General features: G+C 39.0%; 1 protein-coding gene across 1 annotated transcript; it reads left to right on the top strand.

The window, feature by feature from the left end:
- The first annotated feature begins 9,312 nt into the window (after window positions 1-9,312).
- LOC100796669 (S-formylglutathione hydrolase) lies at window positions 9,313-19,923 on the top strand. Its single transcript, XM_003519040.5, has 7 exons — window positions 9,313-9,599; window positions 9,702-9,819; window positions 10,494-10,541; window positions 14,255-14,451; window positions 19,054-19,152; window positions 19,236-19,301; window positions 19,561-19,923. Exons 1-7 carry the CDS (start codon window positions 9,453-9,455, stop codon window positions 19,741-19,743), a joined length of 858 nt encoding a protein of 285 aa, XP_003519088.1. The 5' UTR covers window positions 9,313-9,452; the 3' UTR covers window positions 19,744-19,923.
- Window positions 19,924-72,089: the final 52,166 nt, after the last annotated feature.

Raw genomic sequence — 72,089 nt, forward strand, 5'->3', positions numbered from 1 at the left:
TAATGTATTTTTGGTTCCTGTTATTACAGATGGCATCAAGGAAAAGGAAGAGCACTGCTTCTAGGCCACAGGCTCAGTATGATACCAGGAGATTTCAATCCTTGGAAGCCTGGAACCGATATACATGTCATACCCTAATTTCGTCCAGGTACCATTGTTTGACGGCATGCAACCTTTGTTTGACCACTTCGAGGTACTGGGCACCCTTTCTTACACAATACGTGAAGTTCCGTGACATGCCGGAGATCAAAAGGAAGCATTGTTACACAATCCGTGAGTTTCCGTAACATGCCAAAAATCAAAAGGAAGCATTGTTACGCAATCCGTGAGGTTCCGTAACATTCCGAAAGCCAAAAAAAGAGTAATTACGTGACCCGTAAGGTTCCGTAACCTTACGGAAAGAAAACAAGTATCGTTACAAAATTCGTAAAGTTTCGTAACGTTACGGAAAAAGAATCACCAAAAAAAGTAAAAGGGGGGTGTACTTAGTAAAAAAAGGTGCAAATAGCAACCTGACCGACTTGGGCCTTCCAGGATGTTCCTCCAGAAGGCGGTTGCTTCTGGAGGAAGCAACCTATCTCGCCTGGGCGAGCTGGGTGGCAAGCTCCTCCCCTATTTTCCTATATTTTTTGTACTTCGGGATCACTTAAAATTAGTGAGAAAAATTGTTTCCGTGAAGAAAATTCAAGTTGAGGCGTTTCCGTAACGTTTTCGTGGGTGATTTCGCGAAGATTTTCAACCGTTCTTCGTCGTTCGTTCTTCGTCGTTCTTCGATCTTCAACCGGTAAGTTCCCGAAATCGAACTTTTTAATTCATTATATGTACCCTTGGTGGTCCCCATTTGTTTCACGTACTTTTATTTTCGTTTCATTTACTTTCCGTACCCCCTTTTAACGTGCTTTAGTCATTTACTTAAGTCATTTTCTCGTCTAATAAAAAAAATAAAATAAATTTCCACTGACCATTTGATTTGTAATATCCGTTAATTTCTGTTAAAATGAAATCCGACCGTTCGGTCATGCCGTAACCACGTTGGAAACCAAAAAGAGGTAAAATAATAATATAATAATAAAAAAAATATCTTTTAGTAAAATAAACCAAAAAAATCAATCGGACATTTCTCTTTGGGATTTCTCTTTCTTAATTGAATTGACTAATAACTAAAGTGAAACTAAGGCTAAAATCAACTCGCAAAGTCAAGCTCGTCCGCAAAAAAATCACTAAAAAGGATTTTAAGGTTCGATACCTCAGTTTTTCTCACCAAGTAAAAATGGGTCATTTTAAGGTCCAACGCCTTAAAAGGACCTCCTTCCAAGTAAAAAGAATCGCTTAATTTGCCCTTTAGAAAGAACTACGTAGGTCTGATTTTCTCTTCGATGGAGGGTACGTAGGAGCAAAAGCCCCGCTTTTGTCGACCTCAAAAATTAAAAAAGAAATAAAAGTTTAGATACACAATTTCACACAATTCTAATTTAAGGTTGTTGTCCTTTGGGACAAACATGAGAGGTGCTAATACCTTCCTCAAACGTAAATACAACTCCCTAATCTGGAATATTCTTTATAACCGGTTTCCATTGGTTTTTCCAACGTTTTCCACAAATAAACGTTGGTGGCGACTCCGCGCATTTTCCTCCTTTGGAAGACGCACCCGTGAGCCTCGCCTCGCTCGCCCGCAAAAGGGTAGGTTGCAAAAATACAGATAACATTCTGGACCGGAGGATCCTTCCGGAAAGGAATGTTAAGATTTATCATACTAAATTTGACGAGTTTAAGGCAGAGTTGAAGAGGTTTAACCTACATAAATGCCTCACCAACCTTCAGGAGGGAAGCATAGATGTGGCAGTGGTTAAAGAACTCTATGCCAATTTATACAGCTCGGAAGACCAGAGCCCTAAGCAAGTGAGGGTGAGAGGACATTTAATCAGGATTGATGCTGACAGTCTAAATTCTTTCTTAGAGACTCCAATAGTCTTGGAGGAGGGTGAGACACTGCCTACCTATTCTAGGTTTTCGAGGATGAGGATTGATCCTCAAGAGTTTGCTGCCCATCTCTGCATCCCTGGTAGGGGTTTTGTTCTAAATGCAGGGGGCCATCCTTGGAAGCTTCTGAGGAAAGATCTCACCACTCTTGCACAGACATGGAGTGTCCTCTCCTACAGTAACCCGACTCCCACTTCCCACACCTCTGATCTTAATATGGATAGAGCCAGTTTGGTTTAGGGCTTAGTCACATGCATGGACATGAACATTAGAGCCATAATCTCATGTCAGATTTCTACCATTGCCTAAAGTAACTCCTCTAGGCTCGGATTTCCAGCCTTGATCATTGCCCTGTGTAGAACTAGAGGAGTTACCTCTGACAGTCTGACCTATGAGAGCCTGAGCCTGGCCATTAATTTGGCCTACATTAATAAAAACTGTTGGAATATGGATGATCTGACAGTTAACTTCAGAAGGGTCAGGAAGGTAAGGGCTCGACCAGCAAATGCTCCTTCTTTTTCTGCACCACCAGCTCCTCCCACTTCTGCCACGCCTACACCAGCTGCCCATGACTCTCAGCGCTTTGAAGCCATGCTTCAAAGTATTCATTAGGGACAAATTTTATTACTATAAAGCCTACAGGTGGTAACTCCTCCAGGGTCCATTCTGTCGGTAGAACAGTTCATTGAGAAGGTATCCTGGCCTGGAACCGTACCTTCTGCTATGAGAGAGGGTGAGGGCCCTAGTGCTTAGGTACCTCAACAGGTATATGATGCGTCTTCTGAGGCTACCATCCTTGGAGCTTTAGATTTTTCAGGTGCAGGAGTAGAGATGAGACTATTTTTCTTGAGCCAATTGTGCCAGATATACATGAGACTATTGAAGCAGGTGAGTCACAAATGAGACAGGAGGCTGCTACTCCTGAGAGGACACCACAGACCCCAGAAGATCCACTCTCACCAAGGATGGAGTTATCTTTTGCTCAGTAGGTAGCAGATCCTCCTACACCAGTACATGAGAGACCAGATGACCCCTCTACTCTTATTTTAGAGATACCAAAGGACCTTACCACACCGGTCCTGACATTGAACACCACTCCTCCAGCCACACTTGAGCTTTAGTTTTCAGATGAGGAGGGGGGGACAAATCACTACTCCTCCGGGGACGCCAATGTTACATTTCGATGATGAGGAGCAGGATCGAGATGAATGACAGGATTTGATTACCTATCCTAATTATTATTATAATTATATCGTTATGAGTACATTTTAATTATTATGTTTGCGTAGTATAGTGGTTGTATGGTTTTAGTACGTATGAACTATTATGATTTGTGGCATGTGAATATGGTTTACAACTTACTTTTTGTTTTGGAAACATTTTGAAAGTCTTGATGCATAAAGAACAGTTTAACTTGACTCTATGAAAATGCAGTTTGATATGAGTTTGAAATGGTGATTATGGATTGAATGCATGGCTGAAATGAAGATTGTGTTTTATCATAAGTTTGAGAAAATATGTATGATAGACAAAGAAAGAACAAGTGTGTGAGCTTGCAATTAGAAATATTAGTCCGTAGACAGATTGATTGAGAAAGAAAAGCTTGAACCATAACCTGGTGAGAGTGTGATCTTAAATTGTGAGTGAACGACTAACATTGAGTAATATTCTTTGTATCAGTCTCTGAATTTTAGAATGAAACGCATAAATTTGAATGTGATGAAGGCCATTGTTCTATTTGTAAACTACTTGACCATAAAGCCTACTTGTAATTATAATTGTATCATTTGCACCCTTTGTGAGTTGAATTAAATTTTCAAATTGAACCCTGAACTTAAAATGAATATCTCCAACTACCCTGTTTAAATTCTAGGAGGGCATATGATTCAAGGCAATTTGCCCCAAATTTGGGGGAGTTAGTTGGGATATGAAGTGAAAAGGCAAGACATTTCAGCACACACAACAAATAAGTTGTGTTTTTTTTATAAAAAAAAAACAGAGAGAGAAGTAAAATACAAACAAAGAGAGTGTGTGCTATTGTAATAGGGTCAAATGCAAGGCAAGTGAGTAAGCTAAATAAATTAAAAGGAAATACATTGGGTGAGTCTAGGATCCATGCTCTCTTAGAATTTAAGCCTTTGAATCCTAGAAAAACTAATAATTTTTGTAGCCAAGCCTCACTACAAGCCTATGAAAGTCCTTCTGATTTTGTTTAGGCATTTCTGACTTTATGACATGAGATGAAGTACAAAGATTAGAACGCTTGTTGGTTGTTATTGCTTAATAGCTTAAACACTTGAGCGTAAGGGAAACAGTAGTCGTGAGACTTTGGTTTAAGCTACTTTCTTTAATATCTATCTTGTGCCTAACTTCATCTAATTGTATAGCATACGTTATGTTCTTCTAAGTGACTTTTTACGGACAAAGCTTGGTTTGTGAGTTGATTTTAACCTTAGTTTCACTTTGGTTATTAGTCAATTCATTCAAGGAAACTTTCAAAGAAAAACGTCCGATTGATTTTTTTATTATTTTATTAATATTTTTTCAAGATATTTTGATTATTTTATTATTATTTTTTGCCTTTTTTTATTTAACCGAGGTTACAATGTGAACGATCGGTTGGATTTTATTTCAACAGTGATTAAACGAGATTACAACACAAATGATCAGTTGAAATTCATTTTATCAATTATTTGGCGAGATAACGACTTAAATAAACGATCAAAAGCTCGTTAAAAGCGGAAGAAAAGAATACCGAAAGTAAACGAGATGAAGAATGAAAGAAAACAAAACAAGAATGAATTGAAAGCCTGAGATTCGAAAACTTATCGGTTGAAGACCGAAGAACGAGTGAAGAACAAATGAAGAACGAACGAAGAACGATGAAGAACTTCCACGGAATCGCTCACAGAAATGTCTTGGAAGTGTTATGGAAGGACCTCGACTTGAATTTTTTTCCTTTTTTCTCTTCTCCTCACTAATTTCAAGTGAAAGCTTAGCGCAAAAATTGTTGGATCCTTAAACTCAGCCCCCTTCCCCTATTTATAGGAGAAAATGGGAGTGGTTACCACCTAGAGGCTTCTTGGGGAAGATTCCTGAGCTCACCCCTAATTGATAAGTTCACCCCCTCTAGGGTTGCTTACTGATTAGATTTCTTGAGTGCACCCCCAATTGATTAGTTCACCCCATCTTCCCAAGTGTTATAGATGAATTTTCCTGAGCGTATCCCCGTGTTTGATAAGTCCACCCCCCACTTTTGTGTTTTTAGTTGTTTTCTTTCCGAAACCTCATGGATTTCACGATGATGAGTGTTAAGTTTTCCGAAGTGACCAATTGAGATCCGTGTGTCAACAAACAATCATCTCCGGGCAAAAATGGGGGTTGACGGTCTATTTACAGCCCCAGTTTTACTAAACACACTCTCGTGTTTTGCATGTTTTTATCGTTTCTTTTCCAAAATGTCTCAAAACTTTACGGATTCCATGGGGACGGGTCTCAAGTGTTTGGAAGTGGTCAAACGAGGTCCGCATCCTCGCAAACGATGATTTTCGGATGAAATTAGGGTATGGCAGCTTGCATTACGTTTTTTACAATTGTTGTTTCATTTTAACATTGAATAATCTTTGTTGATAGTTATTAATAAATATCAATTGATTTTTTACAATTGATAGTTTACTAGCTAGCTTTCTGCTAAAACCTGTTTGAAAGCAAAATGCAAATGGTATATGTTGTGCTGTGTGGTCTGATTTTATATTTACAGGTTAAATTTTGGGTTTTTTTTTTTGTAAAAACAAAGAGTATTTAAAAAAAATTCATAAAGACAACATCGGTTTTTTTAACAGAAATCGATGTTAACATATAAGTTAACGTCGGTTTTTTTACTTAAACTCATGTTAATGTTTGGAAGTTAACATCGTTTTTATATAGAACCAATGCTAACGTATATAACATCGGTTTTGTATAAAAACCGATGTCAACTGTATACATTCATACATTTTTTTTGGGTGTAATGCTTATTATATAACATCGGTTATTTAAATAACCGATGTTGTTAATTTTTCGTTAACATCAGTTTTCAAAAACCGATGTTAACGATAATACTTTCAACATCGGTTAAAAACCGAGGTAGAAAGTCATAAATAACTAATGTAAAAAACATATTTTTTAATAATGGCTAAATGATTCTGTGTTTCAAATTTGGGCTAAAGCAATGTAATATGTGTTATCATTTTTTACTAATTGATTCTTTAGGGGGCTAGTACATTGTTATAGAATTACAAGGTCAACATGGATGTTGTTTTACTAGTTTCCATTCTTTTCCAACATGCATAATTGAAATTTTATATTTGCATCAATACATGAATAAATAAATCATTAAAGAATGATAAAATCAACAAGGAAACTATGTTTCCGCCATCTAATGTGCCAAAAGATGCACATATTTGCATAATTTCATATGGTGACTATTTTTAGTATGAATGTTGTTATAATAAGATATGTAGCAATTTCCAATGTTATTAACCATTGACTCATGTAAATGTAAATAAGCAACGATTGTGCGAATGAAATTTAACGAAAGACAAAGAAAACATATATAATAGGAAACATTTGGAAAATTGTGGGATATTCAAAGTTTAGATAATGATTTAAGTTGGACAATTTTGGCGTGACCTAAAGTAAAAAAATGTTTTAGTGACATATTCAACTTTAGATGCTTATGCAATGATGGACTTGCCGACTTATCCTCAATGCCTATGGTATTGGTCGAAACAATTGTGAGAGAAGTTTGGGAGAACATCAAGTCGACAAATTTTCACACCATGGGTAATTCAACACGACATTCTCATCCGACATAAGATTATCAATGACACATCAGGGTTACTTGACTTTGCAACTTCACTCCAACCCATGGGATGAACATCAACTTTCAAGAGATCCCACACTAAATATCACCCACGAGGCCAGAGCTTCACATGAACTCTTTCATAACCTCCCTGGTTAAGCTGAATAACAACTTTTAGGACAAATTTTATCATGTCATGATGCATGACATATGATATTTCACATGTAAACTCTGCTTAATGGGTTGACCTGTGAACTTTGCTGACTAGTGTAAGGAAGCTCCAAGGATTCATTCAAGGGCAACAAGGAACTCATGGGTTATTTGGGATATCTGCTATTTGGAAGCATTGCATATGGTTCATGGACAATAGGAAATTCATAGGCATGCTGTGATCTTTGCTACATTGTGTCTTGAAGTGTTTCATTGGACACGGGCAACAAGGAATTCACAGGCTGACTATTAACCTCGGTGACTCGTTACTATAAATCGTGATTTTGGGTTTTTCTTCATAATTTATTCTCTAAGGATTCCTAATACTCTAAAACTTAGCCTAAATTTGTGATTTTTAGACTGCACTCTTAGTCTTGTTGTACAGAAAAACTTATTTTTATATAATTTTTTACAACAACATATTCTTATATTATAAATTAGAATATGAAACTCATTTCCTTGTTTGAACATTCTCAATGTTATCTTCTTTTTCTCCCTTGAATTTTTTATTTTACACACTACTCTCGCAATTCATATTTTTTTTCATTCATTTTAAACTACTTTTATTAATTTTTATTAATACGTTTGATATTTTTTTAGTTGTTTGTCCCTTTCAATTTGTGTTTTTTTTTTGTCGTCTCAAAATTAAGTTTTTTTTAAAAGAAACTATCAATATAACAATTTTAAAAGCTTACTCTAGTAATATTGAGTGTTTATCTAAGTTTACTTAATAAGAATTTATTTTTTTTTAATAAATAATTGTTTGTAACTTCATAAAAAGAAAATCAAGTTGATTTTCTTATATAGAATCCTCATTTTTTCCCTATAAATACTTTGAAATCTAATTAAAATTAATCTTATATTGAAATTTAAATTATTTATTGTAATCCAAAATATAGTTTATGTATTGAAAGATATTTATTTTGTTACAATTTTTAATTACAATATTATTTACATATTAAAAATTTTATTTGGTTATTTTACATAACAACAATTTTTTATTTCTTATAAATTCTAAGCATATAAAAATAAATATTTATCCTTCCAATAACCAAACGAAAATACTATCGCTTATAATTTATGAAAGAAATAAACATATTAGATAATAAAGTATAAATTAAAATAAGAAATAAATAAGTAATATGAATAGCTTAGAGAGTAAATCCTCTAAAAAAAAAAGTTTAGAGTAAACAATTACTTTGGTTCCCGAATTTCTACGCTGTTGCCACGTTAATCTTTATAGTGAAAGAAATTAAATAAAAACTCTTGAAAAATGTAAATCGATAATTATATTAGTCTAAATTCAAATGTGACTAAAATAATAATATTAAAAATTCATTACTTTTTTAGTCATCTTATTTTTTTTTAAAATTTTGTCTTATTATTAATAGATGATTCAATTTAATTTATTAATTTTCAAATTGATATTTTTGATTCCTTCTATTCAAATTGACTTGACAGGGTTTATTAAAAATTTTATTTATGAAATCAAATGGTATCATTTTAAAAATTATGAGATTATATTGAATTGTTTATTAATAGTGGAATGCATTTGAAAAAAAATAAATAAACAATTAAAACAAAAAGGATGAAAATTTTGCATGCATTAAAATAAAAAATGAAAATTTTATAAACATTTAAAAACTGAATTTTAAAATACAATTAAAATATTATACCATGTGACAAATTCATAAAACTACAAATTACTCTTCATCACATGACATCTTCATATGTCACATGATAGTTATTTGTTATGTTGACATGAAAACTATTAAAAATATAAATACTTAATGGATCCATATGTTAACTTCATATTAAAAATAAAAAATTGGAAGTTGTTAAAAATATTTAGAATTAAGAATATAAAAAAAACTTAATTAAATCAACATAACAAGTAATTAAACTTATGAATAATATTTTGATCTTTTATTTTGTTCAAAATAATTAGTTATTTTTTAAAAATTTACTTTAGTCTTTTATCTTATTTAAAAAATTCAAAATAAAAATTTATCTCTTAAAAAATTCATTTTGATATCTTATCTTTTTTAAAAGATCCAAAATAATATTTTAATTATTTAAATATATTTAACTTTGTCATTCAATAACACTAAAATATCATTTTAAATATATTTAAATAATTGAAGGGTTATTTTGAATTTTTTTAAGCAAAATAAGTGACCAAAGTGAGATAAAAAAATCCTTTGAACAAAATAAATAAAATAAAATATGAAAATAGTTTTTTTAAAAGGTAAAAAAGTAATTGAAGAAAAAAATAAAACTAAAATCATCATTTAGGATAACAGCAGTCCTCTGATTATCTGGTGAGGGGAACGATGATATAAAACCTCACTCTCACTCGCAGATCTTCACTCACCCAAAACCAACCTACTCCAAGGAAGTCCCCTAATCAGAACCAGAGATGGACACCAAACCCACCGAGATCAGCAGCGGCAAGATGTTCGGAGGTTACAACAAGAGATTCAAGCATTTCAGCCTTACCCTGGGATGCTCCATGAACTTCCACATCTACTTCCCTCCATCTCCTTCTCCCTCTCACAAATTCCCTGTGAGTCCCTCTCTCAATTTCCCCATTTCTCATTCCAATTTAACCTAATTTTGCACTTCCTCGATTGATTGACCCGGCTATTGTGCTTTGAATGAATAATAGGTGCTGTACTTTCTCTCTGGCCTCACTTGCACCGACGAGAACTTCATATTCAAGTCGGGTGCTCAGCGTGCCGCTTCCGCCGAGGGTGTTGCCTTGGTTGCCCCCGACACTTCTCCGAGTAAATCAGAATGCTTTCATTTATTTATTTATTTTCTCCGTGTTATTTTCCGAATAAAACTTGTTATTGCTTCTACTTACCAAACTTGATTAACATTAGGCTAAAATACAATTTTTGTCCTTATCTACAATTTTTTTTTGTTTCAGTTTGGTCACTATAAACTGTCAGTCGATCATAAACCACCGATCATAATAGTTTGTTAACTTTTATAATAATTACTTTAAAATTCATTTCAAAGATGATTTCTTATTGCATGTCTATTAAACTCGCAGATATTTTTGTTTTGATCTTCCTGAAATTATTTTTTTCATTTAGTCTCTTGTAAACTTTTGATATAGGTCCTCATTGGTAGTTTTTTATTTTAGTCCATGTTAAGAAACATCGTGCATATTTTCCAATATCTGTCAAGTACTCAAGTCAGGTCATTACTTAGCTGAGAATCCTAATGTCAAATACAAAAATGAAAGTAAAATAAAAAAATTAATAGGGACCAAAACAGAAAATTTATTTTAAGAGGGCTGGAATGAAAATAACTGTATATTATACGGACTACATAGTTAATCAAGCCAATCAAAAAATATATATTTTAACCACTATAATTAATTGGTAATGGTCTTTCTACTTTTCCTTTTGTTAAGCTTCAATATGTTCTCAGTTTAAACTTGATAATGCAGGAGGCTTGAATGTGGAAGGAGAAGCAGACAGCTGGGACCTTGGAGTAGGTATGTCACATGAGACCAATATATTTGGGCCTTAAATAAGGCTGGGTCTTAATTGAACCCTGGGCGCGACTTTGTGGGGCTCGGGGATGGGGCCTTAGTTTTAGTCTTGCAGATTGTTTGCCTTATGAGGATGTTGAATTTCTTGAAATTGTCATTTAGATATGGTATATTAGAATCATAATGGATGTTCTGTTTTATCTTCTACCCTTGTTTTTGTGACTCAGTGGCTAAACTTTCATTTTATATACTGCTTATACACTTAGTAATGAAAATTTGTGCATATATTTGCTTAAAAAAATATTTGTGCATATAGAAGTACAATTTTCATTACCCAATTCTATATTTGTGTAAGGAATTTTATATGTATAAGTAAGAGGAACTTTTGCAAGGGGTTATGAGGCTGGCTTGGTGATGAAGGGAGAAGCGAGGGAGGGGGGGAAGAGGTCGTGAGTTCGAATCTTCCCCCTTAACAACAAACTAACAACTAATGTTTGTGTTAAAAAAATAGAAACCTTTGCTAATATAGTTCCTACAACAACACAGTAGTGGGAGAGATCACAGGAAATAAACCAACCTAATAAGTGTTTACGAGACTTGTCAATAATGAGGGGTAAAAATATTGTTTGTTCTCTAAGGCTATATGTTTTTGTTACTGAATATGGCTCCCATTTGCATAGTAAATTTATGCCTTTTTTTTTTCCCTCCTTCTAGTGATTTCTTTCTTATTAGCTTTCTTCGTGTGGTTTTTGGGATTACATATGGAACTTATGATGTAAATTTAGACCTTTGATCATAAAGTCATTGAGTAAGGATCAGTATATTTTATTATTAAATCTTGTTACAAAATTAAGATATTTTGATATTTGTTGTTAAACCTTAAACCCTCATTGGTGTGGGTTGGGTGAAATAAGTCTGGCTTTAACTTGTTATAGCCTTATAGGTAGTTTGCATGAGTTAAATTCTCTTCAGTGATTCATGTATTTCTTGAGTTTTTGACCCTTTGAATATTATGATGATTGCTGACCAAAATCCTGACCGATGGTACCAAAAATAGTTTCATAGTGAGTAGAGAAAAAAAAACATTGTTATACTCTTTGTGCCATGAATGCATGTATATGGTTGCATATATGCATGAGGGAAATTATCCAAGGCTAGATGAATGACACTCTTGTTTAGACAAGTCCATTACCATGTGCATGCCCCACTTGGTCCTAATGTCAAATTTACAATGCATTTCGAAAGATTTACACCTTCAAACTACTCAGGCTTCTTCATTTTTTTGGGTAGGCAAATTAATAATAATATTAATAGGTTAACTAAAGCACAACACAGACTTCTGCATGTTTGCACCTGAATCAATGGTACCCATAATAATGTAAATTGTGAAATGTTGGAGGTGTGGCTTGCAGTAAATTCACTTCGAGAAGTTGTAGCAGATGTTGAATGTTGTGTGTTAGTTCCTTTTTCTATGACATGGGATGTATATTGTGAAGATGTTGCATCATCCTGTAACTTTGCTTTACTATTAGTATTGTTGTTGTTGTGGTTGAATACATTTTGTAACATTCTTGTGTTTATTTGGAAAAAGTTTGGTACGGGTATGACACCACAAAATCAATTAGCTAGGAGCATTTTTTCCATTTGTCAACTCCCATCCCTGTATATCACCTTAACCCAACCCTCTTTACATGAAAACAAGATTTTGTTTATACTGCCCTCCTTCTACTATCATACACTTCTCTCTTTATCTTTTCAATAATTGTCTTTTATCTTCCCACCCCATCTCACTTCATTGCAGATTGTGAGGTTAGGGGTGTGCATTGTGACATCAAGGTTCTTTACCCATTAGCTCATGAAGTAATCCCATCGATCTAAATACTAAAGTAAATGAATGCTAACTATATATTCAGATTTGGTATGAAGTGTAGTGAATTTAGGTGCGGCGGGACTTATAATTTAGTTAGGAATTTTGCGAGGAAATCAGATAGTATAGTGTAAAACTCTCCAAATTGTAGTGATATTGATGGTAACTTCAAGTGATGTGTTGAGCATCAAATTGGAGGATGTTGATATGTAGATATAAATAAGTAAAGAATGTTAGTTAGTTAGTCAGCTACTGTTAGTTCTTAGCAGTTGGGTAGCTGCCTATATATAATGTAGGCAGTTGTATTTTGGACAGACTGAAATATTAATAATAGATGTGCAGTGCACAGTTTCTTTGATCTCTCTATTTCTCTCCTCTATCCTCTCCATTCCGTTCTTCCCCTTTCCCCTCTCTTTCTCTGTCTTTCTGTTTCTTTCTCTTTCCCTCTAAATTCTATATCAGATGTGGACTTTCTAGAACATTATTGCTGGGTTAGTGGGTAGTGACATATTTTATCTTTTCAAGAATTATCTTTGATCTTCCCATCCCATCTCACTTCGTTGCGGATTGTGAAGGTTAGGGATGTGCATTGTGACATCAAGCTTCATTGCCCATTAGGTCATGAAGTAATCCCATTGATCTAAATACTAAAGTAAATGAATGCTAACTATATATTCAGATTTGGTATGAAGTGTAGTGTGAATTTAGGCATGGGACTTATAATTTAGTTAGGAATTTTGTGAGGAAATCAGATTGGCATTGAAGATTGGTAAATATTTGAAATTTGAAATTGTAGGAGTTAGGTAAAGAAGAAGGAAAATAAAGAAATTTGGGTAACAGTTGTACATTGAAGATATGGCTGATAGATGTAACAATATCACAACCAATATTCCTATTTATATTAGTTAACAATAATTAGGTCCAGTAATAATACTACTAGTATGTTTCCAAGCCCACAAACATAATAAGACCAATAACCTTAATATTCTTACACTTTCTCAAGCTAAAGCTTATTAAACTTTAAACTTGCTACAGGTACGAAACCCACAAACATGAAACAAATAACTAAAGTTATATATTAAAATTGAACTGCACTGAACTGAACTGAATGTTTGGATTGCTGCCGATTGCAAAGGCTTGAAATGGTTCTTTGGCTGTCTGCTGGCCATCTTATTCCACAGAATTCGAAAAGGAAAACAAATTGAAATGGTTCTGTGGCTGTCTGCTAAACAAGATAATAAACTGTTAGAATTCAGAACTTCTTAACGACCTGCCCAATTGAAATGGTCGAAGGAATATAAAAGGATGATACCCAAATTGAAATTCTGAATGACACTAATCAAATGGGAATTTATTGTGTGACATGCATATTTATTGCATACAGACACAAAAGAATGTTGAAACTTTAAGATCCCACACCTAATTCTCTACCTAAACCTTGGCTTTACCATAATATGCCAATGGATGATGAAACTTGTTATGTTAGTGCACTACACAGCCTAAAAGTTCATCAAGTGCTGTTGGACATGAATGGGAAAATGGAAGGTACTGATAATATGGAGCTGGTGTTACCAAAGCATGTTAACATGATGTATAGAAAATCTAAAGTGTACTCATCATGATGTATAACAGATGAAAAATTATTTTATCTGCTCTGGAATATCTCCAAATTGTGATATCTCTGCTTCATTATCCTTATTTTGATAGAAAAAAGCTCATTTTTGTTCAGGTGTGAATGTTGTGTGGAATAATTTTAATTGTTATGGGCTATAGCTAAGAGAATTTGAGATGTGCAGTATGCATTTTACTTATCAGAAGATATCTTATTTGCATATACATTCTGGAGCAGGTGCAGGATTTTATCTCAATGCCACACAAGAGAAATGGAAGAATTGGCGCATGTATGACTATGTTGTCAAGGAGTTGCCAAAGCTTCTGAGTGATAATTTTCCACAGCTTGAAATATCAAAAGCTTCTATATTTGGTCATTCTATGGGTGGGCATGGTGCTCTAACAATCTTCCTGAAAAATCAGGATAAATATAAGGTGTTGATTACACAACTGAAAATCTGGTTTTAATATAGTCAAAGAATTACTTTGGAAACTTTGGCAATTTCCTAAGCATTATGGATGGTTTTACTGTTGAAATAGCATGTGGATTGTTATTAGTTGTTTTCCCTAACTGAGATACTGCTCATTAATATATTTCTCCACTATAAGCTGACTGTATATTGCATAAGGGTTAGTGGTTTCTGATATTTGTTAGGATATCTGGTAACGTTTGATTAGTTTAAGCTTATATTTTACATGGAACTATTAATGTTTAATAGTTGCGAGACTATGTTTGGTACAAGGAGGATGATCATTAGAGTTCATTTTTTCCCTATTGGATTTTTGGTACTAGTGACGAGTTTATCTTTTATTTCTTTTGAGTTCCCTTTGCATAAGGGTTAGTGGTTTCAAATATTTGTTAGGATATCTGTAGTCTTGATGTGATGTGTATGTATAAAACATATCTTTTATGTTGAACTTTTCCTATTCAATTAATGGGGAAAACGTATGAGTAATACAGGATGATCATCAGAATTCATGTTTTCCTTGTACTATGTTATATGCATATATAAGAGTTGATATGCATATGTATTATGATAAACATAAGCATAAGCCACACATCCCCAAGGTGTACACCCGCAAACACCCAAGGGTTGCATACCACCCAACAGTTACAACCCACCCAAAGGGTGTAAACCACTCAATAGTTACGATTCACCCAAAGGGTGCAAGGTCAGAAGATGTGAATCTAGGGGACATGACCCTTGGGAACAGTCAAAACGAATCGAAAGGGGACATGACCCTTGGGAACAATCACAACCAACCGAAAGATGTGAATCAAGGGGACATGACCCTTGGGAATAGTCACAACCAACCATTATGATCCGTCCAAGGGGTGCAAGGTTAGGAGATGTGAATCAAGGGGGCATGACCCTTGGGAACAGTCACAACCATTCAGAATAGTTGTGTCCATTAGATGTAGTATACATAGAAGTAAACCAGAATGAGAAAGACACTCTGGAATTAGGAAGAATCTGAATTGTGGAGAGACAGGCTCTAGAAAACCTGTGTAATACAATATCTCTAATTATCTATAAAAATTTCTGTTCCATCTTTTCAAATCTGTTCCATTTTGATCTCTTATCAATTTGGTATTAGAGCACTGATTCGGTACCTGTTTCCAACAATGGTGACAACTCGATCTAATTCTGAAAATCCAGACACAATGGAGAGAATTTTGGAGATGCTAATGGAGGACCGACAAAACCGAGATGCAGAACGACAACAACTTGAAACATGTTTTGCGCGCCTAGAAGTCATGTTGGAAAATTTATTCAAGCATTCAGATGATGGCACTCCCAAAGGTTCCGTCAATAAAGAAGAGACACCCAAAAACCACTCCGGCGAAGGAAAAATAGAACGATGGGGAGAATTGGAAATCCCCATATATGATAGGGAATCTGATGCTTATAGTTGGATAAATAAATTGGAACGCTTCTTTCAAATGAGAGATATACTGGAAGAAGAGAAAATTCAAGCAGTTATGGTGGCGCTAGATGGAAAGGCTATCTTGGTTCCAATGGTGGGAGACTTGCAATTCTGATATTGGATGGGGTGATTTCAAAGTTGCCATTCTTGAAAGATTCCAAACTTCAGCCACTCTCAACCCTTTTGCCGCCCTCCTTGCACTTAAACAAGAAGAAACGGTGGAAGAGTATGTTGAGCAATTGGAAAGGTTCGCTGGAGGTGTATCCACAGATTCTCAGAAGTTGGAAGCAATGACATTATGGCCTACGCCTAAGAATGCCACCGGCTTAAGGGGATTCTTAGGCCTTACTGGCTATTTCAGGAGGTTTATTCATAATTATGGAAAAATAGCAAGGCCATTGACCAACCTGTTGAAGAAAAATGCTAGAGGCGCAAACTGCCTTCGAACAACTTAAGCAAGCCATGACCAATTTGCCTACATTAGTAGTACCTGACTTTTCAAAGCCTTTTGTGGTTGAAACTGATGCTTGTGGAACTGGATTCGGAGCAGTTCTAATGCAAGAAGGAAGACCCCTAGCCTTTTGGAGCACTACCATATCCGAAAGAAACCAAAGGAAATTGGTGTATGATCGCGAATCGATGGCAGTCGGGAAAGCGATCCAAAAATGGCGACACTACTTGTTGGGAAACCATTTTATTATCAAAACTGACCAAAAAAGTTTGAAATTTTTGACAGAACACAGGATGCTTGGTGAGGAACAATACAAATAGATTTTCAAATGGGCAGGATATGATTTTGAAATACAGTACAAGCCAGGGAAGGAAAATTCTGCCGCCGATGGCCTTTCGAAGAGAAGTTCCTATTGTGCCCTGACAATCTTACAAATTCACGATTTCGAAGAATGGACAAAAGAGATCAAACAAGATGACAAGTTACAGAAAATCATGCAAGACCTGATTATTGATCCCGCATCTCATATGGGCTATACTTTGATGGATTATAAGTTATTTTACATGGAGAAATTAGTGCTATCCAAATCTTCCTCTCGGATTCCAATCATTTTAAAAAAAATTCATTCATCATTGGTAGGACATTCAGTCTGTCAAAGAAACAAAAGTGACAACTTGTCTCCTGGAGGATTGCTATAGCCATTACCCATTCATACTCAAGTATGGACAAATATTTCTATGGATTTTATTGGAGGACAGCCCAAATCCAAGGGGAAGGATACAATCCTGGTGGTGGTTGATAGACTCACTAAATATGTCCACTTCATACCATTAGGACATCCCTTCAACGCTACCGAAGTAGCCACAGTTTTTCTACAGGAAATTGTAAGATTGCATGGATTTTCGTCTTCCATTGTTTCAGATCGTGACCTTTTCTTTTTAAGAAACTTCTGGAAAGCCCTTTTTAAAGCAGCAGGTACGCAACTTAAGTTTAGTTCAGCATATCATCCCCAAACTAAGGGATAAACAGAAGTTGTCAACCGATGCTTGGAAGTTTATTTACAATACATAACTGGAACAAAGCCTAAGAAATGGGCCTCTTGTCTTCCATGGGCAGAATTCTGGTTTAACACCAATTATATCGCTTCAAGCAAGATGTCTCCTTTCAAAGATTTGTATGGACATGATCCCCCTCACATTCTCAAGGGATCCACCATTCCTTCTCGCCTTGAAGAAGTCAATAAACTAATAATTGCTCGGGATGGATTATTGGCTACTCTAAGAGAAAATTTGTTGAAGTCTTAAGATATCATGTGAGCAAATACCAACAAACGTCGTCGGGACATAGAATATGTAGTCGGTGATTAGGTGTTCTTGAAGATGCAACCTTACAGGAGAAGATCCTTGGCTAAAAGGATTAATGAAAAACTCTCCCCTCGATTTTATGCTCCTTTCCAGGTGTTTAATAAGGTGGGTACTATTGCTTATAAGTTGGATCTTCCATCTCACATTAAAATTCATCCGGTCTTTCATGTCTCTCTCCTCAAGAAAGCCAGTCCCAACCTTTACCACCTATGTTATCTGAGGATTGGAAATTACAAACTTATTCAGATTCTGTTTTAGATAGTCGTGAATTACAACCGGGCAACGTGAAAGTTTTAATTCAGTGGAAAAATCTCCCTCCCAGTGAAAATAGTTGGGAATCTGTGGCTAAATTACAAGAGATTTTTTCGATTTATCACCTTGAGGACAAGGTGAGTCTTTTAGGCGGGGGTATTGATAAGCATAAGCATAAGCCACCCATCCCCAAGGTGTACACCCGCAAACACCCAAGGGGTGCAAACTACCCAACAATTACAACCCACCCAAAGGGTGTAAACTACTCAATAGTTACGATTCACCCAAAGGGTGCAAGGTCAGAAGATGTGAATCTAGGGGACATGACCCTTGGGAACAATCACAACCAACCGAAAGATGTGAATCAAGAGGACATGACCCTTGGGAACAGTCACAACCAACTATTATGATCTGCCCATGGGGTGCAAGGTTAGGAGATGCGAATCAAGGGGGCATGACCCTTGGGAACAGTCACAACCATTCAGAATAGTTATGTCCATTAGATGTAGTATAAATAGAAGTAAAGCAAAATGGGAAAGACACTCTGGAATTAGGAAGAATCTGAGTTGTGGAGAAACTGGCTCTCGAAAACCTGTGTAATACAATATCTCTAATTATCTATAAAAATTTCTATTTCATCTTTTCAAATCTGTTCCATTTTGATCTGTTCTTATCACATTAATTTTATAAATCTGGTAGAATCTTATGCTTTGAGTTTCAATTCCACGTTTTACTATTCTGTGACTCCTTCCCGAGTTGAAGTAGAATCTGTAGTTTGACTACCATGATTGAGAAGAAGATAGACACACATTTATAGTTTATTGTTAAAAAAATATTGCAATCTTCATCGCTTATTATGTATGTTGCAAGTTAGAAGCAAAACAATCATTTCATCTTCGCGGTGAGCTTTTGAAGTTTGTAGAACATTTCCTAAGACAACATATAGACTGTACCATTTTTTTAATTTTTTATTATTTACATATTATTTGAATTCTAACTTAGTTTTCTTTTGTGTTTCGTTACATAACATCCTTGTTCCAGTCAGTTTCTGCCTTTGCTCCAATAGCAAATCCTATAAATTGTCCTTGGGGACAGAAGGCATTCTCAAATTATCTTGGTGACAATAAATCTGAGTGGGAGGTAAATTAATTGGGGAAACTGCATGTTCGCCTTACTTAACAAGTCTTAATATTTCATTATAATTAGAAGTTGAAATAATGCAGGATTACGATGCCACTCGTTTGGTAACAAAGTTTCCCAATGTTTCTTCCACCATTTTGATTGATCAGGTAAAAATTGTGGTTTTTGTTTATTTTTTAAATACTGGTGAATGATTGATTTAAAGAGTGTCAAAATTTTACCTGCTGGTATCCTGTACAGTTTATTAGATTGTATTTGGTTTTTATGTTTAAGAAATCCAAGCAATATAAAAAAACCAATATGGTCTGTCAGATATTGTACTATTCTTCCTAGGGCATGGTTTCAATTTATAAAATCTTGTACCAACATACTCGTACCAAGTTTTTGCTGGTTTTATCCACTTTTCAGGGAGAAGATGACAAATTTTTGCCTGATCAACTGTTGCCTCACAAGTTTGAAGAGGCTTGTAAAAAGGCCAACGTTCCCCTACTGTTACGTTTCCAACCTGGTTATGACCACCTTTACTACTTTATAGCCACATTCATAGATGATCACATCCGACATCATGCTCAAGCTCTTAGACTTAATTAAGTTATGTGCACTCTGATTATCTATAACTATTTTGTCAACTCTTCTAACTTTACTAAGCTGTTCATTTGCTCGTGGTACCATGGGTTGTACTTGAGTATGGTATGGAACTTCTTTCTTCGTATTACAATGTTTAAAACTAATCCTTTGTCTATGAAATATGTAGTAATTTTTATTGAAAAATTTATTATAGATTATAGTATATTTAATAGTAATGTTTTATTATTAAAATAGTTTTATTAACAAAATAGACTCAGTAAAATGAGAAGGGTAGGCTCCTCCTAGTAGAGTTTACAACAGGTAACCATCGCCTATGAACCCAGTTGTGCTTCGCTTGCATAAGAGTGTCTCCTTTTTTTTGTTTTTTTTTTCTTTCCCTTTAACCGCGTTATATTGTATTGAAGAGGGTGTTGCAATGAAAGAGAATTGAAAAATAAGTGAAAAATGAGACTTGTTATTATTTTATTTCAAAACTGAAAATCATTTCTATTTGGAAAATTGGTCTAAAAAATATATATAGATAAGACATATCTTATGAGATGAAACATTTTATATGAGTGCGATAATTAAATCTAGATTTTATAATCATACATGAAAGATTAAGATTTAATATCATATGATCACTTAAAATGTGATGTGAGTTTCTTACATTAAATCTTGAACGTCTATGTTTAGTTATAAGATTCAGATTTAATACTCATCCTCCCAAAGATATGTTGAAAAAAAAAAGAATCTAAAAACCAATCAATTAAATAATATATTTACAAGATAAACATGAAATTAAAATTTCAAATTGGAGTCAAATATCAATCAAATATAAAAAGACATGGTAGATATTATTTGAAATTTTAATTTTAGAATTTCTACTAACTACCTAAAAGAAGATAAGATATATTTGCAATCTAGTAAAATCAAATCTATAACTAACTATCTAAATCTAATTTAAAAGATATATACACCTATTATATTTATTCTAATTATTATCTGCACCTAATAAAATTTATTTACACCTAATAAAATATTTACAAATATTTACAAGTTCTTAAATAAAAATAAAAATCCATTTATTCCCTCACAATGGTGCAAAAAATTTGTTAGGGTGCAGATAATAAAGGAGAGATTTACAAATATTTACAAGTTCTTAAAGGTCAAGTGTAATTCAATCGTGATATAGTAAGTGAACTATCATTTAGGTCATTTCCCAAAAGAATAAAGGAGAGATTTCATTTAATTATTTAACTAAGAATTAGGTTTTTGTATTTTTGCTTCGTGAAATTCACAAAATAAATAACATAACATAAATTGCAATAAAAATTAAATGACAATAAAATAATTAAGTAGAGATAGAAATACTAGACTTGGATGGTGATATCGATCTTGAAGAATGAATGTCTTGGTTTGGACTTGGAATTTGTTTGATTTGCGGTAACTTCACAAGTCGCTACTCATCTCTCTTGCTCATTCCCAATTCACTAATGGATTCTATCCTGGGGCTCGCATAGTTGCAGATTCTAAACTACTTGCCTGATACCCAATCCCTTGGACATACCGATAGAAGCAATTGACATTAATAGTCGAGAGTTAGCGAGGCATAACCAAGATTATTCTATCCTTAGAGATAATCCCAGTTAAGTACTTGATTCATGTTCGATTTTGAACAAGGTTCGTCAAAGCACAAGTCAATTCCTAAATTCATATATAAGATGATCAATCAAATAAAAATATTAAGTACGAAAACAAATAAATAATTCAAGATGAAGTATTTAATTGATAAAATTAAAGCAAAACAAGGTTCATTCTTTCCTCTCCTAGGTGGAAGGAATTACACTCATAAAAATAATACAATAAAACCTAGAATGTCTAATGGAATAATGGAGGCGTCAAGTAGGTGGAAGTCTATTATATAATTTTAAGAATTGCTTGGGACTTCTACACCTTTACAATGAATGCTTGGGCTCCTATTTATAGAATTATAGCTAGGTTTAATTAAGGAGATAATCACAAGAAATTACAAACAAATAATATCTCTAATTAATTCTACTAATTATATTCTTCTTTAGTTGATTTATCCTTGAAAAATATCTTGCTCTTAATTTTGGGCCTCTGGAGCTCTGGCCAGAATAATCTATTTTGTTGAAAACTATAAAAAATTCATTAAAAATAACAAAAACATAAAATGATGTAGCTCCATGTGGAGCTTGTAGGCCTTGGATCTTCTTCATCAATAAAGTCCTTTGCTTCTTAAAGATCAATGACAACGGAATGGAGAAAAAGAAAAGGTGATTGGAGACACCACTTCAAGGAGAAGATGAGTCAAGAACAAACTCACCACCATAGGATGATGCAATCCTACCCCCCAAGGGCATTGGATAGAAGACTTCAAGAACATTGGGCTAGAGTTGATAAAGAAGGCCCTAGGGTTCTCATAAGCCTTAGTGTAGATTTTTGGCCCATGGACTAAGTATGAACCCACTTATCTTTGTACATATTAGATTAAGGTTTCATTATTTTTGGGCCTTGTATTTAGTGTTCCATAGTGTAGGGAAGGTACCCTAGTAATGTAGGATTTTTCAACCCTTGTATTTTAGGGCACCTAGACTAGTTTTTGTATTAGGGGTAGCTTTGTAATTTCACATGCATTAAGTGCACTATTTGATGTTGTAGAAGCAAAGCTTCATGGTGAATCAAAGGTGATTCAAAGGTGTTTTGATGATAACAATGATGATGACAAAAAGCTCAAAGATCAATCAAAGGAACAACTCAAGTGAATCAAGAACAATTCAAGAGTTCAAGAAAAGAATTAAGAAGAATTCAAGACTCAAGATTCAAGAATGAAGAAAAGACTCAATCAAGATAAGTATTAAAAGGTTTTTCAAAACTTTGAATAACACATGAGTTTTTGACAAAACCTTTACCAAAGAGTTTTTACTCTCTGGTAATCAATTACCAGATTATTGTAATCGATTACCAGTAGCAAAATTGTTTTGAAAAAGTTTTCAAATTGAATTTACAACGTTCCAATTATTTTCAAAAAGTTGTAATCGATTACAATGTTTTGGTAATCAATTACCAGTGCCTTTGAACGTTAAAATTCAAATTCAAATGTGAAAAGTCACATCCTTTCACACAAAAGCTTTGTGTAATCGATTACACTAATTTGGTAATTGATTACCAGTGTTTGTTTCTGAATAAATCAGAAGATGTAACTCTTCAAAAGGTTTTTGACTTTTTCAAATTGGTTTTAAGTTTTTCTAAAAGTTATAACTCTTCTAAATGGTCTTCTTGGCCAGACATGAAGAGTCTATAAAAGCAAGGCTTTGATTTGCTTTTCAATATACTTTTTACATTCATTCAATCAATCCTTTGCAAGCCTTGAATCTCTTTGAACTTCTTCTTCTTCTTTGTACCAAAAGCTTTCTAAAGTTTTCTGGTTTTCCAAACCTTGAAAACTTGTTCTATTCATCTTTTCATTCTCTTCTCCCTTTGCCAAAAAGAATTCGCCAAGGACTAACCGCCTGAATTCTTTTGTGTCTCCCTTCTCCCATGTCAAAGAATTCAAAACGACATAGTCTGAGAATTCTTTTGATTCTTCCCATTCCCTTATACAAAAGTGTTCAAAGGACTAACCGCCTGAGAATTCTTTTGTATCCCCATTCACAAAGTATCAAAGGTTTAACAGCCTGAGATCTTTGTCTTAACACATTGGAGGGTACATCCTTTGTGGTACAAATAGATGGTACATCTACTTGGGTTTGACTGAGAACAAGAGAGGGTACATCTCTTGTGGATCAGTTCTAGTGGAGGGTACATCCACTAGGTTCAAAGAGAACAAGGGAGGGTACATCCCTTGTGGATCTTTGTTTGTAAAAGGATTTTTACAAGGTTGAAAGAAATCTCAAGGACCGCAGGTCGCTTGGGGACTGGATGTAGGCACGGGTTGTTGCCAAACCAGTATAAAAACTCTTGTGTGTTTGTTTCCTTCTTCCCTACTCTTTTACTTTCCGCTGTGCATTTAATTTCCGCTTTTACTTTCTGTTAAGTTTCTCTTCTACTCCTCATTCTCTTAACAATTTAGTAAAAGCCTTAGAAGAGTAATTTTTAATAAGTAAAGGTTTAGGAATAATTAATTCAACCCCCCTTCTTAATTATTCTGAGGCCACTCGATCCAACAGATGTGTGTGTTGGGAGAGAAGTTTAATTGAATTGGGAGAAGCCTAATCCAATTAAATTTTGGTCCAGCCTGAGGGGGAGGTGAGCATTTGCTTGTTACACCTCATTCCCAAATCATATAGTCACGCTTTGTGCATGTCATTCATGCTTTACATGCCTCATGACACCTAAGCACACTTAGTGGAGAATCTTGGACTTGATATTGGATTAGTGGGCTGAACTATAGCTAAAATTCACTAATCATAATTAGTGAAATTTTGACTCCAAATTAGACTCCACAAATTCAAATTCAAATTCTAGTGAAATTGGAATGGAAATTCAAATTTCCTTCCAATTTTGTGTGACACTTAGGCTATAAATAGTGGCCTTGTGTGCGCATTTTTTCAACTTTGATAATTTGATAATTACACTTCAAAGTTCAGACATCATTTGAGGCATAAAATTTCGTGCTCCTTCTCTACTCCTTCCACTCATCTTCTCCTATCTTCAAGCTCTTATTCAAGGCTTCCTATGGTGGTGAGCTTATTCTTGACTCATCTTCTCCTTGAAGTGGCATCTCCAATCATCTTTCTTCCTTCTCCATTCCACTGCCATTGATCTTCAAGAAGAAAAGGACTCCATTGATGAAGAAGATCCAAGGCCTACAAGCTCCACATGGAGCTACTTTAGGAAGCCATGGACAAGAGCTTGAAGGTAGGAGAAGATGAGTTGAGGGAGAGGGAGAGAAGGGGCACAAAATTTATGCCTCAAATGAGGTCTGGACTTTGAAGTGTAATTTTTCAAATGATCAAAGTTGAAAAAAATCATACACAAGGCTTCTATTTATAGTCGAAGTGTCACACAAAATTGGAGGGAAATTTGAATTTCTATTGAAATTTCAATTGAATTTGAATTTGAATTTGTGGAGCCAAATTTGGAGCCAAAATTTCACTAATTATTATTAGTGAATTTCAACTATCGTTCAGCCCACTAATCCAATATCAAGTCCAAGATTCTCCACTAAGTGTGTTTAGGTGTCATGAGACATGTAAAGCATGAAGGACAAGCACAAAGTGTGACTATATGATGTGGGAATGAGGTGTAGCAAGCAAATGCTCACCTCCCCCTCAGGCTGCACCAAAATTTAATTGGATTGGGCTTCTCCCAATTCAATTAAACTTCTCTCCCAACACACACATCAAATAGTGCACTTAATGCATGTGAAATTATAAAACTACCCCTAATACAAAAACTAGTCTAGGTGCCCTAGAATACAAGGGCTGAAAAATCCTACATTACTAGGGTACCCTCCCTACACTATGGAGCCCTAAATACAAGGCCCAAAAATAATGAAACCCTAATCTAATTTGTACAAAGATAAATGGGCTCATGAGAACCCTAGGGCCTTCTCTTGCATCTCTGGCACAATCTTCTTGGAGTCTTCTATCCAATACCCTTGGGGGTAGGATTGCATCATAAAATTCGGCCTAAGACAAAGTAAAAACTGAATTTAAAGTTAGTTTGATTCAACACATGGCCTAAAGTTAACCAAAATGTTAAATAAGCGTCACAAAATACATATGAAATTCCAATAAATTTGACGTTTATCAATGTCCTGAATTATTTTTTGCTTTTGGAAAGGCTTCTTGTCATACCCTAATTTCGTCCGGGGACCATTGTTTGATGGCATGCAACCTTTGTTTGACCGCTTCGAGGTACTTGGCACCCTTTGCTACACAATACGTGAAGTTCCGAGACATGCCGGAAATCAAAAGGAAGCATTGTTACGCAATCCGTGAAATTCCGTAACATGCCAGAAATCAAAAGGAAGTATTGTTATGCAATCCGTGAGTTTCCGTAACATTCCGAAAGCTAAAAAAGGAGTAATTACATGACCCGTAAGGTTCCGTAACCTTACGGAAAGAAAACAAGTATTGTTACGAAATTCGTAAAGTTTCGTAACGTTACGGAAAAAGAATCACCAAAAAAGTAAAGGGGGGTGTATTTAGTAAAAAGGGGGTGTAAATAACAATTTGAATCTAGGCCCTTTCGAAGCATTTTGGAGGTTGGGTTACTTAAGGAGGAAGTAACTGGGCGGCAAGCTCCTCCACATTTTTGAAAAATGATTTCCGGGGCTTCCGTGACTTCCGTAATGCTTCCGTAAAAATTCCGAAAACCTTTGGTAAGCATATTCCACTTAACATTGGTGAAATGGAAGATAAAAAAGATGAAAATCAAATCCAAAACACTTCCGTAAGGCTTCCTTAACTTTTTCGTAAAATACGAAAAGGGGGGTGAACTTAGTAATTTGGGTGCGCTTAGAAATCTTCTTCATTAAGTCTCTGGGCGGCAAAATCGAGTCGAAGTGTTTCCGTAATGCCTCCGTAAGCGATTATGTGGAAATTCTTCATCGTTCTTCGTCGTTCTTCACCGTTCTTCATCCGTTCTTCGTTCTTCAACGGGTAAGTTTTCCAATCTGAGACTTTCAATTCATTTCTTGTTTTGTGTACTTTCAGTTTAATTTCGTTTACTTTCAGTTTTCTTTTCTTTCGTTTTTGACGTGCTTTAGTCATTTACTTAAGTCATTCTCTCGCCTAATAAAAAGATAAAATAAATTTCCACCGATCATTTGATTTGTAATATCCGTTAATTTCTGTTAAAATGAAATCCAACCGTTCGGTCATACCGTAACCACGTTGGAAACCAAAAAGAGGTAAAATAATAATATAATATTCAAAAAAATATCTTTTAGTAAAATAAACCAAAAAAATCAATCGGATGTTTCTCTTTGGGATTTCTCTTTCTTAATTGAATTGACTAATAACTAAAGTGAAACTAAGGCTAAAATCAACTCACAAAGTCAAGCTCGTCCGCAAAAAATCACTAAAAAGGATTTTAAGGTTCGATACCTCAGTTTTTCTCATCAAGTAAAATGGATCATTTTAAGGTCCAACGCCTTAAAAGGACCACCGTCCAAGTAAAAAGAATCGCTTGATTCGCCCTTTAGAAAGAACTACGTAGGTATGATTTCCTCTTCGATGGAGGGTACATAGGAGCAAGAGCCCCGCTTTTGTCGACCTCAAAAAATAAAAAGAAATAAAATTTTAGGTACATAATTTCACACAATTCTAAAATTAAGGTTGTTGTCCTTTGGGACAAATGTGAGAGGTGCTAATACCTTCCTCAAACGTAAATACAACTCCCGAATCTGGAATATTCTTCATGACCGGTTTCCTTCGATTTTTCCGACGTTTTCCATAAATAAACGTTGGTGACGACTCCGTGCATTTTCCTCCTTTGGAAGACGCAACTGTGAGCCTTGCCTCGCTTGCCCGCAAAAGGATAGGTTGCGACACTTCCCTTTAAACACCAAATTCTTCCTAGTGTTCCACAGAGTCAAAGATTAAGTAGACTACATAATTAAGCTTCGTATAAAAAAGTCAAATGAAAAAAATATGTTTTCTTCATTGGCAATAAAAAGATGATCCTAAAGCAAATAAATAAAAGAAAAATATGAGAAAGGAAGGACCTAAATTTTGTCGTTGCCAGAGGTAAAGGGAGTGAGAATGGGATTGAAGCGGGGGCAATTGATGACTTCTTGGGCACGAATGCTAGACCCTTGAAGAGGAAAACCAATTTCTTTAATCCAATACAGTGTCATACGAGGTTGAGTGTTGTGTTCGTTGTTGGCCTCATCTTTTAAATTTTGTTCCTAAACAAGGTAGTGATGCACAATATGAAGATGATTTTGTGAAGGTGTGCTTGTGAGATATTTGTTTGGGGATCAGGGGTAATTATCTTAGGGTCAGTAAACTATTATTTTAGGGGTAGTGTGTTTACTTTGAGAGGGTTTTAGTTTTACAATTCACAGAGACTTGTTTAGGGATTTAGGTGGTGCAAACACGTGAGTAACTTTAGTTTTTAATTAGGATTGTTAGATTAAATTAGAATAAATAATTCGGATTTGGTGGATGTGATCTGATCTCCTTCATATACCTTATATATATATATATATATATATATATATATATATATATATATATATATATATATATAGGTAAAATTAATTTAGACAGGCAAATAAAAAATTTCTCTTTGAATTTCAAACTTCTCTTCCTGCTCATGGTGTTTCAGCATTAGTATTTGAAATGAACGGAGAAGTGGTGTACCTTCTTGATTTGGCCATGAGTTAAATTTTTTGAGTAAAGTCCTAGGAACCTAAAAACAGAAAGGATTTTTTCCCTCTCGCGAGAGAGGACTCGTTCTGGCTTTAAAGAGCCTTGTTTTAGTAGTCTTGCCTTCCTTCTTCCTTTCTTTTTCCAATAGGCTATTTGCATGATAAGCTTATAGAAGTTGGTTAAAACAATATTTCTATTGTGGCGAGCGGCATCATATAAAGATTCAATTGCATTTAGGAGTTATCTTTCCCCATAACTTTTAATTTAATGAGTACGACCCTCGTGCTCGAGAGGTGGATCCAAATTCAGTCGTTTACCTAGAGGCATACTCTTGAGACCTAGGTGGAAAAGAGATCTATTGAAACCCCCTATAAGTATCTGGAGAGACAACTACGGATACAAATTTACTATTAGCAAAAGTGGCTAATAGGGTGAACGAAAATAAGGTTTTGTTACATGGAAGGAAAAAAAATATCCTTCCATGATGCTGTCACAAAAGCAAACCAACTCTACGAGGACCTGCACCCTTTATAAATCAGTTCTTGTCTCTCCAACTTCTTGCACCTACCTGGACCCTGCAAAAATGAGATTGAATTTTAGTACAGGCACGGGTAAGGCTAAGCCATGCTACCGCCTACCCCTCGCTTGAGGTATCTGGCGATAGGTAGTTTCCCTTCTTGGCCGAGAGCATACATAAATAATGTGGTCCCCAAATGTATTCACTAATAGTTAATATTTATATAGGATTTTTTTATTGTGATGAGTAAGTAAAATATAGAGATCAAGGTTTAGATCAAAACAAACTCTTTGACTAAGACTTGTCGCTTCAACCTAGTAAGCCAGTCCTACTACCTTTTCCGCATGATGGTATGTCTCCCGACAAAGTTAGGTCTTCTCGAAGGAACCTAGGCTTAATATTTTTGTTTTGTTTTCTTCTCTTAGTTTGGTGAATTCATTTATTCATTGTACTCATTGAAGAATGAAGTACCCGAAACACACTAGAAGGGGCGAGGGGTTGAATAGTGTGATGGATAAAACTTGGTCTTTTGAAAACTTTGAAAAACTTTTCTCAAATAGATATCAATGGATGATGGGCTTCGTCCAAGGTGCTTGAAATCACTTTGTGATTAAAAAACCAGTTCACAAATCTTGGACACAATAGTGTTGAAGTAACTTATAAAGAGGAACTAGTTATATAAAAGCAGTAAAGAAAACACCGGTTTTATACTGGTTCACCCAAATTCTTGGGCTACGTCCAGTTCTCCTTCAAACCTTGAATGGTTTAACTAATCAATTGTTTGATTAAAACCAAGTATTCTTTATGCCACTTTTGGCTACAAGGAGTACTCTCTAGGCTACTCCTAGCACTACCCTTAATCTCTCCTTGAGATTAAGATCCAAGTATTCTTTGTCACTAAGCCACTCTTGGTTTTCGCAAAGAATAAATGTTTGATAGAAAATGTATTCTAATCACTCAAAGAGTGTTTGCACAATAAGCTTGAATACAATGAAACTTTCTAACTTAGCAAAGCTAAGATTCACTCAATTCGCCCAAGTTTCTTTCGTCCAGTTAAACTGATAGCTTTAAAACACTTTGTTCATTTTTGTCTCAGATTATTCTCTTGTAATTCGAAAATCTTAACACAAACATCTTCAAGCTTTATATAGACTTTAGAGCTTTGATCCGTTGAGAGATATCAAGTAGCCATTGTCTAATAGCTTGAGCATTTTACATAAGGCCATTACTATACAGAGAAAGTGTGGGAACCACAAACACTTTTTGTAGCATATATTTAGAGAAGTACAACCTGCTAGTGTCATCTTGTGCTCAGAGCTGACTTTCAGTGCACAAATCAAATGTAATGTTAACAACATATGACAAAAATAATTAAGAATGTCAAGACAAGATAATTTAAATCTTCCCTTTTGTGTGCTATGGTACGAATTGCTTACTAAACCTATGAACGTTACTTTCTTGATAATTATTTTCAGTACTTGAGGATCGAGTAACTGTTCCGTTGCTTTCGTACTATGAGCCAAGTGCTAAAGCACTTGTATTCTTAGGGTTGGACACTGAGGCAGTATCATCCAATGACTGATACTTTAGCCATCGTTCAGAGCCTTTCTATTCATGCTTTCTGCTTGTATCCCATAGAGATAGATAAACCTGTAGCTTAAGCATGAAAGGTTAACACATAAAATTTATACTTTTTTATTATCAAAACCTTAGGAATTTAATTGTTTGGTACAATCCTTTATGACTTGGACACAGCCAGACTTAACAAATAATCTAGTGCTCGCATCTGCTTAAAAGCTCTATCAATGAAATTAATTAAGTAAAGAAAAAAGGCATCCAACTTTTAACTTTATTGCAACATTATCTCTTTGAATGAGCTTTGTAGCTGTTTTGCTTAAAAAAATCGAGCTAAAGGAGCAAAATGCCAAGATAGCTTGCTAAGCAAGCAACTTGTTATTTAGGCACCACCCTCCATTTCTTTCTCTTCTTTCTTTTTGAATGAGTTCATAAAAACAATTGAAAGAAGCATAGTCTTTAAAGAGCGGGTTGTCTCATCTTTAGCATTTCTACTATTCCTTGCCTCCCCTTTTTAGAGATCTCTTTATTCTCTTCTCAGATTTTCCTCTAAACTTTCATCACCTTGGGTTTCAAATCCTTACGTAATAGGTCTATGATAAGGGTGTGCAGTAGTGGCCCAGAGAATATTATTGTAGCCAGAAGTTGAACCTTTCACTGGTTCGCGAAGAAGAATTGGACATAACTCTGTTTGGGTGAACCAATATAAACTAAGTGTTCATGCTTTTCTCTTAAGCTATTTAATTAGTATTATCTTTAGCTTATATTGACACACTTTATTACACAAGTGTTATCTTGAAAAACCTTTGTAAAAATATTGTTTTATCAATCATTGGAAAACAATGGTTTTGCTTCATCAAAATTGGTTTAATTCATTGGATGACACTATCAGTAACTTGACTTTTGTATATCTATTTGTGAAAAACAACTTCTTGCGAAAAAGATTTCATTTTTATCTAACACATTATTCAACCTTCTTTCTAGTGTGATATTTTTTATTTTAGTTGGTATCAATGGCCTTTTGGGTTGAGTATTCAACAATACAGAGGAAAATATTTAGTGAAACGTCTAGTTACGTAGAAGGGAATGTCCAACCTAGTGGTTCTTTAACATAGGTTGTGTTGTAACTATAGTTGTTTTATGTTTTTCTACTGTAACCATTTTTGGTTAGACAATTATTTGTAGTCTCCTTTATAAAGAGCTATGTATTCTAGGTTTAGAGAGCTTAAGGGTTCTTTGAACCCTTTCATTGTAAATTTTGTTATTCTCAATAAACATAACAATGTTGTGCAATATTTCTCTTCTTCTATCATCTATGCTCCCTTATCTGAATAGAATTTCTCGAATCTTCCAAACAAATTGGTATCTAGAGCTTCTGTTCAAGATTAATTCTGAATCTGTTTCATGGTAGATCAACTCATCAGTGGTCAACCATTCTGTTTGTTATCTGTTCATGTTGCATCTTCTAGATTCTATCAAGAAGATGGTCAACATAATCAAGATTGAAAAATTCACAAGGAAGAATAGCTTTAACCTTTGGCTCATCAAGATGTGAGCCTTATTGAGTAGGGCATCTAGGTTCCTCTCTTTAGTTAATTATCGAAGATTGATAAGTCATTGCTTGAGTTACAAGAGGAAAAGATGCATTCAGTAATTCTTTTATCTTTGCTTGATGAGGTTCTTTATGAAGTTTTTGAAGAATTGAATGTTGTTGGGCTTTGGTTCAAATTGGAGAAACTCTTTATGACGAAATCAATATGCAACAAGTTGCTTCTGAAACAAAGTTTGTTTGGCCTCCGAATGAGGGAAGGTATGTCACTAAAGGAACATCTTGATTAGCTAAACTCTGTTCAAATGGAGCTATGTGACATTGATGTCAAGATGGACGACAAAGATCTAGCATTGATTCTGTTAGCCTCTCTTCCTCCCTCCTATGAGAATTTTGTGAGTTCTCTTAGTGTAGGCAAAGACTCCATTATTTTTGAAGAAGTAAAGTCTAGTCTCTAATCTAGAGAGCTTTGACTAAAGGCATCTAAGAATTGTGATGAAGCCTCTATGTTCGGATCATTAGTGACTGATTCTGCTGAAGGCCAGAATAAGAAGAAAGGAAAAGGTGGCAAGAAAAACGAAGCTGATTGTTAGTCGATGAATACGACTAACTTTTGTGTATAAAACCTGTGTAAATTGTATCAAACTCCTCCAATTTATGGTTATTTTGTAGTGTTATAAGTACTTTCTGTTAAGTATAGGTAATAAATACTTAGTACTTCCATTTTGTGAGCTTAATAATCATTTTCTCTCAATTTCAGGTTAATTAGGCAAGTTTTGAAGTGTTGTTTTTCACCTTCTCGCTAAGCCAATCTGCTGGCTTAGCGAGCATCCGCTAAGCGCAACACTCATTGGCTAAGCGCGAGGAAGAAGATGAGCTGTACAGGTTCACTGAGCGCACCGCTTCATCTCACTAAGCGCATCGCTTCAGTCCATCCATTGAGCGAGAAAGGCACGCGCTAAGCCGAAATTCACTAATGTGCGCTAAGCGGTTCAGAATTGCGCTAAGCGCATGAGCACGGACAAAGCCACCTATTTAAGCCTGAAATCAGATTTTGTGAGAGGAGTTTGGGCTGAGAGCTGAAGCTTTGCATGTCTAGTGATTCTAGAGAGAGAAAGGTCCAAGTTCCAGAGAGTTTTGAGAGATTTTACTATGTGAAGATCTGCAGAGACCAGAGCTTGAAGAGGAAGTTGTTCTAAGAGCTTGAGATGAGTTTGTGAGTGGTTGTGAGATCCTAGAGGTGAAGGAGACATCCTCACAACTTGTATTTTTGCAATCTTTCATCTTGTTCTTCTCTTTGTTGTAAAGGAGGCTTCCTGGTTATGGAAAGCTAAAATCCTCTGTTGGATCTTCCCTGTAGGTACTTGATGTAAATATCTTTCTATCTATTTAATGATGTTTTGTGTGTTCTCTGTGCTATCTGCTTTTCATTCTAGCATGCCTTTACCTTGATCACGTAGATGCATGGTTTGTTAGGGTCATTCAACAGTGGAAACTGGTCTAATTCTGATGACCTTGATAGGACAGGGCTAAGTTGTTGTACTATCACGAGGAATCGGGGTGCGATAATTTAGTTGTAGTATGTTTGTCTTAATGTGGTCCTGGTTGAGTTTAGTCCAACAAGATGAATATGAGGATGATGCTTGATCAGGATTAGGCTAAACTATCATGAGGAATCGAGGTTTAGCATCTTAGGAGACATCATAGGAACACATGAGCATTGCTAGATAGAAAATATCCTTTTAGCATCAGGCACCTATTATGAAGACCAACGCGTTTTCTACTTGTTTTTACACATCATTTCTCTTGCGTGATTTTCCTTTTTGCGTAGATAGTTTACATACCTGTTCATATTCACACTTAGATTTTCACACCAGACACCTATTCACTGAAATAGCTTACCAAGCAACACAAGTTCCCCGAGAGTTCGATACTCGGTTCTTACCGTTTTATACTACTTGTGCGATCCGGTGCACTTGCCGGAAGCAAACAAGTTTTTGGCGTCGTTGCCGAGGAACTTCTTTTTATTTGGAAAGTTAGATCATTTTTAGGTGTCTATTCTTTATTAGTTATTCTTTGATTTTGTTAATAGTTGTTCTTAGTTCATATTTTTCTTCTCTTATTGAATTGGATAACCGCTTTTCTGTTAGTATTCTGCATGTATAGACTCTCCTACAGGTGATCTAGTTATTCTTCAGAAAGACAACCCTTTCACTGTTATATCATGAAGATTATGATCTCTATTCCACTAATGAATTGTGATTTATCCGGAGGAGAGCATCACCAGGACAGTTGTTATTTTTACTCTATAAATAACTTTGACCAGAGAAAGGAACTGGCCATGTACGACTACCATGAGAAAGAAAGAACCCCAGTTCTTGAAAGTATATTGGCAGACTTCATGACATACCAAGCTAGCTCTAAAGGTTACTGTTATTCTATGCAATAGCAAGGAACTCAATTTGAAAGGGACTATTCTTCTGCAGATTATCAAAGGGAGTCACAATGGCAACCTGATCATCACAATGAAGCAGAAGGATTTCTTAATCTGGATGATCTATTAATGCAATTCAGGGATTTGGTAGAGTCAATGCAACAAGCCTTTAGAAGGACTGAAACTCAGATTAGTAAGTTGGTAGATAACATGACTAACGTGGTGGCCAGAAAAGAGGAAGAGCGTGCAGAGATTGAAATGCATCAAGAAAGCATTCTTCAAGTTACCTCAATCCATCATCAATTGACCAATGAAGAAGAAAAGCATGAATTCTCCAGCACCCTGGAATATCCCTGCTTGGCCACTATCGGCTATGTTGGAGGGAAAGATAAAGGTAGATTGGAACTCAGTGTGGAGGATAAAAAAATCTCTTTTGACCTCTTTGAAGCCATGAAACACTTAGATATAGGTGATGCCTATTTTGAGGAAGAAGAGGTGGAGCAGGAAATAGCATTATCAGCTTCAACCATGGTACTACAGTCCCCTTTGGAAAGAGAACCTAGTTATGGGATAGATTGCTTAGTTTGTGATGAAGAGCTTGATGATCCAAAAGACAATTGTGTTGATCATGTGGTTTTTGAAGAATTGGAAAAAATGAGACCAACAGAAAAGCCCAAAGCATAATTAAAGACCCTTCTAGAACATTTAAAGTATGTATTCTTGGAAAATGACGAGACTAAACCTGTTATAATTAGCAACGCTTTGAAGAAAGAAGAAGAGGATCAATTGGTGCAGATTTTAAAACGTCGTAAAGCGGCTATTGGTTGGCATATTTATGTGTAGAAGAAAAGCTTCATGGTGAATCAAAGGTGATTCAAAGGTGTTTTTATGATAACAATGATGATAACAAAAGATGATGACAAAGGTGATGACAAAAAGCTCAAAGATTAATCAAAGAACAACTCAAGTGAATCAAGAACAATTCAAGAGTTCAAGATAGAATCAAGAAGAATTCAAGACTAAAGAAGAAAGTTAAGAGTCAAGAATCAAGATTCAAGGTTCAAGATCTCAAGATTCAAGACTCAAGATTCAAGAATCAAGAGAAGGCTTAATCAAGATAAGTATGAAAAGTTTTTCTCAAAAATTGAGTAGCACATGATTTTTCTCAAAACATGATTACCAAAGAGTTTTTACTCTTTGGTAATCGATTACCAGATTGGTGTAATCGATTACCAGTAGCAAAATTGTTTTGAAAAAGTTTTCAAATTGAATTTACAATGTTCCAATTAATTTCAAAAAGCTGTAATCGATTACAATGTTTTGATAATCGATTACCAGTGCCTTTGAATGTTGAAATTCAAATTCAAAAGTGAAGAGTCACATCCTTTCGCATAAAAGCTTTGTGTAATCGATTACACTAATTTGGTAATCGATTACCAGTGTTTGTTTCTGAATAAATCAAAAGATGTAACTCTTCAAATGGTTTTTGATTTTTTCAAATTGGTTTTAAGTTTTTCTAAAAGTTATAACTCTTCTAAATGGTTGTCTTGACCAGACATGAAGAGTCTATAAAAGCAAGGCTTTGTTTTGCATTTCAATGAACTTGAACAATCAATTCATTACAATCCTTTACAAGCCTTGAATCTCTTTGAACTTCTTCTTCTTCTTTGTGCCAAAAGCTTTCCAAAGTTTTCTGGTTTTCTAAACCTTGAAAACTTGTGCTATTCATTCTTTTCATCTCTTCTCCCTTTGCCAAAAAAGAATTCGCCAAGGACTAACCGCCTGAATTCTTTTTGTGTCTCTCTTCTCCCTTTTCCAAAAGAACAAAGGACTAACCGCCTGAATTCTTTTGTGTCTCCCTTCTCCCTTGTCAAAGAATTCAAAATGACAAAGTCTGAGAATTCTTTTGATTCTTTCCATTCCCTTATACAAAAGTGTTCAAAGGACTAACCGCCTGAGAATTCTTTTGTATCCCCATTCACAAAGTATCAAAGGTTTAACTGCCTGAGATCTTTGTCTTAACACATTGGAGGGTACATCCTTTGTGGTACAAGTAGAGGGTACATCTACTTGGGTTGTTAACTGAGAACAAGATAGGGTACATCTCTTGTGGATAAGTTCTAGTGGAGGGTACATCCACTAGGTTCAAAGAGAACAAGGGAGGGTACATCCCTTGTGGATCTTTGCTTGTAAAAGGATTTTTACAAGGTTGAAAGAAATCTTAAGGACCGCAGGTCGCTTGGGGACTGGATGTAGGCACGGCTTGTTGCCGAACCAGTATAAAAAATCTTGTGTGTTTGTTTCCTTCTTCCCTACTCTTTTACTTTCCGCTGTGCATTTAATTCCCACTTTAACTTTCTGTTATGTTTCTCTTCTACTCCTCATTCTCTTAACAATTTAGTAAAAGCCTTAGAAGAGTAATTTTTTAATTAGTAAAGGTTTAGAAATAATTAATTCACCCCCCCTTCTTAATTATTCTGAGGCCTCTTGATCCAACATTATGATCTAAAAGGGATCAGTCCATCATATTGTATGCACAAAATCAATTTGGAAGCCAATTATAAGCCTGTGCGACAACCTTAGAGAAGGTTGAATCTTATAATGAAGGAAGAAGTATGAAAAGAAGTGCTCAAGTTATTAGAGGCGGGCCTCATGGGTTAGTCCTGTTCAAGTCGTTCCAAAGAAAGGAGGGATGACAGTGGTAAAAAATGATTGAAATGAACTAATTCCTACTGGAACAGTCACATGATGGAGAATGTGTATTGATTATAGGAAGCTTAATGAAGCCACGAGAAAAGACCACTACCCGCTTCCCTTCATGGATCAAATGCTTGAGAGACTTGCAGGGCAATCTTTCTACTATTTTTTGGATGGATACTCGGGTTACAACCAGATTGCAGTAGATCTCCAGGACCAAGAAAAGACAGCTTTCACATGTCCCTTCAGTGTTTTTGCTTATTGCCGCATGCCATTCGGTTTATGTAATGCCCCTGCTACTTTCCAGAGATGTATGATGGCTATTTTTGCTGACATGGTAGAGAAACGTATTGAAGTCTTTATGGATGATTTTTCAGTCTTTGGAGCATCTTTTGGAAATTGCTTAGCAAATTTAGAGAAAGTGTTACAGCACTGTGAAGAATCCAATCTGGTGCTTAATTGGGAAAAATGTCACTTTATGGTTCAAGAAGGCATTGTGCTGGGACACAAGATCTATAAAAAAGGAATTGAGGTGGATAAAGCTAAATTAGATGTTATTGATAAACTTCCACCTCCAGTTAATGTGAAAGGCATACGCAGTTTTTTGGGTCATGCAGGATTTTATCGGCGATTCATTAAATACTTCTCAAAAATTGCTAAACCCCTAAGCAATCTATTGAACAAGGAGGCTGTGTTTGCATTTAATGAAAAATGTCTAGAAGCCTTTAACACTCTCAAAGCTAAACTGGTTTCTGCTCCTGTGATTACATCACCAGACTGGGGACAAGAGTTTGAATTAATGTGTCATGCAAGTGATTATGTAGTAGGTGCTGTGCTGGGGCAGCGGAAAGGCAGAATGTTCCACACCATCTATTATGCTAGCAAAGTTTTGAATGATGCTCAAATTAACTATGCCATGACTAAAAAAGAATTGCTGGCAATTGTGTTTGCACTTGAGAAATTTTGGTCTTATATGGTAGGATCAAAGATAGTGATTTACACTGATCACACAACAATTAAGTATTTGTTACACAAAGCTGATTCCAAGCCACGATTGATCAGATGGATACTGCTGCTTCAAGAATTTGATTTAGTCATCAAGGACAAGAAAGGTTCTGAAAATGTGGTAGCAGATCAACTATCCTGATTGGTGAATGATGATGTCACGTCAAAGGAGGCTGAAATAAGAGATAAATTTCTTGATGAATCTTTGTTTCTGATTTTAGGGAGACCCTGGTTTGCTGACATGGCTAATTTTAAGGCAGCAGGTGTTATACCTAAAGATCTCAATTGGCAGCAGAGAAAAAGATTCTTCTATGATGCTCGACATTATGTTTGGGATGATCCACACTTGTTCAAAGTAGGTGCAGATAATCTCCTTCAGAGATGTGTGACAAGTGAGGAGGCCAAGGGCATATTGTGGCATTGTCACAATTCACCATGTGGCGGGCATTATGGCGGAGACAAAACAACAGCCAAGGTCTAACTGTCAGGATTTTTTTGGCCAAAACTCTTTAAAGAGGCCCATCATCATGTAGTAAAGTGTGACCAATGTCAGAGAATGGGGGGATTTCCCGAAGAAATGAAATGCCTCTGCAAAACATTATGGAAGTTGAAGTTTTCAATTGTTGGGGTATTGATTTTATGGGTTCATTTCCTTCATCCGCAGGGAATGAATATATTCTGGTAGCTTTTGATTACGTGTCTAAATGGGTGGAAGCTATGGCCATTGCAAGGAATGATGCTAAGATTGTGGTGAAATTTATCAAGAAGAACATTTTTTCTTGATTTGGGGTACCTCAAATCTTGATCAGTGATGGTGGTTCACACTTCTATAATACTCAGCTTCAAAAGGTATTAGGTCAATACCATGTGAATCATAGAGTGGCGTCCCCCTACCATCCGCAAACTAATGGGCAAGTCGAAGTATCTAACAGAGAATTAAAGAAAATACTAGAAAAAATAGTGGCATCAACCAGAAAAGATTGGTCAGCCAAATTGGAAGATGCATTGTGGGCTTACAGAACTGCATACAAAACTCCAATTGGTCTGTCTCCTTTTCAACTGCTGTATGGCAAATCACGTCATTTACTAGTTGAAATGGAACACAAGGCATATTGGGCTCTAAAATTTTTGAACTTTGATGAGAAGGCATCTAGGGAGCACAAAAAGATCCAATTGTTGGAGCTAGAAGAAATGCGATTAACAGCTTATGAATCCTCACGACTTTACAAAGAGAAAGTCAAGACATATCATGATAAGAAATTGTTGAAGAGAGAATTCAAACCGGGACAAGAGGTACTACTTTTTAATTCAAGATTGAAATTATTTCTTGGTAAGCTGAAGTCCAAATGGTCTGGACCCTTTGTTATCAAGAAAGTTCGATCTTATGGTGCAATAGAGCTATATGACCCATAATCTCAAACTCCTGACATAACATGGGTTATAAATGGCCAGAGGTTAAAACTGTACCATGGTGAAGAATTTACAAGGACACATAGCACCGTTCATTTGATCACCCATTGAGGTAAAAACGTCAAGCTAATGATGTTAAAGAAGCGCTTCCTGGGAGGCAACCCAGTTTTAATTTATGTTATCTTTGTTTTTGCATGCATTTGATCATTTGGAACTTGTTGTATAATCTGTACTTTGGAGTTTATCAGCCTATCTTTGAATGTAGATATAAGGGTTTCAATTTCTTGGAAAAAGGACAAAAAAAAACATAGAAAACATTTTCTAAAAAACAGTCCTTTCGCTAAACACAAGCCTCGCGCTAAGCGCATCTTTGTTCATGCGCTAAGCCGCGAGTTTCAATCGCTTAGTGCCCAACCCTTGCATCTGAGGCTGATTTGATCCGCTAAGCTGGCCAAGGTTGAGCTAAGCCAACTTCAATTCAATTTGAATTCAGCTAAGCTGCAGCCTGATCGCTAAGCCCATCATACACTTTGGCTAAGCGCGAATCGTTGCCGCTAAGCTCATTTCTTTGTGGCCAAAACTGGGGTTCAATAAGCTAAGCGCCAATCATGGTGGCTAAGCTGAATTCCTTGCGGAAATGTAAGCGCTAAGCGAAAGCCTGACCGCTAAGCGACATCTTATCCTTGGCTAAGCGCGACCCATTGTCGCCAAGCTAAATTCCTTATGGCTAGAACTGAGGTTCATGGAGCTGAGCGCCAATCATGGTGGCTAAGCTGACCTTCTTATGGCTTAAACTCAATTTGATTGAGCTAAGCGCCATTCATGGCAGCTAAGCTCAAATGCTTGCGACAGTCGTAGCATTGAGTGATTCTATTGTCCGCTCAGTGCCCACTCCTCTACACTCAAAATGCATGATTTTAGCTAAGCGGGGCCAGAGCCCGGCTTAGCGAAAGTTGCAGGTTTTTTGATCTACAGATCTCGCTAAGCAATCCGATCCACATTCTAAGCCAAACTTTAAATTTGTAAAAAAAAAAAAAGCTTAGCGCAAGGGTTCGCTAAGGGACATGCCTTGAGAAACCAAACGTCTCTCGAATTCGCTTAGCGTATCATTTCGCTAAGCGAGAGAGTTGAAAATAGCTTAGTGAAGTGTAACATCAGTACACTCACACGTGCCCAAGAATTTTTGCATAAACATTACCTTTTCTCTCTCTCAATCTTACATCTGCATGCCCAAGCATTTTCTTATTGCATTATCTCAGTCAAACCAAAGCTTTAATGATACTAGTAAGTTCCCTACTACCTTTTTTCTGCTATTTTGCTGAACTTTAGGTTAGACAACCTTAAATCTAGCTTTAAGAATTATAGGATATTAATATTTTTAGAAGTAGTTAGAGTTTAGGACTCTGTGTAGGTTGTCTTGTGTAAAATATGTTAAGAACTTTGCATGTGGGATATGCCTATTATACGCCTCAATATTGGAAGAAAATGCATTGCGTTTTTAGTGTTTTTTCTGGAAAACGCGATGAACTCGCTTAGCGCACCTGCTGCGCTAAGTGAGTTCATCAATATTCATTGAATATTTGTGTTTTTCCGAAGAACTCGTTGAGTGCACTTATTGTGCTAAGCGAGTTTATCTTTTGAGGATGAATATTCATCCTCTTGATACAGTACCTGTGGCTAAGCGAGGATGATTCACTAAGCCCAGGTAACTTAGTCAAAATTTGTGTTGATAACCGCGCACTAAGCCAATCTTCCACAGGCCAAGCGCAATTCATTACGACATTTTCTGAGCTGAATGACCCTGTTCGCTAAGCTCCCATACTTAGTGAAATTTTTATTTTGTTTATTGCCGCTAAGCGGTAGGATATTGTGTGGATGTCTGCTAAGCGAATCCTATCTCGCTAAGCGACCGTTATCTTTCTTTCAACTTGATTTTTGCAATTGTTTGGATCCTTTTTTTGCAGATGGCATCAAGAAAAAGGGCAAGAACCGATGACATCCCTTCATCATCCAACCCAGCTCCTCCGACAGCAGCCATGGAACCAGATGTCCAACACTCACATAATGTAATCCCTATGTTGCAAAGTTTATTCAGGGGGCAGTTGATGATCTTGTATAACCAGTAGGAGTTGGTTCATAATAGGCCAATCATATCTATGAAGCATTTTCTTGAAAAAGTGGCCTGGCCTGAAGCTCAGCTTCCATTGGAGAGATCCCATGAGGTTGTTCCTCCTGAACCCGCACCAGCAAGGATTGAGCCGATACCAGCTGAACCACAACCTCCAGTAGTGGATCCACCTCCTTCTCCTGAGCTTGAAATATTGTCTCCTCCACCAACTCCACCTCGGATAATCATCTCCGAAGAATCATTTGATGAAGCTGCTGCCCCTCTTGATTCACCATCTTGCAACATAGATGATGGTTCTGACTTTTCTGATTGGATAAACTGCTGATCTTTCTGATTTCTCATATGAGGAAGTTGTGGCTCTCATTGATTCTCCAGTTTGGACACTGATTTCCTTTTCAAATTGTTATTATTATTATAATTATGGTTTTAGTACAATATTTCCTTTATGTCTACATTCACTGCTAGTTTTATTTATTAGTAGTTGATTTGCTCATCCTGAAGCATTTTGAACAATTTAACTTGGTTTTTAATGATATGGCAGTGAAGCACTTTTATCTTATTGGTGTTTTTTTTTTCATGAGTTTGAGAAAGTGTGTATGTTAGACAAAGAAAGAACAAGAATGTGAACTTGCATTTGGAATTGTTAGTTAGTAGACAGATTGATTGAGAAAGAAAAGCTTGAACCAAAACTGGTGAGAGTGTGATCTTACACTGTGAGTGAACGACTAGCTATGAGTAATAATCTTTGCATGAATCTCTGAATTTTAGAATGAAATGTATAAATGAGGACATGATGAAGGCTATGATTGTGCATATACAAGCCTTTTGAACAAAAAGCTTACCTTGAATTATAATTGTATCCTCTGCACCCTTTATGAGCTGAATGATATTGTCAAAAATTTGAACCCTGAACTTAAATAATTATCTCTAGATACCTTGTTTAGATTCTAGGAGAACATATGGTTCAAGGAAAATTTACTCCAACTTTGGGGGAGTGGAACTAATTTGGATGCAAAGAAAGAGATAAAGCATCAGCACACACAACACATAAGTTGTGTGTTAAAAAAAGAAGAAAAGAAAGCAAAAAAGAAAAAGGAAAAGTGTGCTGATGTAATAAGGTCAAAAGCAAATGAAAGTGAAAAGCAAGTGAGCAAGCCAATTGTATTAAAAAGACCATTGGGATAAGTCTAGGATTTGTGCTCTCTTAGAATCCAAATCTTTGAATCCTAGAAAAACCAATGAATTTTTGTAGCCAAGCCTCACTACAAGCCTGGGAAAGTCCTTCTGATTCTTTTTATACATTTCTGACTTTATGGCATGAGATGAAGTGCAAAGATTGGACCTCTTACTAGTTGTTATTAATGAATAGCTTAAACACATACTTGAGTGAAACAGTAGCCGTGAGACTGTGGTTTAAGCTACTTTCCTAGATATCTATCTTATGCTTAACTCCATCTAATTGTTCAGGTTACATTTTCTTCTTCTCTTTGGATAACTTCATACCTTGTGAAAGACAAGTGATGAGGGCATTTTACTTCATTTTGTTATCATGCAATCAGTAATTTTTGCTACATACATTTTTATACATAGTCACTACATGTTATTATCACTTGAGGATAAGTGAGTTGTTCTCTTTTTGCTTGAGGACAAGCAAAACTGTAAATTTGGGGGAGTTGTTAGTCAATGAATACGACTAACTTTTGTGTATAAAACCTGTGTAAATTGTATCAAACTCCTCCAATTTATGGTTATTTTGTAGTGTTATAAGTACTTTCTGTTAAGTATAGGTAATAAATACTTAGTACTTCCATTTTGTGTATTTAATAATCATTTTTCTCAATTTCAGGATAATTAGGCAAGTTTTGAAGTGCTTTTTTTCACCTTCTCGCTAAGCCAATCTGCTGGCTTAGCGAGCGTCCGCTAAGCGCAATACTCATTGGCTAAGCGCGAGGAAGAATCTGGAAGAAGATGAGCTGTACAAGTTCGCTGAGCGCACCGCTTCATCATACTATGTGCACCGCTTCAGTCCATCCGCTGAGCGAGAAAGGCACGCGCTAAGCCGAAATTCACTAATGTGCGCTAAGCGGTTCAGAATTCTGCTAAGCGCACAAGCACGAACAAGGCCACCTATTTAAGCCTGAAATCAGATTTTGTGAGAGGAGTTTGGGCTGAGAGATGAAGCTTTGCATGTCTAGTGATTCAAGAGAGAGAAAGGTCCAAGTTCCAGAGAGTTTTGAGAGATTTTACTATGTGAAGATCTGCAGAGACCAGAGCTTGAAGAGGAAGTTGTTCTGAGAGCTTTAGATGAGTTTATGAGTGGTTGTGAGATCCTAGAGGTGAAGGAGACATCCTCACCACTTGTATTTTTGCAATCTTTCATCTTGTTCTTCTCTTTGTTGTAAAGGAGGCTTCCTAGTTATAGAAAGCTAAAATCCTCTGTTGGATCTTCCGTGTAGGTACTTGATGTAAATATCTTTCTATCTATTTAATGATGTTTTGTGTGTTCTCTGTGCTATCTGCTTTTCATTCTAGTATGCCTTTACCTTGATCACATAGATGCATGCTTTGTTAGGGTCATTCAACAGTGGAAACTGGTCTGATTCTGATGACCTTGATAGGACAGGACTAAGTTGTTGTACTATCACGAGGAATTGGGGTGCGATAATTTAGTTGTAGTGTGTTTGTCTTAATGCGGTCTTGGTTGAGTTTAGTCCTATAAGAGGAATCTAAGGACGATGCTTGATCAGGATTAGTGATGTGTCATTATTTTCTCTTATTTCTTACCTTTTTTTGTCACCATTTTAATTACTGATCAGCCTTAATTGTCAAATTAATTATGCAGTTTTATCATTTGGGCCTACTTTACTAATTCCGTGTTTTAATTTAATTTCAGGAGAATTATAAGCAATTGGGTTTGGATCCAGAATTGAGCTAAACCGGCTTGGACTTGAAGAGAGTAGACAATTTTATTTGTCATCCAGTTTTATTTTATTTCATTTTTGGGATGTGTCGCAACCTACCCTTCGGCGGGAGGGCAATGCGAGGGCTCACAGATGCGTCTTCTAAGGGAGAAAGGCGCGCGGAGTCGACAAAACAAGAAATGAATTGAAAGTCTCAGATTCAAAAACTTAGCGGTTGAAGAACGAAGAACGAACGAAGATCGATGAAGAACGGCGGAAAATCTTCACGAAATCGTTCACGGAAACGTCTCGGAAGCATTACAGAAGCACCCCGGCTTGGATTTTCTTCACGAAAACATGTTTTTTCACCCAAAACAGCTGAAATGCATAGCATAGGGGTCAGGGACCCTTTGGAACAGTCCCCCTTGGCCTATTTATAGAAAAAATAGGGAGGAGGTTGCCGCCCAGCTCGCCCAGGCGAGCTAGATTGTTTCCTCTTTCAGCAACCCAGCTTCCAAAATGTTCTGGAAGGGCCTAGAGTCAAAAATTTGAAAACTACTATTTACACCTCCATCTTGATGAGTTCACCCCCTTTTTCGTAATTTACAAAAAAGTTAGGGAAGCCTTATAGAAGCATATAGGACTTGATTTTCCTCTTTTTTATCTTCCTTTTCACCAATATTAAGTGAATTATGCTTACCCAAGGTTTTCAGAAATTTTACGGAAGCATTACAGAAGCCTTACGGAAGAATATAGGACTTGATTTTATTCTTTTTTTCTCTTCCTTCTCACCCATCTTAAGTGAAATATGCTTATTTAGGGTTATGGGAGTTTTATGGAAGAATTACGGGAGCCTTGGAAGCCATTTTTCAACAAAAGGAGGGAGGTGCTTGCCGCCCAGCTCACCCAGGTGAGCTAGTTGCTTAGCCAGGAAGAAAGAAAAGGTCCAGAATCCTCTAGATGGGCCCAGATTTGAAATTTTTTATTTGCTCCCCCATTTTACTAAATACACCCCCTTTTGTGTTTTTCTGCCGATTTCTTTCCGAAACCTCCCAAAACTTTATGGGTTCCAAGACGATGGGTGTTTTTCTTTTGAAAAGTTGTGAAACTTTATGGATTACGCAACGATGCTTGCTTTTCCTTTCGGAATGTTGCGAAACTTTATGGATTACGCAACAATGCTTGTTTTGAGGGTCCTGAAGGGAACAAACAAGGTTCGAAAGTCGACCACAAGTGTCCCTGGATGAAATTAGGGTATGACACCCCTAATTATATGCCGCCTACCATGCACATGCCGAATGAGAACGCTAATCGTGCCGTTCCCGTTATCATTGAGGGTCAGCAACCCTAGCCTATGGGAGGTGCCTGTGAAGAACCACGGGAGCTCCTTAACCCTGCCCCTCTACAACTGCTACATTTCTTAGTAGGGGGGCCGCCTCCAGCAGTGGAAGAGACAGAAAAACTTGATCTCATCGAAGAGAGATTAAGGGCTATCAAAGGGTTCATTGATTACCCTTTCGCCGACATGACAAAATTTTGTTTGGCACCTGATGTTGTCATCCCTCCAAAGTTCAAGGTACCAGATTTTGATAAATACTAGGGGACCACTTGCTCCAAAAATCACCTGAAGATGTATTGTCAAAAAATGGGGGCATACTCCAGAGACGAGAAACTGCTGATGCATTTCTTCCAAGAAAGCTTGGCCGAGGCGGTGGTCATCTGGTATACCAATTTGGAAGTTTCTCACGTCCGCTCATGGAAAGACTTGATTACTGCCTTCATTAGGCAATACCAATACAATATTGACATGGCTCCCGACATAACCTAGCTGTAGAATATGACCAAGCGGGAGCATGAGTCATTTAAGGAGTATGCCTAACGGTGGAGGGACTTGGCAACGCAAGTGGCACCCCCCATGGTAGAAAGAGAGATGATCATAATGATAGTGGACACGTGGCAGTCAGTCAATACGACAAACTTTTGTGTAAAAAAACTGTTGTAAATTGTATATGACTCCTCCCATTTATGGTTCTTTTTGTAATATTGTAATTACTTTTTGATAATTTGGGTAATAGGTACCTTGTATCCCAGTTCTGTGTATTTAATGATCATTCCACTTCAATTTCAGGTAAAACAGGCAAGATTGGTGAAGTGCAAATTTCATGAACTCGTTAAGCCACTTATCTTCTGGCTAAGCGCATCATTCGCTAAGCGCCCAATTTGGTGGCTAAGTGCATGGACAATTCTGGAAGAAGGTTGAGCTATATAGAGGCGCTGAGCGAAGGCCAACTTGCTAAGCACACCATCTTCACCTTCAGGCTAAGTGATTGTGATTGGCGCTAAGCCAAAAGTCACTTACGTGCGCTAAGCGAGCTCATCTTTTGCTAAGCGCATGTCCACTGACGCTTTTCTTTGGGATTTTTCTTAATTGAATTGACTAATAAAAAAAGTGAAACTGAGGCTAAAATCAACTCACAAATCAATCTTTGTCCATAAAAATCACCTAAAAACCATTTTAAGGTCCAATGCCTTAAATGGTCCTTTTTGCTTTTATTGGTTAACGTGGACTTTTGAAAGCCTAAAGTCAACATGTAACTTTGTCACTACTTTCAAAAACCAAGAGATCATTAATGGTCCAATGCCTTAAAATGTTTCTCTCCTTTCAAAAGAATCAAAAGATCGTTTAAATAGTCCAACACCTTAAAACGACCTTTTGTTCGGTCACAATATATCTTGCAAAAAAAAAAAAAAACAACTTAACCAACGTTCAGTTCTCAAAAAACTACATAGGTTTGATTTCCTTATCACAATTGAGGAATACGTAGGAGCGAGGGAAACACCCTTGTCGACCACAAAAAGATATAAAATACAAAATGCATAAAAACGTAAAAGGAAAAATAAAACAAATTGAAGTCATATTTGCACACTTGATTAAAGGCTGCCGTCCCTTGTGACGGACGCGTGGGGTGCTAATACCTTCCCCGTGCGTAAATACAACTCCCGAACCTTTCACACTTAAATTTTGTAGACCACACCTTTTCCGGTTTTTTTGATGTTTTCCTCGAATAAATGTTGGTGGCGACTCCGTGCATTTTCCTTTCTTGGAAGATGCACCCGTGAGGCTCACGTCGCCCTCTCGCCGAAGGGTAGGTTGTGATAGTTGGCGACTCCACTGGGGATGGTTTTTAGAGAGTTAGGCCAATCAATTAGTGTGCATTCCTTACCACGACTTCTCCTTTGTTCTTTTTTTTCCTTTTTTTCCATTATGTTCTTGTATATATAAACTCTTTGATGCTTTTAGTGTGTTTTTGAAAGGTATGCATAAGATAGATATTTATTCATTTGATGCACACAACCACCAACACTATTTGTACACACGGTGAGTTGAAAAGGGGCCCTATACCTGGGTCCATGGGAACATAAGGAGTGGAGGTGAATCTGTGGTCATGCTAGGTCTCCGACTTGCTTGATAACAGTGAAACCTCATCTAGATTTTTTCTCTTTGATAACATATTGTTGCTGGTAGTCCCTACTACAGCAATATGTTTTTCGAAGGGGATGATACCTCTATAAACCATCAAGAAAGATATGACCACCTTGGGAATTATCACTAAAAGCCTTTCAGTTCCTCTCGTTTAGGTCCCTAAAATCGGAGCACGAAGCAAACACACTGCGTGCTTTTTTAAACACTGCTATGCATGTAGTCTAAAAATGTCATGTACGCCTTTGCTGTATGATTATTTGTGGATATTGTCATACTATATACATCCCCGTGTTGTTCCTTTTTTCGCATCTGCATCATGCACGGGTTGCATCTTGATCCCTTCACTTTGTCACGAACCGACGGAGGGTCCGTGTCGCCTTCTTAAATGCATACATCGGGCGCCATGCTGCCCGAATGTTGTATCTAAGAAGGGGACAATCTCCCGGGCTCCCATATTCGTAAAATGCATCTGTGCCATATGCATTTCTTCATGCATTCATCCATTCCACCCATGATAGATGTCGGAGTCTTGATTCGCACTGGGTTTTGTTTCACTTTAGTAAAACATGGGATTGAGTCAGGTGCCTGCGCTTAAAAAGAGGTTCTATCAAGTCAAGGTCAAGAGCCTAGGAGTCGCCAGTCTGAAAGAGTTAGGACAGTTGATGGGTTAGCTCCAGCGACAAGCTTTTCGCAAAGCTTATGGTAAGATCTGGGACCTAGCCATGGCAGAGGTCTCCACAGAGGCCATTGTCTCCCTCGCCCAATATTATGACCAGCCGTTGAGGTGCTTCACCTTTGGGGACTTCCAATTATCACCCACGGTGGAAGAGTTTGAAGAAATCCTGGGATGCCCTCTGGGAGGAAGGAAACCATACCTCTTCTCGGGATTCTATCCCTCTTTAGCTAGAATTTCCAAGATAGTCCAAATCTCAACGCAGGAATTAAACCACAGAAAGGAAGTCGAAAATGGGGTGGTTGGAGTACCAAGGAAATGTTTGGAAGTAAAAGCAAGAGTCTTGGCAGGTAAAGGCGAATGGGCCCCGTTCATGGACATCCTCGCACTTTTGATCTTTGGAGGGGTCCTCTTTCCAAATGTGGATGGGTTGGTGGACCAGGCAGCAATTGACACTTTCTCGCCTTTCATGACCGCAAGGAAAACCCGGTTGTCGCTATCTTAGCCGATCTATATGACACCTTCGACCGAAGATGTGAAAAGAACAGTACAAGGATTGTTTACTGTACTCTGACCCTCTACGTATGGTTGGTTTCACACCTTTTTCGTCAAGAGGTGAGACATGCTTGCCCGCTAGAAGGCCACCACTCATGCACAGAGAAAAAGAGGCAAGTTGGGACCGACTCTTAGCAAGCAAAGAAGGAGCGTCTGTCAATTGGTTCCCCCGATGGAAAGAAGGAAGAACTGGGATTCTTATTTCGTGTGGAGGATTTCCAAATGTTCCCTTGATGGGGACAAGGGGTTGCATTAATTACAATCCCATCCTCGCCATAAGACAACTGGGCTACCCTATGAGAGGGGCACCATTAGAGGAAGACCTCACACCTATTATTGCACGAGGTTTCAATAGCACCAACGTGGAGGCACTTCAGAAGGTTCACAAGGCATGGGAGATGGTGCAAAAGAAGGACAAGAAACTCAGAGGCAGTAGCAACGGGCCCATCGGCGACTACCATAGGTGGTTAAAAGCCTACACGCAAGGTTTGGATTGGCTCCCGAATTTGAGAACCACTAAGGGGGTGGAAGTTGAAGCTCCGGAGGAGGGCGAAGAGGTTTAGGCCCTCAGGGTAGAACTCGAGAAAGCCCAAACAGTCAAAGAAAAGTTCAAATCAGCAGCTATTAGGATCCGAAAAGAGAACGCCGAACTAAGAGACATAAATATAGCCACCACCAAGGCCTTGGAACAAGAAACCAAAAGGGCCCATAGGGAAGAACATGGCCGAAACAAATTTCAAGGGGCTCTGTGGGGTAGTAACAGCGAGCTTAAGCTCCGGAGAGAGGAAAGGGACCAATCACGAGTAGACAGTTTGATCTTGAAGGATGAATTTAGGATTTGCCTAAGGTCCAAGAGAAGCTTGTCTCAGCAGTTATGTGAGATCGAGACCAACATGTTAGCCATCATCAACAAGTACCAAGAAGAATTAAATCTAGCCACGGCCCACGAGCACAAAGTGGCGGACGAATATGCCCGAGTGTACACGGAAAAGGAGGCTAGAGGAAGGGTCATTGACTCGTTTCATCAAGAGGCAACAATATGGATGGAGCAATTTGCTCTTACTTTGAACGGGAGTCAAGAACTTCCCCGATTGCTGGCCAAGGCCAAGGCCAAAGCAATGGCGGACGCCTACTCCGCCCCCGAGGAAATCCACGGACTCCTCAACTATTGTCAGCATATGATAGACTTAATGGCCCATATAATTAGGAACCGCTAGGGAGTTTGTATTGTCACTCTGATCTTGACTAGTTATAACTTTCTGAATAAAATGAGTTTATCCCACGTTTTTACTCCAAAATCAGTGCAAATCAAATCACTCCCACATTTTATCTCTAGCATACATTCATTTTTTACATACTCCTCACGTTTTGTTTTTTAGGAAAAACGCCATAACTAAGCGCGCCCCAAGGCATCCCTATCGCACCAGATCCAAATCTAGGACGATGGGTGACCAAGAGGAAGTACATGAATAGATGAAAGCCGACATGTCGGCTTTGAAAGAGCAAATGGTTTCCATGATGGATGCCATGCTAGGACTGAGACAACTAATGGAGAATAACGTGGCCACCGCCGCCGCTGTTAGTTCGGCTGCCGAAGCAGACCCAACTCTCCCAGCTACCGCGCATCACCCTATCCCAAACGTGGTAGGACGAGAAAGAAGCACACTGGGGCACATCAACAACCCCCATCCGGGGTACAATCGAGTGGCTTACCCCTATGGGTTACCACCCAATTACACACCACCAGTCATACGTGACGACGCAGGTCATGTCCCTCCCCCCATCCTTGAAGGGGAGCCTTCTCGACAGCTGGATGAGGTCCACGAGGATCGTCAAGAGCATGCTCAGGGAGACATCGATTCCTACTCTCTGTTCCCCGCCGAGGGACCGGCACCCAACGTGCTACCTTAGCCCAACCTCAGGGGAGAACCTCAAAACCGCCCAACACAGCCAATATTTTTGTCCGCAGGGGGGCCACCCCTGGCAGCAAAAGAAAATGGGAAACTTGATCTCATCGAAGAGAGATTAAGGGCCGTTGAAGGATTCGGCGATTATCCGTTCGCGGACATGACTGACCTTTGCTTAGTGCCGGACGTCGTCATCCCTCCAAAATTCAAGGTACCTGATTTCGATAGGTACAAAGGGACGACTTGTCCTAAGAACCATCTCAAAATGTATTGTCGCAAAATGGGCGCGTATTCCAGGGACGAGAAGCTGTTGATGCATTTCTTCCAAAATAGCTTGGCTGGGGCAGTGGTCATCTGGTACACTAATCTAGAAGCTTCCCGCATCCGCACTTGGAAGGATATGATTACCGCCTTCCTTAGGCAGTATCAATACAATTCTGACATGCCTCCCGACCGGACTCAGCTCCAGAACATGGTTAAACGGGAAAACGAGTCCTTTAAAGAATACGCTCAGCATTGGAGGGACCTGGCAGCGCAAGTAGCCCCTCCCATGATTGAAAGAGAAATGGTTACCATGATGGTAGATACCTTGCCTGTGTTTTACTATGAGAAATTAGTAGGCTACATGCCCTCCAGCTTCGCAGACTTGGTATTCGCCGGGGAAAGGATCAAGGTGGGCTTGAAGAGAGGTAAGTTTGATTATGTTTCCTCCACAGGTACCAATGCTAGGAGGATAAAAGCAACTGGGGAAAAGAGGAAGGAAGGAGATACCCATGCCATCACTTCAACGCCTGCATGGGTCAAGCCGCCACAGATCTCCCACGGTACCCACCAATATGTGCAACATCACCCGAGCTTCTCAGTGCCCGCGCCCATCTAGAGGGAGGCCCCCCAAGCTCTGGCTCCAACCCCGACTCGCTCGGCCGGCAATGCCCACTTTGGCGTCAGTTCCAACGGGATAAGGAACTTTCCCCTGAGGCCAACTCAAGAATTCACCCCGATTCCAATGAGGTACGAAGACCTCTTGCCATCCTTCGTCGCCAACCTGATGGCTATGATATCTCCCAGAAGGATCTACCAGCCTCCTTTCCCAAAGTGGTATAACCCTAACGCAACCTGCGCATACCATGTGTCGCAACCTACCCTTCGATGGGAGGGCGATGCAGGGCTCGCAGGTGCGTCTTCCATGGGAGGAAAATGTGCGGAGTCGCCACCAACGTTTATTCGAGGAAAACGTCGGAAAAATCAGAAAGGTGTGGTCTACGAACTTTAAGTGTGAAAGGTTCAGGAGTTGTATTTACGCACGGGGAAGATATTAGCACCCCACGCGTCCATCACAAGGGACGTCAGCCTTTAATCAAGTGTGCAAAGACTACTTCAAATTGTTTTATTTTCCCCTTTTTTTATGTTTATGCCTTTTTACACCCTTTTTTGTATTTTTATCTTTTTGTGGTCGACAAGGGTGTTTCCCTTGCTCCTACGTATTCCTTAATTGTGATAAGGAAATCAGACCTACGTAGTTCTTTGAAAACTAAGCGTTGGTTAAGCTGTTTTTATCTTTTTTTTGCAAGATATATTTTGACTGAACAAAAGGTCATTTAAGGTGTTGGACCATTAAACAATCTTTTGATTTTGAAAGGAGAGAAACGTTAAGGCGCTGGACCATTAACGATCTCTTGTTTTTTGAAAGGAGAGAAACGTTAAGGCGTTGGACCATTAATGATCTCTTGGGGTGGTCGACAAAAGCGGGGCTTTTGCTCCTACATATCCTCAATTGCGATGAGGAAATCAGACCTACGTAGTTCTTTCAAAAGCGGTAAAGTTACATGTTGATTTTATGCTTTTGAACGGTCCATGTTAACCAATAAAAGCAAAGAGGACCATTTCAAGGCGTTGGACCTTAAAATGGTTTTTAGGTGATTTTTAATGACAAAGCTTGATTTGTGAGTTGGTTTTAGCCTTAGTTTCACTTTGGTTATTAGTTAATTTGATTAAGAAAAATCCCAAAGAAAACAAGTATCGTCATGAAACATTCTTTTGCCCTCTTTGACTTCTAGAATGTTACGGAACTTTACAGATTGCGCAATAATGCTTCCTTTCGACTCCCGACATGTCGCGGAACTTCACGGATTTCCTAACGATTGGTGTTAAGTACCTCGAAGCGGTCAAGCGAAGGTTGCATCCCACCAAACAGATGGTCTCCGGACGAAATTAGGGTATGACAGTTGCCCCTCTTTACTTGTCTTTTATTGGAGATAAAAGCGAAGTAAAGATATGACACTAATTTCGTTCGAGCAGAACATTATTCGGCCGGTCAATATCCCCGCCAGCGGAACCTGTCATTCTGAAAGAAAAGAAAAGGCATCAGAAGCGTCAACAAACTTCGGTGTCTTGAAAATGACAAAGTTGGACAACCACAACACTTCCCTTTGCCATTGCACTCGATCATCCCTGGCCAGCAGAGAAGAATCTCGTGCGCCGTTGGGCTTGAATGTTTTCGAACGACGAGAGTAAAAACCTGCAAAATTTTTGAAAATGATCAGCACTGAATTCGTTCCCCTCGGCTAATGAAAGGCACGGATGACCATAAGGTATCTCGCGTGTCACCTGACTTCACGGGTCAGGACGACAAAAGGTGCAGGAGACAATGTTAGTCACTGTGCGTCAACGGGCTCGTTTGCCCCTGGTTGATGAAAGGTGCGGGTAACCATAAGGTAACCCTGTGTGTCACCTGACTTCACGGGTCAGGACGACAGAAGGTGTAGGAGACGATGATAGCCTCTGCATGCTATCATGCGTTGAGTCTTAAAGATAGAAAAAGAATGTTTATACGGATAACCACTTGGGTATTTCTGCCTGCCCCCTAACTTCATGGGTTAGTGCTTGGCAGAGGTAGTCTGCACGGAAGATGACGTAAATCTCCGCGTGTCAATGGGTTTGTTGGTCGCGATTGACAAAGGGTGCAGAAGACGACGTTATTCTCTGCATGCTATCATGCGTTGTGTCTTACAAATAGCAAAAGAATGTTTATACGGATAACCACTTGGGTATTTCCGCCTGCCCCCTAACTTCACGGGTTAGTGCTTGACAGAGGTAGTCTGCGTGGAAGATGATGTAAATCTCCGCGTGTCAACGGGCTTTTTGGCTGTGATTGACAAAGGGTGCAGAAGATGACGTTAGTCTCTACATGCTATCATCCGTTGAGTCTTATAGATAGCAAAAGAATGTTTATACGGATAACCACTTGGGTATTTCTGCCTGCCCCCTAACTTCACGGGTTAGTGCTTGACAGAGGTAGTCTGCATGGAAGATGACGTAAATCTTCGCGTGTCAACGGGCTTGTTGGCTGCGATTGACAAAGAGTGCAGAAGACGACATTAGTCTCTGCATGCTATCATGCGTTGAGTCTTAGAGATTGCAAAAGAAAGTTTACGGGTTACCGTCGGGTGTCTCTGCATGCCACCGGAGTCTTGGATCACGGTAACAAAGGTGGGTGGTCGACAAAAGCAGGGCTTTTGCTCCTACGTATCCTCAATTTGTGATGAGGAACTCAAACCTACGTAGTTCTTGAGAATTGTGAGACTAAAATAGCCTCGGTGTCTTTTCACTAAAATGCGAACATGATTTAGTAAAGAAACAAAACTTCCAATTGATCAGAACAACATATGATTTTTTTTGTTGATGAAAAATAATGTGTCTATTGGGGAAGGAGAGTATGCTGATGAAATTTTCTCATAACCATAAATGAGATTTTGGATGTTAGCATTTCGTTTCTAAATGACCATTTAGAGGAAACACTGGGTCCAACAAGAATAGAAGAAAATCACTTAAAGTGTATCAATCTCACACGGGTAAGGGTTTCATCCTAATTCCGAACCATAGATATGTCATGACTTGATTTTGCAAATCATTTCCTATCAAATCAAAGATTACATGCGTGATCATGGATCAATAGGACTTCTTCTTGGGGCATGGTGCTTTTTGGAGGGAAACTTGTCTTTGAGTGTGTCGCAACCTACCCTTCGGCGGGAGGGCGACGCGTGACTCGCGGGATGCGTGTTCCACGAAAGGAATACGCGCGGAGTCGCCACCAACGTTTATTTGAGGAAAACGTCGGAAAAACCGAAAAAGACGCGATCTACGAACTTTTTAGTGAAAGGTTCGGGAGTTGTATTTACGCACGGGGAAGGTATTAGCACCCCACACGCCCGTCCCAAGGGACGGCAGCCTTTAATCGAATGTGCAAACATGACTTTGATTTTTATGTTCCCTTTTATGTTCTTATATCCTTTATACCCTTTTTATATTTTTTTTCTTTTTTGTGGTCGACAAGGGTGTTTCCCTTTGCTCCTACGTATTCCTCAATTTGTGATGAGGAAATCAGACCTACGTAGTTCTTTCGGAACAAAGTGTTTGGTTAAGTTGTTTTTGTCTTTTTTGCAAAATATGTTTTTATTGAACAAAAGGTCATTTAAGGTGTTGAACCATTAAACGGTCTTTTGATTTTGAAAGGGGAGAAACGTTAAGGCGTTGGACCATTAACGATTTCTTGTTTTTGAAAGGAGAGAAACGTTAAGGCATTTGGACCATTAACGATCTCTTGGGGTGGTCGACAAAAGCGGGGCTTTTGCTCCTACGTATCCTCAATTGCGATGAGGAAATCAGACCTACGTAGTTCTTGCTAAAGCGGTAAAGTTACATGTTGATTTTATGCTTTTGAACGGTCCATGTTAACCGATAAAAGCAAAGAGGACCGTTTAAGGCGTTGGACCTTAAAACGGTTTTTAGTGATTTTCGGACAAAACTTGATTTGTGAGTCTATTTTAGTCTTAGTTTCACTTTGGTTATTAATCAATTCATTCAAGGAAACTTCCAAAGAAAAAACGTCCGATTGATTTTTTTGTTTTATTTTATTCAAAGATATTTTGTTTATTTTATTATTATTTTTCAAGATATTTTGATTATTTTATTATTATTTTACTTTTTTTGTTTAACCGAGGTTATAGCGTGAACAATCGGTTAGATTTCATTTTAAAAGTGATTAAATGAGATTACAACACAAATGATCGGTTGAAATTCATTTTATCATTTATTAGGTGAGAAAACGGCTTAAATAAACGGTAAAAGCGCGTTAAAGACGGAAGAAAATAAATCGAAAATGAACGAAATAAAGAGGAAAGCTTAAAAAAACAAGAAATGAATTAAAAGTCTCGGATTCGAAAACTTACCCGTTGAAGAACGAAGAACGGATGAAGAACGATGAAGAACGGACGAAAACCTTCACGGATTTGCTTACGGAAACATCTCGGAAGCGTTACGGAAGCACCTCGGCTTGGATTTTCTTCACGGAAACAATTTTTTTCACCCAAAACAGCTGAAATACATAGCCAGGGGGCTGAGGGATCCTTAGAACAGCCCCCTTCAGCCTTTTTATAGGAAAAAGGGGGAGGAGGTTGCCGCCCAGCTCGCCCAGGCGACCTTAGCTCGCCCAGGCGAGCTGGGTTGCTTCCTCCAGAAGCAACCCAGCTTCAAAAAACGTTCTGGAAGGCCCAATTCAAAATTTCGAAATTGCTATTTGCACCCCCCCAATTTTGATAAGATCACCCCCCCTCTTTCGTAATTTACGGAAAAGTTACGGAAGCCTTACGGAAGCATATAGGACTTGATTTTCTTCTTTTTTTCTCTTCCGTCTCACCCGTATTAAGTTAATTATGCTTATTTAGAGTTATGGGAATTTTACGGAAGCATTACGGGTGTCCCGGAAGCCCCGGAATCCCATTTTTCAACAAAACGGGGGGTGTGGTGGCCATCTAGCTCGCCCAGGCGAGCTAGGTTACTTCAATCTTAAGCAAGAAATTGCCCAGAAACCTCTAGAAGGGCCCAGATTCGAAAATTACTGTTTGCACCCCCCATTTTACTAAATACACCCCCTTTGGCTTTTTTTGGTGATTCTTTTTTCGTAAAGTTACGGAAACTTACGAATTTCGTAACGATACTTGTTTTCTTTCTGTAATGTTACGGAACCTTGCGGATTACATAATCATCCCCTTTTTTACTTACGGAATGTTACGGAACCTCACTTAATTATGCAACGATGCTTCCATTTGATTTCCGGTGTGTCACGGAAACTTACGGATTGTGCATCAATATTTTTTTTGGTTTTTCGGCATGTCCTGGAATTTCACAAATTGCCTAATGATGGATGCCAAGCACCTCACAAGGACCAAAGAAAGGTCGCATGTCATCAAGCAAAGGTCCCCGGACGAAATTAGGGTATGACAGTTGCCCCTCTTTACTTGTCTTTTATTGGAGATAAAAGGAAAGTAAAGATAAGACACTAATTTCGTTCCTCTCGATTTGACGAGAGTCGCGGGTGACCATAAAATCTCCACATGCAAATGACTTGTTGTTCCCAGAATATCACAAATTGCCTAATGATGGGTGCCAAGCACCTCACAAGGACCAAAGAATGGTCGCATGTCATCAAGCAAAGGTCCCCGGACGAAAATCAGTGTATGACACTAATTTCGCTCCTCTCGGTTGACGAGAGTCGCGGGTGACCATGACTTGTCGTTCCTAGAATTTCACAAATTGCCTAATGATGGATGCCAAGCACCTCACAAGGACCAAAGAATGGTCGCATGTCATCAAGCAAAGGTCCCCGGACGAAAATCAGTGTATGACACTAATTTCGCTCCTCTCGGTTGACAAGAGTCGCGGGTGACCATGAAATTTCCGCATGTAAATGACTTGTTGTTCCCGGAGGAACAAAAGGTGCAGAAGACTATGTCAGTCTTTGCATGCTATCAAGCATTCTGTCTTACAGATAGCAAAAGAATGTTTATACGGATAACCACTCTGGTATTTCCGCGTATCATCGGGCCCGCCGCCTCTGGATGATACAAGGGTGCAGAATGACAAAATTTGGTCTCTGCTTGTCATCGGGCCCGCCGCCTCTGGATGACAAAAGGGTGCGGATAACCGTTAGGTACCTCCGCGTATCATCGGGCCCGCCGCCTCTGGATGATACAAGGGTGCAGAATGACCAAACTTGGTCTCTGCTTGTCATCGAGCCCGCCGCCTCTGGATGACAAAAGGGTGCGGATAACCGCTCGGTATCTCCGCGTATCATCGGGCCCGCCGCCTCTGGATGATACAAGGGTGCAGAATGACCAAACTTGGTCTCTGCTTGTCATCGGGCCCGCCGCCTCTGGATGACAAAAGGGTGCGGATAACCGTAAGGTATCTCCGCGTATCATCGGGCCCGTCGCCTCTGGATGATACAAGGGTGCAGAATGACCAAATTTGGTCTCTGCTTGTCATCGGGCCCGCCGCCTCTGGATGACAAAAGGGTGCGGATAACCGTAAGGTATCTCCGCGTATCATCGGGCCCGCCGCCTCTGGATGATACAAGGGTGTAGAATGACCAAACTTGGTCTCTGCTTGTCATCGGGCCCGCCGCCTCTGGATGACAAAAGGGTGCGGATAACCGTAAGGTATCTCCGCGTATCATCGGGCCCGCCGCCTCTGGATGATACAAGGGTGCAGAATGACCAAACTTGGTCTCTGCTTGTCATCGGGCCCGCCGCCTCTGGATGACAAAAGGGTGCGGATAACCGTAAGGTATCTCCGCGTATCATCGGGCCCGCCGCCTCTGGATGATACAAGGGTGCAGAATGTCCAAACTTGGTCTCTGCTTGTCATCGGGCCCGCCGCCTCTGGATGATACAATGGTGCAGAATGACCAAACTTGGTCTCTGCTTGTCATCGGGCCCGCCGCCTCTGGATGACAAAAGGGTGCGGATAACCGTAAGGTATCTCCGCGTATCATCGGGCCCGCCGCCTCTGGATGATACAAGGGTGCAGAATGACCAAACTTGGTCTCTGCTTGTCATCGGGCCCGCCGCCTCTGGATGACAAAAGGGTGCGGATAACCGTAAGGTATCTCCGCGTATTATCGGGCCCGCCGCCTCTGGATGATACAAGGGTGCAGAATGACCAAACTTGGTCTCTGCTTGTCATCGGGCCCGCCGCCTCTGGATGACAAAAGGGTGCAGATAACCGTAAGGTATCTCCGCGTATCATCGGGCCCGCCGCCTCTGGATGATACAAGGGTGCATGTCACATGACCTCAGGGTCAGTATGACAAAGATTATGGGGCGGCCGACAAAAGCAAGGCTCTTGCTCCTACGTATCCTCCAATGAGGAATTCAGACCTACGTAGTTCTTGATAACTTGTGAGACTTGAAAAGTCTCCATCGGAAAATGCTGACATCTCCGGAAAGGGCGCAGATGACCATATTGGTCTCTGCTCGTGAATCACACTTGGGGTCACTGAATGACGAGGTGCGGATAACCGTAAGGTGTCTCCGCGGGCTACCAGCTCTTGAGTCATGGCAACAAAAGGCGGTGTGGTCGACAAAAGCGAGGCTCTTGCTCCTATGTATCCTCCAATGAGGAACTCAGACCTACGTAGTTCTGGATAACAAAAGGTGGTGTGGTCGACAAAAGCGAGGCTCTTGCTCCTACGTATCCTCCCATGAGGAACTCAGACCTATGTAGTTCTGGATAACTTGTGAGACTTGAAAAGCCTCCATCGGAAAATGCTGACATCTCCGGAAAGGGCGCAGATGACCATATTGGCCTCTGCTCGTCAATCACACTTGGGGTGACTGAATGACGAGGTGCGGATAACCGTAAGGTGTCTCCGCGGGCTACCAGCTCTTGGGTCATGGCAACAAAAGGCGGTGTGGTCGACAAAAGCGAGGCTCTTGCTCCTACGTATCCTCCAATGAGGAACTCAGACCTACGTAGTTCTGGATAACTTGTGAGACTTGAAAAAGTCTCGGTGTTTTCTTCGCTAAAATGCAAACATGCTTTAGTAAAGAGATAAATATTCCAACTGATTAGAGCAGCATACGCTTTTTTTGAGTGAAAAACAATGCGTTTACCGGGAAAGGAGAGTCTGCTGATGAAATCCCCCATAACCATAAATGAGATTTTGGATGTTAGCATTTCGTTTCTAAATGACCATTTAGAGGAAACACTGGGTTCGACAAAAATAGAAGAAAATCACTCAAAGTGTATCGATCTCGCACAGGTAAGTGTTTCATCCTAATTCCGAACCATAGATATATCATGACTTGACTTTGCAAATTATTTCCTATCAAATCAAAAATTACATGTGTCATCATGGATTAATAGGGCTTCCCTTGGGAATGGGTTCTTTTGGTGGGTTTTTCGGCTTTTGTGTGTTTTTGCCCCTTTTCCTTTTCTGTTTTGGTTTTGCGCGAGGCGAACAAGTCACCGACGCACAGGATTTTGGTTGGTAATCAAAGGGAGAAGACCACTTTAGGTCATGGTTTCCTTTTCTTTCTTTTGTTCATTTGGTGACAATTCTGTATTGTTCAGATATTGTCTGGTCAAAAGACCTTTCTGCACATTTCTTCTAGTTTCTTTGATCAAGAACTTTCTTTTCTTCCTTTTTTTACTTTCTCCCATTCTTTGGTTGGGAATTTTCTTTCTTTTCTTTTTGCTTTCTCTTTGATTGGAAATTTTCCTTTCTTTTCTTTTTGCTTTCTCTTTGATTGGAAATTTTCCTTCTTTCCTTTTTTGCTTCCGAGGGTAAGGATTATAGTGAGTCATGATTTTGGCTCAAGGTTTGTAGAATGGCTAGACATGATACATGTCGGGGTTTGGTTTGGCTCAAGGATAAAAGGGATGCCCCACATTATTTCCATGACACAAATGCAAAAATGATGATTTGGAAATTTTATGCAAAACTGGTCATGCATGCACCTATGTGGACGCTCAAGTGTCAAATTTTTATGGTCATGTGATGCTAGGGCTCAGGATTCATTTCCTCTATTTTAGTCAACCCAACGTTTCCAAAATATGTTCTTTTATCAATTTGTGCATTCATCCGAGTCCATTTTGGGCGTCCGGGAAAATTTTCACAGCGTTCACCCTTCAGGTGTATACACATTTTTTTCAAAAACTAGTTATGATCAGTGAATTTTTCCAAAGAAAAGTTGGAAGTCATCTCTTTTTCAAAAGCATGTTGGTTTTTCAGCTTGACAACTTATTTTTTCTTTTCCTTTTTTATCATTTGTTTATTTCTTTTTCTTGTTTGTTTTTTTGTTTTTTTTTTCATGAGGTATTTTGCTACCTAAACATGTGTATATTTTTGTGAGGTATTTTTGCTATATACACGCATATCCAAGGTATCTTGCTACCTAAAGATACCTATATATGTTTTGTAAGGTATTTTTGCTATATACATGCATATCCAAGGTATCTTTCTACCTAAACATACATATATATATTTTGTGAAGTATTTTTTTGTTTACATACACGCACATCTAAGGTATTTTCACTACCTAAACATACATATATATATTTTGTGAGGTATGACTACCTTCCGAGCTTGCGCTTGTTTTATTTAAATCCTCAGGATCATGAGCAACTAGGTGCGTCCTACTATAAAAAGTGATCAAATAACAAGCATAGATTCAAAAGGTACTAGGTTGCCTCCTAGTAGCGCTTCTTTAACGTCTTTAGCTGGACGCCTTATGACTTGTCGGTCACGGACCTAGTACTTCGCTTACCTTTGGCTTTGGACTTGGTCGCCTACTGGTCGGCCATGTGTCGTAGGCAACACTCTAACCTTTTTATGGATGAGCTGAGGTGAACTTTAGAGGTGGTGGCGGTGTGTCTATTGCCCGCTACCGGCCATCCCAATGCTGCTGTGGTGTTTCGCCCTGCGCCTGCCTGGGGACGCAGTACTTCTTGATGAAAGCTCGATTAGTAGGGGGCCTGATGCCCTTGCTGGAGGTGACAGGTACTCCGTAGAACTGACAAAGACCCGTAATTAGAGCTTGACAATTCCAAGACCCTGTTGGACTTCTTCGGGTCCACTAGGTGTCTTGCAGTCGCGATCCCTGCAAACAATAGATGAAATCAGAAATCAGTTGAGCGATGTGCATACTTACCTATGATGACGTGACCTTGCCGGGGGGGTACGGGCACCCTGTAGGACTGATAGAGGCCCGTAACCAGAGCTGGAAACCCCAGGGCCCTGTTGGACTTCTTCAGGTTCACTGGGTGTCTTTGTGGGTGCGATCCCTGCAAACAAATAAATGGTATCAGAAATCAGTTGAACCATATGCATACTTACCCATGTCGGGACGGCACAGACCAACTGATACTTCCGCAGGGGGAGATTGGCATTGCGGTCGCTGGGCAGAATGTTGCTAAGTAGCAATGTCATTTATATCTGTGTAAGAGTGGTCATGTTGGTGCGCATGGTCCGCACTCTTCTCTTTGCAGCGGCACGGGTGAAATCTTGCCCCAGTATGCATAGTAGCTGTGTGATAGCCTCCCTCTCTGGTTGTGCTCGCACAGTTGGCCCTCCTCCAATATCAGGGGGTGGCCCAGGAACCGTTAAAAGGAAACTGCTGGTCCCTTAACCGGGAGTGCAAGTCTCGGTTAAGCATCTAAGGACAGAGGACCTTAAATTATCTTAAGGTGTGGATATGGAGCCCACCGAAAGTGAGGACGCGTAGTCCTCTAAAGGCGAGGGCGTGTAGCCTTATGAAGTTCAGGACGTGTCGCCTTTCGAAGGCGAGGGAGTGTAGTCCTATGATGGCAAGGACGTGCAATCCTCTGAAGGTGAGGGCATGCCCCCCTTTGAAAATGGGGAACATGTAGTCCTCTGATGGCGAGGACGTGTAGTCCTCTAAAGGTGAGGACGTGTAGTCCTCTGAAGGTGAGGGCATGTAGCCCTACAAAGGTGAAGGCACATGACCCTTTGACGGCGAGGACGTGTAGTCCTCTGAAGTTGAAGGTACATGACCCTTTGAAGGCGAGGACGTGTAGTCCTCTGAAGGTGAAGGTAACTAGTACCCAAGGTGAGGGCGTGTAGCCCTCTGGTGGTGAGGACGTGTAGTCCTCTCAAGGCGAGGACGTGTAGTCCTCTGACGGTGAGGGTAACTAGTACCCAAGGTGAGGGCAGGTAGCCCTCTCAAGGCGAGGACGTGTAGTCCTCTGGAGGTGAGGGCGTGCAGCCCTCTAATGGTGAGGACGTGTAGTCCTCTCAAGGCGAGGACGTGCAGTCCTCTGAAGGTGAGGGTAACTAGTACCCAAGGTGAAGGCGTGTAGCCCTCTCAAGGCGAGGACATGTAGTCCTCTGGAGGTGAGGGCGTGCAGCCCTCTGATGGTGAGGACATGTAGTCCTCTCAAGGCGAGGACGTGTAGTCCTCTGGAGGTGAGGGCGTGCAGCCCTCTGATGGTGAGGACATGGAGTCCTCTGAAGGCGAGGACGTGTAGTCCTCTAAAGGTGAGGGCGTGTAGCCCTACGTTGGCGAGGACGTGTAGTCCTCTCAAGGTGAGGGCGTGCAGCCCTCTGTTGGCGAGGACGTGTAGTCCTCTAAAGGTGAGGGCGTGTAGCCCTACGAAGGTGAGGACATGCAGTCCTCTGATGGCGAGGGCGTGTAACCCTCTGAAGGTGAGGACATGCAGTCCTCTGATGGCGAGGGCGTGTAGCCCTCTGAAGGTGAGGACACGCAGTCCTCTGATGGCGAGGGCGTGTAGCCCTCTGAAGGTGAGGACATGCAGTCCTCTGAAAGTGAGGACACACAGTCCTCTTAAGGTGAGGGCGTGCAGCCCTCTGTTGGCGAGGACGTGTAGTCCTCTGAAGACCAGGGTACTAGTACCCGAGGGTCCATCCTTATGAGAAAGCAAGAGATCGACTCATCGACAGAGCCGGTCATCCCAAATTCAAAAGATTTGGACATTTAGATGTAGGGAATCTATGTAGTTAACATGATTTTGAGGGATGCAAATGCATGCAACCTTTGTTGTGAAATTTGGGTAAATGCGGACTTTGTATGAAACAATGCAATGTAATGGAAAGTTGTACAATGTTCATGGCATTCTTTCCCTATTTTGTGATTTTGATTTTGATTTGATTTTTTTTTTTTTGGAAAACACAGATTGACTGCCCTTTTGAAAAAGGTGATAATTCATGCAACCTCATCCTATCTTTTTGCTAATCTCTCCGGGAACTCCCTCAGAGTGTATGTTCTTTTTTATTTAGTCACTTGACCATTTTGGAGTGACGACAATGGAGTCGTTTGATGTTTAATAAATCCATTGAAATCCTAGGGTTTGTCCCCTTTTTTTTGTTAAAAACATCGATGGGTGAGAACTTTTGATCGGCCCCTATGTTCACTTGAGGCTCATGCACGGTGCCCCTCATTGCCCCAGTGTAAGGCTTTGAGGTACCAATCGTTGCCTTTCGTCATGACCTTGTAGGAGGGAACCTATTGGGTGAGAACTTCTAATCTGCCCCTAGGTTCGCTTGAAGTTTTTGCATGGTGCCTTTCGTTGCCCCAGTGTAGGGCTTAGAGGTACCAAGTGTTGTCTTGTTTTCACGACCTCGTAGTGAGGAAGAATGAAAGAAGCAGTTGATTCTTGCAAAAAGAATTTTCCAAGGACGAGAAATAGTTGAAGGATTTTTTTCAGTTGATGGATTAAGTCAAATGACTCCTATGTAGAAGCAAGATGTTTTGATGTTTTGATGATGCCAAAGGGCCAAGTGCTTCCAAGTTTTATTCAAGACAAGAATCCAAGAAAATCAAGATATATGATCAAGTTGATCTCTAGAATCTTAGGAAGAAGTTTCCAAATTGAAGAAGCAAAAGGTTTGACCAAGGAATTCTATCCTTTCAAATTGAGATTTGCTCTCTGGTAATCGATTACTAGCAGTTTGAAAATGTTTTAATTCAAATTTTTTTAAAACCTGTAATCGATTACATAAGTCTTGTAATTGATTACAAGAGGGGATTTTCAGAAAATAATTTCCAAGAGACATATCTATTCAAATGATTTATGAATGGCCATTCAAATGTTTTAAAGACAGTTTTATTGCCCAAACAGTTTTAATCCATCAAAAAGATTTCTTGGTCAACCACTTGCTTATTCAATAAGGAATTTTGATTGGTCTTCATTGTACAATCTATCCCTTTTAAGAGAGATCTCTTCTTCTCTTCTTCTTATTTCTGAAAAGGGATTAAGAGACCGTGGGTCTCTTGTTGTAGAGGATTCCTGAACACAAGGGAAGGGTTATCCCTATGTGCATTGTTAATTCGAAAAGAGAGATTGATAGTTCAATTGGGGAATAGTCTTTGCATCTTAATTCAACCCCCCTTTTTCTTAAGGTAACTGAGGCCATTTATCCAACATCCTATTCTTGATAACTCACTTCTCTCTAAAAAGACAAAATGAGGTCACATGAACGTCTATATTTTTACTTGAAAACACAGTCAATCAAATGCCTTTTTATTTTTTATTTTGAAACTTATTCTTTATTTTGAAACTTATTTGTTTTGAACTTTGCTCGTTGTTTTACGGCACCCCCACCAACGTGCAAGATGAGTAATCTCTGATTGAACGGTCTTGGAAGTCAACACTCAGGAGCGCAGGTTGCTTGAGCAAATAGACCAATGGCTTACACCCACATTCCGGTGAAAGTTGAAAATCCTGGTGAGTCATTAGAGACATCTAACAACAGCTTTCAAAATTGCCCCATGTGTGGCATCTCTTGTCAATGTCAGGATTTACACACGATTCTCCTCAAATTTCAGCCAACATTAATTAGACCTCGCACCCTACACTTCAGAGCCCTACAATGCTCAATGGGACACCCCGAGGCTTCTCCGTGACAAGCACACGTTGCGTTCGAGTCGTATTCTCGGAGAAATGAAGGTTGATGAACCTTGGTTGGGGTTATGGCTACCATTGAATTATCATGTAGATATGGGAGCAAGTCAGCATAGGACACTGGAACTGGGGTGAATTCTACAGGTTTTCTCGTTGCAAAATTCATTTCTTGGTTGGTGCTCTTGGTTTGTGCTAAAGGTGATGTTCGTCATTGGAAGTGCGATAGACAGGCTTTGTGGTTGATTTAGGGATGGCCTTTGTGGATAACTGGGTGGTGGGTAAGGAGGAGGTTTGTTATTGACTGAGTAATGACATTGTTGGGTTGGTGGGAAACTTGGCCGTATAGGAATGGCAGTCACAGCATGGGTTTCTCCTTCTTTCTCACCCTCTTCATTTGCCCCAGTTTTCTCATTCGTCCAAGCAGGATGATTAAATTTGCCTCTTTTCAGACCCACTTCGATCCTTTTGCTGGCGAAGACCAAATCTATAAAACTCGAAGGTGTGTAACCCACCATTTTTCATAGTAGAACACCGGTCACGTGTCTACTATCATTGTGATAATCTCTTTCTCTGTTATTGGGGGTGCTACTTGAGTTGCCAAGTCTCTCCATCTTTGGGTGTATTCTTTGAAAGATTTGTGCCCCCTTTTTGCACATGTTCTGTAGTTGCATCCTATTCAGAGCCACATCAGAATTGTACTGATACTCTCTAACAAAGGCAACCATTAGGTCCTTCCAAGAATGGACTCGGGAAGGTTCCAAGTTAGTGTACCAGGTAACAGCTACCCCAGTAAGACTTTCTTGGAAGGAATGTATCAGCAATTCCTCATCTTTTGCGTATTCCCCCATCTTCTGACAATACATCTTTAGATGGTTCTTGAGACAAGTAGTCCCCTTGTACTTGTCAAAGTCCAGCACCTTAAACTTGGGAATGACCATGTTTGGGTATTAGGAACAACTTTTCTAGGTTAGCAAAGGCATAATCTTCACCTCCTTCAATGGCCCTGAGCCTTTCCTTTAGATGATCCGCCTTTCCCTTTTCGGCCATAGCAGGAGGGGCTCTTCCCACCGCAAAATGCAATGGTTGTGGTTGTGGGCGAAACTGAGGGCCCTCCAAAGTGTTTTCAAAGGGTATACCACCAACTGCTTGCCCTTCAGTGCTCTTCATGGCCTCCATCATTGTGGCCATTTGCTCTTTCATGGCCTCCATGTCGGCCTTCATCTTCTCTTGCACCTCCTCTGCTTCACCCATTACTCTAGCTCTAGCACGAGTTCGGTAAGGGCGTCGTAAAGCGTGTCCTTTTCCTTTTGATAACAATGATTAAGTTCATTTTTTATTTTATTTTATTTTTCAAGGAAAGAATGCAATGAGCAATGCAACCAATGAAAAGCATGGATGTATGCGAATGGTGTACAGTTGAAGTATTGCGAATTTTTACGCAGGATATGGGGTTGAATCAATTTAGATTTTCAACATGGTCCATGACATCTTTGTCAAAGTGAAACTGGAAGTAACAAGGACATCAACAATCCTAAATATGTTTGGCAGTAGATGAAGCAGTGATGTGACTCGATTCATCTTTTGCCCCAATTTTGCAAGACGGTTACTTCCATATTTCAACTTGACTTGATGAACCTTTTTGTAAAAGCATGAGCTTGGTTCAACCCTATAATCCAAGGAATGGCAATTCTGATCACCAATACTTCAACAACATCTCATAGGGATGAATGACTCGGGCATACTTTAAGCTTATGCACGGAAAATGTAATTATGAAATTGAGATGCCCGAAGAAACACCATTTCCTAGTTAACCATGCATTAGGTACCATGTTCAATTATTTTGTTTTTAAGTGAAACGGGTTTATGATCCCAACATGGTTGGCTCGTGGTGCCTAACACATGAAACTAAGAATGTAGTGTGAAGTTTCACGCTTCCCCCTTTTTTGTTTTTGTTTTGTAGAGGAAAACGCAAGGATGAGCAAACATGAAAACAAATGGTATGCAATTTTGCAGATCAAAAAGTTTGTTGAACGCATATGCATGATGATGCCATGACTCATGCAAAATGTGAGGCTGGAATATGATAACGGACAAATGCAGGAACGATATGTTCATTATGATGTTATGAAGAGATGCTTATGCGATGCATGATATGAATGCATTTTACGGACACGAGAGCCCGAAAAATTATCTCTTCTTACTTGCGCATTTGGGGGCGCAGTGCCCCATGTGTACAATTAAGAAGGTGATATGGACCTTCCGGCTTCCCGTGACAAAGGACGAGACCAACATACAATGCATGCTAGAGATAAAATGTGGGAGTGACTTGATTCGCACTGATTTTTGGAGTAAAAACGTGGGATAAACTCATTTTTTTCAAAAAGTTATAACTAGTCAAGATCTGAGCGACAATACAAACTTCCTAGCGGTTTCTAATCATATGGTCCATTAAGTCTATCATATGTTGACAATAGCTGAGAAGTCCGTGGATCTTCTTGGGGGCGGAGTAGGTGTCCGCCATTGCTTTGGCCTTGGCTAGCAATCGGGGAAGTTCTTGACTCCTGTTCAAAGTAAGAGCAAATCGGTCCATCCACATTGTTGCCTCTTGGTGCCATGAATCAATTACCCTCTCCCTTGCTTCGCTTTCTGCTGATATCTTGGCGTACTCATCCTCTAGCCTTTGCTCGTGAGTCGCCGCTAGATTTAGCTTCTCTTTGCACTCATCGATGACGGCCCACATATTCCCTTCAGTCTCGCTTAACTGTTGGGACAAATTTCTTTTCGACCTAAGGTAAGCCTTTAGCTCGTCCTTCAAGATCATGCCTTTGACCCGTGATGATTCCTTTCACCTCTTCGGAGCTTGAGCTTACTATTGCTGCCCTATAAAGCCCCTCAAAACTTTGCTGGCACGTGTTCTTCCTTTCGGGCCTTCTTGGTTTCTCATTCCAAGGCTTCATCGGTGGCCATATTAACGTCCCTTAGTTCATCATACTCTCTTCAGACTTTGATGGCTATGGACTTGAACTTCTATTTGACTACCCGGGCTCTTTCAAGCTTTGCCTTTAGCGCTTGCACCTCATCACTTTCTTCCGAAGCTTTAACCTCATTGTCTCTCACAGTCTTTAGATTTGGGAGCCAATCCAATCCTTGTGTCCGGACTCTCAGCCACTTATGATAGCCACCGATGATCCCATTACTGCTTCCCCTAAGCTCTCTGTCCTTTCTTCATGCCGCATCCCATGCCTTGTGAACTCCTTGGAGTACCTTTGCATTGGGGTCACTGAAACCCCGTGCGATGAAAGGCGTGATGCTTTCGTCTGATGGCACTCCTCTCATGGGGTAGCCAAGCTATCTTATGGCGAGGACGGGATTATAATTAATACAACCCCTTGTTCCATCAAGGGAACATTTGGACATCCTTCGCATGGAGATAGAATCCTGATTCTTCCTTCCTTCTAGTGAGGGAACCAATTAACAGATGCCCCTCCATGCTAGCCAAGAGTTGGTCCCAATTCGCCTTTCCTTTTTCGACGCACGAGCGGTGACCTTGTAGCGGATAGACGGGCCTACCTTCTTGGAGAAAAGGGTGTGAAACCAGCCACACATAGAGAGCCAGTGCACAACAAAAAATTCTTGCGTCGCTCTTTTCACATCCCCGGTCGAACGTGTCATACATGGCCAAAATGGCGACGACTGGGCTTTCCTTGCCATGATGAAAGGCGAGGAAAGCGTCAATCACTGCTAGGTCCACTAACCCTTCCATATTCGGAAAGAGGACAACTCCAAAGATCAAAAGCGCCAAGATGTCAATAAAAGAAAGCCCATTCGCCTTGATTTTGCCAAGGCCTTTGCCCTTTCCTCCAAACACTTCCTTGGTACTCCGACTACCCCATTCCTGTTTTGCTTTACGCGGTCCAACTCTTGTGCTGAGATTTTCACTACCTTGGCAACTCTTGTCGTGGAAGGATAGAACCCAGAGAAAAGATATGGCTTCCTTCCTCCCAGTGGGCATCCCAGGATTTCTTCAAACTCTTTCACAGTCGGCACTAGCTGGAAGTGCTCAAATGTGAAGCACCTTACGGGCTGGTCATAATACTGGGAAAGGGATGCAATCGATTCCATGGAGACTTCTACCCTAGCTAGGTCCCAAATCTTACCATAGGCTTTGCGGAAGGCTTGCCGTTGAAGTTGACCCATTAATTGCCCCAACTTTCGTAAACTGGTGACCTCTAAGCTCTTGATTTTGACTTGATAGAACCTCTTTTTAAGCGAAGGCTTTTGACTTGATCCCATGTTTTACTAAAGTGAAATAAAATCTAGTGCGAATCAAAACTCCGACATCTATCATGGGTGGAATGGATGAATGCATGAAGAAATGCATATGACACAGATGCAATTTACGAATATGGGAGCCCGAGAAACTGTCTCCTTCTTAGATACAACGTCTAGGGGTAGCAAAGTGCCCCAACGTATGTATTTAAAACGGTGACACGGACCCTTCGTTGGTTTGCTAAAGTGAGGGGATCAAAGATGAAACCTACGCATGATGCATATGCGAAAGGCACAACACGGGGATGTACATAGTACGACAATATTCACAAACAAATATAAGCAAAAAGGGTATATGATATTTATGCATGGCAGTGTGAAAAATGGCACGCAACGTGTTTGCTCCGTGCCTCTATTTAAGGGACCTATAAGGGAAAGAGCTAACTAGGCTTTTAGTAATAATCCCCAAGGTAGTCATATCTCTCTTGATGGTTTCTAGAGGTATCATCCCCTTCGAAGAACATATTGCAGCAGTAGGGACTACTAGCAACAATAAGTTTTCAAAGAGAAAAGCTCTAGATGAGGGTTCACTGTAATCAAGCAAGTCGGAGACCTAGCATGATCACAGATTCACCTCCACTCCTTATGCTCCCATGAACCCGGGTATAGGGCCCTTTTTCACTCACAGTGTGTGCAAATAGTGTTGGTGTTTGTGTGCATCAAATGAATAAATATTTACTTCATGCATACATTTAAAACGCACTAAAAGCAACAAAGAGTTTATATACACAAGAACATAATGAAAGGAAACTAACAAAGGGATAAGTCATGGTAAAACATTGCACAAAATTAAATGGCCTAACTCTCTAAAAACAGTCCCCAGTGGAGTCGCCAACTGTCGCAACCTACCCTTCGGCGGGAGGGCGACGCGTGACTCGCGGGATGCGTGTTCCACGAAAGGAATACGCGCGGAGTCGCCACCAACGTTTATTTGAGGAAAACGTCGGAAAAACCGGAAAAGACGCGATCTACGAACTTTTTAGTGAAAGGTTCGGGAGTTGTATTTACGCACGGGGAAGGTATTAGCACCCCACACGCCCGTCCCAAGGGACGGCAGCCTTTAATCGAATGTGCAAACATGACTTTGATTTTTATGTTCCCTTTTATGTTCTTATATCCTTTATACCCTTTTTTATATTTTTCTTTTTTGTGGTCGACAAGGGTGTTTCCCTTTGCTCCTACGTATTCCTCAATTTGGGATGAGAAAATCAGACCTACGTAGTTCTTTCGGAACAAAGTGTTTGGTTAAGTTGTTTTTGTCTTTTTTGCAAAATATGTTTTTATTGAACAAAAGGTCATTTAAGGTGTTGAACCATTAAACGGTCTTTTGATTTTGAAAGGGGAGAAACGTTAAGGCGTTGGACCATTAACGATTTCTTGTTTTTGAAAGGAGAGAAACGTTAAGGCATTTGGACCATTAACGATCTCTTGGGGTGGTCGACAAAAGCGGGGCTTTTGCTCCTACGTATCCTCAATTGCGATGAGGAAATCAGACCTACGTAGTTCTTGCTAAAGCGGTAAAGTTACATGTTGATTTTATGCTTTTGAACGGTCCATGTTAACCGATAAAAGCAAAGAGGACCGTTTAAGGCGTTGGACCTTAAAACGGTTTTTAGTGATTTTCGGACAAAACTTGATTTGTGAGTCTATTTTAGTCTTAGTTTCACTTTGGTTATTAATCAATTCATTCAAGGAAACTTCCAAAGAAAAAACGTCCGATTGATTTTTTTGTTTTATTTTATTCAAAGATATTTTGTTTATTTTATTATTATTTTTCAAGATATTTTGATTATTTTATTATTATTTTACTTTTTTTGTTTAACCGAGGTTATAGCGTGAACGATCGGTTAGATTTCATTTTAAAAGTGATTAAATGAGATTACAACACAAATGATCGGTTGAAATTCATTTTATCATTTATTAGGTGAGAAAACGGCTTAAATAAACGGTAAAAGCGCGTTAAAGACGGAAGAAAATAAATCGAAAATGAACGAAATAAAGAGGAAAGCTTAAAAAAACAAGAAATGAATTAAAAGTCTCGGATTCGAAAACTTACCCGTTGAAGAACGAAGAACGGATGAAGAACGATGAAGAACGGACGAAAACCTTCACGGATTTGCTTACGGAAACATCTCGGA

Source organism: Glycine max, chromosome 2, assembly GCF_000004515.6.
Source record: "Glycine max cultivar Williams 82 chromosome 2, Glycine_max_v4.0, whole genome shotgun sequence".
NCBI lineage: Eukaryota > Viridiplantae > Streptophyta > Magnoliopsida > Fabales > Fabaceae > Glycine > Glycine max.

What these genes read in the sequence shown, in the direction of transcription:
- LOC100796669 (XM_003519040.5), top strand. Translation starts at nt 9,453, where the DNA reads ATGGACACCAAACCCACCGAGATCAGCAGCGGCAAGATGTTCGGAGGT. An exon ending in CTCCCTCTCACAAATTCCCT is followed by an intron (nt 9,600 to 9,701) that starts GTGAGTCCCTCT and finishes AATGAATAATAG; the next exon opens with GTGCTGTACTTTCTCTCTGG. An exon ending in AAAATCAGGATAAATATAAG is followed by an intron (nt 14,452 to 19,053) that starts GTGTTGATTACA and finishes TCCTTGTTCCAG; the next exon opens with TCAGTTTCTGCCTTTGCTCC.